The sequence below is a fragment of the Chlorocebus sabaeus genome, chromosome 1 (genome assembly GCF_047675955.1).
Source record: "Chlorocebus sabaeus isolate Y175 chromosome 1, mChlSab1.0.hap1, whole genome shotgun sequence".
Lineage (NCBI taxonomy): Eukaryota > Metazoa > Chordata > Mammalia > Primates > Cercopithecidae > Chlorocebus > Chlorocebus sabaeus.
Window position 1 is genome coordinate 126,101,832 of NC_132904.1, and position 70,638 is coordinate 126,172,469.

General features: G+C 48.6%; 2 protein-coding genes across 2 annotated transcripts in view; one reads left to right on the plus strand and one right to left on the minus strand.

Moving 5' to 3' along the window:
* Positions 1-3,260, minus strand: part of ADAMTS8 (ADAM metallopeptidase with thrombospondin type 1 motif 8) — a 24,227-nt gene extending 20,967 nt beyond the window's left edge. The window contains exon 1 of the mRNA XM_038004981.2: positions 2,221-3,260. Coding sequence (XP_037860909.2) covers positions 2,221-2,937 — 717 coding nt within the window. The 5' untranslated portion in view covers positions 2,938-3,260. The remainder of the gene's footprint in view (positions 1-2,220) is intronic.
* A 20,264-nt stretch (positions 3,261-23,524) lies between these two features.
* On the plus strand, positions 23,525-51,574 carry ADAMTS15 (ADAM metallopeptidase with thrombospondin type 1 motif 15). Its single transcript, XM_008021532.3, has 8 exons — positions 23,525-25,465; positions 37,079-37,211; positions 37,680-37,847; positions 38,058-38,341; positions 44,917-45,094; positions 46,491-46,672; positions 46,779-46,954; positions 48,612-51,574. The coding sequence occupies exons 1-8, from the start codon at positions 24,509-24,511 to the stop codon at positions 49,384-49,386; spliced, it is 2,853 nt and encodes a 950-aa protein (XP_008019723.3). The 5' UTR covers positions 23,525-24,508; the 3' UTR covers positions 49,387-51,574.
* The last annotated feature ends 19,064 nt before the right edge of the window (positions 51,575-70,638 follow it).

A 70,638-nucleotide genomic window follows, 5' to 3' on the forward strand; every position in this document is an offset into this window, starting at 1 on the left:
TCCAGGTGGGCTGGCTGGGTGTGCAGGTGCCAATGTGCAGCTGGGAAAGGTCCAGAAATGCATGTTTGTGGGGGATGGGGAGCGGGTCGAGCAGGAGCCAGATCGCCCGCTCAGGAGTCTCATGAGGATGGCAATGCCTGGGTGTCTCCGACACAGAGGAAGACGACTTGTCTGGGGTAGCAAACCTGGACTTTAGATGAAGGGAACAAAACCGGGTGCAAACCCCAGCAGAGTCTCCTGCTTCAGCAGCCGGGGCATCCTGGGGCCGGGCCTCAGACCGTGTCTGCCTCTAGATAGCTAGAATGTCTGGAGATGCGAGTATGTCCCTGAGGCAAATACTCAGTTATCTCCAGCGTCCAGGTGATCAGCTGAGAGAGTGAGACATTCTGGCCCTGAAGGCTGAAAAACGGACTTTCTCTGCTGGCAGAGTTCTTGTTGGCTTTCCTATGTTTTGGTTCTCAGGCAAATGTCAGAATCTGTTCCATGTGTGGAAATAGAGGGGCACAGCACCCCGCTCTGGGTTGGCAATGGGTGCATCTTAGCTTCTTTCTGGTGGAGCCCCCTAGGAGTCAGGTGTGGGGGTCCTAAAGAGATGGAAGAAGCCCTCTTCTCACCCCTCTCCTGCCACACTCTCTAGTACTTGCTTAAAGAAAGCAGTCAGAGGAGTGGGCTGGTGCTCCCTGCTCTCAGGGCAGGCGGGGAAACAGACATTAAATCAGTGTGACCCAAAGCTCATGAGGCAGACCGCCGTGGCGGGCCGGAGCTGCTCTGCGGTGCTTCGGGGGAAGCGAATACCACACGGGCTTGCATGGGTGCCCGCCTGGGGCGTAATCAGCACCTGCAGTAGCCAGAGGGGCAGCCATGTGGACTCTCACCCACAGCCCTTCCCATCCTGTGCATCTGTTTCTCCCTGGGTCTTTCCTACCCTGCCTTTCCCAGTGATAGAGGGTGGGGAAGATGGGGGTGAGAAACAGAAGGCCTCCTTGTCTGGACTATTCTGCACAGGCGATGCCTATGCCCTTGGGGCCCCCAGCAGTCGGGCACAGGCCGAGCTTAGTATGGGGTCCGGGCCAAGAAAGTCATCACCACAAAGTGTCAGCTTAGCTGCCGCATTGCCAGGATCCCTGTTTCAGGGAACTATGACCTAGGCAGGTCAGTTTTTCCTTCCCTGGCACATCTCTGGTTTTGTGCTCCCTGGGGGCAAAGAGCACCCTCTCCTGGAAACCTTACCCTCCTTTCCTCCTGGAAAAGCCTTCACTTGGTCTTTAGGGGAGAAATTGGGGTTTAGGGCAACACAGATGCCTCCTGCTGAGTCAGCACCATCTTTCATCTAGTTAGAAACGGTCTGGTTAGGTATCCGTTCCCTGGACTCTGTTTTTCTCCCCTGTTTAGGTAAGAGCTGTGTCTGGGCTAAGGGCAGCTGGGTGGACCAAGTGTGGGTCTGGCGTTACCAGAGACACTCACCCAACGAGCTCCTCCCAGCCCCTGCTCCCCTCGCGTTTCCACCAAAGCTTCAGTTCCTGGGCTGAGCCCCTGGACAGGAGTTCTCTGCCCCTCCCTCTTGTGCTGGCTGCTGGCACTGCCAAGATCTGCCGAGGCTGAGTGCCAGGTTGGCAAGGTAGTTCATGCCCCATTGATCACAACCAGCTGGCTGCACAGAAGTTGGGCAGCCCCTCTCCAGGTTCAGCTCCTTTCAAACAATGTCTTTTGCTTATGGCGACCTCCATACCCAAGGGAATCGGACAGGCATCTCTTTTCATCCCATCTGCCTTTCCCTGGGAGCCTCTCAGATCTGAGGCAGTAGAGGGCTGAGGGGTGGGAGTGGGAGCTATTCCTAAACGCTCGATTTTCGTCTCTGCTGGGAGAGGCAGGTGCAGGGGAGTGCGTTGATGCCCACTTTCGGGGCAGTGTGCCACGTGCCGCGGGAGATTCGGATGAGAGGGATGGGCGTCTGCAGCTCACTCGAAACTGGAAGGGACCTGGGGGTGGGGGCACAGGGAGCTAGGGTGGCAGAAGTTCAGAAAAGAGTTATTGCTCTTTCTCAGAAAGGAGAGAATCTCGTTTGGGGTCAGGCTGGAAAAGATGAGCGGGAAGGTTTTTTGTTTTTTTTGTTTTTTTTGTTTTTTTTCTCAGAGGGATTGGAAGGGGAGATTTTAGAGACGCTGGGAGGCATCTGGGGGGCCTCCGGGCACTGTGGCTGGAGGAGGCTCTCAGTCCTACCTGCAGGTCGGCCCCGTAGAAGGCAGCCATGGACGCATCGGCCACCAGCAGCGTCTCCACGAAGCGCGCCTCAGACACAAACCGCTTGGTCCTACTCGTGGCCCCCAGGGGCGGTGGCAGCTCGCTAGCGCCTTCTGCCTCCTCTTCTTGGCTCTCCTCCTCGCTGTCCTCCTCGTTGTCTCCTCTCTCCTGCCTCTGACCCTCTCCCGTCTCCACCTCCCACTCGGGTCCTCGCGGGAGGGGGCGGGCTCCGGCGGGACCCCAGCGCTGCAGGCGGTGCGGCTGACCCAGGGAGCCCCCCGCGCCCTGCGGCTGGATGGTGAACTCCTCGCCGTCCAGCAGGAAGGAGCCGCTCAGCCCGCGGCACAGGCTGACCGCCGCCAGCGACTCGGGCTCCCCATTCACGGTGCCGGAGAAGAAGCAGCCGCGCAGCCCTCGCTCGCCCCCGGTAGACCGGCCCGAGCCCCCGAGGCGCTCGATCTTGAACTCGGGCGCCAGGAAGCTGTCGTCGGGCGCCAGGCGCAGCACGAAGCCCTTGCCGAAGGCGGACAGGTGGAGCGCGAGCTCGCCCGCGCTGCCGGGCAACCGCGTGGGCACCACCAGCTCCGAGGCCTGCCCCCCAGCTGCGGGCCGGGCCGGGGCGCCGCGGGCCAGCGGCAGCAGCAGCAGCAGCAGCAGGAGCGGAGGCCACCGGGGGGCGGCGGGGGCGGGGAGCATGGGGGCTGCGGCGGTGACTGCGCGCGGGAGAGGGAAGAAGCCCGCCGGGCGCGGGCAGGTGCTGGCTGGCTGAGCGCGGCCCGGCCGCTCTCTCCAGGAAAAGCGGAATCAATCGGATGCAAGGCCGACTCGGCCCGCAGGGCCCGGCGGCGGGAGCGCTCCCCCGGCGGCCCCTCTGGCTGGCGCAGCCCGCTCCTCCCGAGCCGCCGCCCCCGAGCCGAGCGCGAGCAGCTGGCCCCGGCCCGCGTGCGCCCGTCCTCCGCCCCTGCCCGCGCCAGCCCCGCGCAGCCGCCTCCTGCCTCCTCCCCGCCCCGGGAAGCACCGAGTGGGCTGCCGAGCCCTTCTTATTTATACTTCCTTCCCGGCTTGACATAAGAGGTTTATTTTTGATCTCTCACTATTCCCGTTTCCCCTCCCCTGGGATCAGAGAGGGAAACTGAAAAGAGGGAGAGAGCGGAGAAAAAAAAATTGGGATGAAATGCAAAACCAATCAGGCAGCGAGACCCGTCCGCCACCCTCCCCCCTGAAGTGTCAACTCCAACTTCTTTCCTTCCCTTTACGCGCGGACCCACGTTAACCCCTACCATGCTGGACTGACCCTTTAGAAAGAGTCCTTGGGAGACCCCAACCGCTTCCTCCTCTGCGGCCAAGAGTCCAGGATGCATCCTCCGAAGAGGCTCGTGCACTGGTCTCAGCGACCCTGTTCGGATCCTTGCAGAGTCCGACTGCAGAGCCCCACACTGTTCGGATCCCTGAAGATCCCTCCGGAGATCCGACTGTGTGGGGAGAAGGTTCCAGAGCTTTTCATTGTAAAGCACAACAGAGAGAGGGGAAAAGGTCATGCTGAAATCATGCCCTCCTCTCACCACTACTGCACAGCCTGCCTAACTTTTTCTCCAAACTGAAGATCGGGAAAACAAACACAGAGCAAAAACCAACCCACCCGGTTAACCCTAAGAGGGACTCTCACTGCCATGTTAGAGGGCAAGCGGGGCAGAGGCCAGCACAGTGGTAAGTCACCAGCAGTGAGGTTGGGAAGTCAGCATTTCCCCAGGAGGGAAACAGACCTCCAGTCCCTGAGAAGGGTCTTCTCTACTGGATACTGCTAGTTGCCCGGGACTTCATGTAAGGTCCTTTCACTGCATTGCCCACAGCCCCAGGTACAAATGTGTAAGAGGTGAATTCATTCTGTCCCATGTCACCACTGCCCCATGGGGAAGGGGGTAGTACTCAGGAAGAGAGGGATGACCTGGTCTCAAGACCACAAAACTCCCTCCCACCCCAGTCTCAATGACACAGGTCTGGATTGGGTGGAGAGTCCTGTTCTCTACCACAAACTCTAGACTCACCCACCAACTGTGTCTTTCTCTAAGTTGTCAGTGTGGGTGATGCATTAGGAACTGCTGGGATCAGGGTCTTTAAATCCTTTGCCAATTCACCTGCCCCCAGGTGCCCAGCTCTGTGCTTATGCTGGTGATGTTGATAGTCGAGGTCATCGCTGATTGTTTTCAGCCCATCTGACCCCTTTCTGCAGCTGTGGGGGTTCAGCATGCATCCGAGACTCTCAGGGCTTGTTACCTCCAAAGAGAAGGCTCTTGCCCAGGGGAAAGTACTGCCAAATTCCCTCTAAGTATCCCCCCTCTCTTTGCTTTCTCAGAAACACAGAGGGACAGCTGTGAATTAGATGAAAGGATGAACTTCCCACCCTAACGTGCAGAAGCTCCTTTCCTGCATGACGTATAGGATAGGAGGAACTTGAGTCTAGAATGTTTTGGGGAAACACTTCTAGGGACAGGAGAATGGAAACAATGGTCTCTTCAACCCTTTTCTCAAAACAAGCAAAACACTTCATCCCAGCACAGTGTACAGTGCTCGGGACATCCTGTACAGTGCTCGGGACAGTCTGACCTGGGCAAGCAATGAATACAATTCTGTGTTGCCTCAGGGCTGTTGTAACAGTTCAATGACTGGTTTTTACCTCCTTGAAGCCCCTTATTTGCTGTTTCCCAGAGTACAACTCCTGATTTTCTTTTCTTGACTCTCACTTTGTTGCCCAGGCTGGAGTGCAATGGCGTGATCTTGGCTCACAGCAACTTCTGCCTCTCAGGTTCAAGAGATTATCCTGCCTCAGCCTCCCAAGTAGCTGAGACTACAGGCAGGCACCACCACACCTGGCTAACTTTTGTATTATCAGTAGAGATGGGGTTTCGCCATTTTGGACAGGGGTCTCCAACTCCTGACCTCAGGTGATCTGCCCGCCTCAGCCTCCCAAAGTGCTGGGATTATAGATGTGAGCTACTGTGCCAGCTAACTCCTGATTTTCAGTGGCAGTTAGGTCCTGTAGGTTTTCCTTCTTTCTCGAGTGTAAGCATCTGGGAGGAGTGGGATTGAGGAGCATGCCGCGTTTCCCTTTCTCCTGCCTGGATGCTAAGGGCCAGAAGTGGGAGATTTAACTGGACCAAGGAAAGTCCTGAGTGTCCATGGAGCCTTCAGTTGTGAAGGCTCTGGAAGTTGCTGCTTAATTTTTATTTTATTTTTAAATTTTTTTGAGATGGCGTTTCACTCTTGTTGCCCAGGCTGGAGTGCAATGGCGAGATCTTGGCTCACGGGAACCTCCGCCTCCCGGGTCCAAGTGATTCTCTTGCCTCAGCCTCCCAAGTAGCTGGGATTACAGGCTCCCACCACCATGCCCTGCTAATGTTTGTTTTTTTTGGTAGAGACGGGGTTTCACCATGTTGGTCAGGCTGGTCTTGAACTCCTGACCTCAAGTGATTTGCCCACCTCGGCCTCCCAAAGTACTGGGATTACAGGCGTCAGCCACCGAGCCCAGCCACTGCTGCTTCATTTTTTTAAATAGGATGAAGTGCCCCCATGGGTAGCATTTTGGAAGTTCTCTTTGGAGAGAGAAGTCAGTGAGTTCTGGACTTTATCCTTCCTCATTTTAACAACAACGACATCACTAACACCACCACCACCCACCGCCGCCTCCGGCGCCGCCATCGCCACCACCACCACCTGCTGACTGGTTGATTGTCTGGCTGGGCAGCCCCCTCTCCCTCCTGAATTTCCCCTTCCCCAGATGTGCAGTGCTGCTAACTTCCCAGGTAGCTCCTGCCGTTCGCAACGCAACCACAAGGTGTCAGGCTTACCTTGGCTATGTTAAACCCAGGACCCTTGCCACAGGGAGAGAGGAAGGGTGGGTAGTTTGTAGTGGAAGCTCTTAGAGGAATGGCAGATGAAAACAGTACAGCAAAACAAACATCCACAAATCAACCCGTGAAAATCCCACAACGGCATTCTGCCAATTCCGGATTTCTTACATTACTACTTTATTTCCCAAAATATATAATTACAGCAGGGTTGCCAAACTACGGCCCGTGGGCTAATTGCTGCACACTGCTTGTTTTTTTTCCACTCTACAAGCTAAGAATAGTTTTTATATTTTTAAGTGGTAAATTAAAAAAATTAGAAAGATTATTAAAATTTCTTGACACTTGAAAATGGTATGAAATTCAAATTTGTGTCCATAAAGTTTATTGGAATGCAGCCACAGCCATTCATGTACGCATTCTTTGCTCTTGAGCTGTGAGGGAAGGGTTGAGTAAGCCTAAAATATTTACTATCTGGCTCTTTGCAGAAAAGTTTGCTGACTCCTGAATGTAAAATAGCATCAATTTGGATTCCTCAAATTTGGAATCTGGGATTACTTAAGCTTACTATATACCATTCTTAGGAATAAGAAGCTCAAAATAATTTCTTGCTCTGGATGTGAAAAGGAAATTATGTAAAAAATGAAAACATCTTTGTTTTGTCTTTAATTCTGTATCTAGTAGTTACTTGTTATTTAATTCATCCTTAAATAATTAAAATATTTTTATGGAGTCTTATACTGTAGGCCTATTGTGATTTTTACGTTTTTAATCAACTTACATTATTAGTGACTGGTTATTTCTTAGTTTGTAACTAGAGTTTTATATAGTATATATGATACATTTTTAGTGTATGTAAGTTTCAGTATTCTTTAGAATTCCAGACTGCTTAAAACGGGAAGAAACACTGGTGATCATCTAATCCACTGCCACTCACATTTTGCAGAGAAGAAACAGAAATTCAGAAGTGTCAGTGACTTACCCAAAATGACATAGCTTTTTCCAAATTACTCTCGTATCTCCTACATGAAGGTAAAAAAAATTGTTTTGCTTTAGAACTTCATTTGCAATTCATACATTTTCATTAAAGTTTAGTGTTTACTCTGGGCCTGGGCATTGTTCTGAGGATTTTTTTTTTTTTTTTTTTTTTGAGACGGAGTCTCCCTCTGTTGCCAGGCTGAAGTGCAATGGTGCGATCTCGGTTCACTGCAACCTCTGCCTCCTCCTGGGTTCAAGTGATTCTCCTGCCTCAGTCTCCTGAGAGCTGGGACTACAGGCATGCATCACCACGACCAGCTAATTTTTGTATTTTTAGTAAAGATGGGGTTTCACCATATTGGCTAGGATGGTCTCGATCTCTTGACCTTGTGATCTGCCCACCTCGGCCTCCCAAAGTGCTGGGGTTACAGGCATGAGCCACCGCACCTGGCCGCACTTATTTTAATTTAATTTACTTTTCGTTCAATCCTCAGTAATAATAGCTTCCATCTTTTGAGTGCTTGCCATGCACTAGGCACTGTGCTGAGCAGCTCATTTAATCATCACGCCAATCCTCTGAAAAAGACATCTTACAGACAAGTGAAGAAATAGGTTTGAGAGGTTAGAGAACTTGCTTATGCTAAGAAGCAGCAGAGACAGGATTCTTAACCAAGGTGGAATTCATAAACTGGGAATTCAATATAACAGTTTTCTGATGAGATTGCGGTACACTGAATTAGTGTTCCTTTGAGTAGAACCAAGGATTGAATCATTGCATTACAAAGCTGGAAGAGACTCCAGGTGTTCACTGGGCCTGTTGTTGGAGATCTTGGGAGAATGGCACTGCTTTAAAAATCTCAAAGAAGGGAATAAACAGCCTCTCAAAAGCCTGTGCTAGCACTTAAATAAAAACAGAGTTCTTTCTTTCTAAATAAAGTAATACCATTTTTGCTACAATTCATGTCAATTTTCTGTAAGTTTGGCTATTGTGCAATGACTGTGACTCCACATTGCCTGTAATAAAGGATTTTCTTGTCCTCATCTATCATATCACTGAGCACACATCCCAGGCAGGCAATGTCTGATTTTTGGCATCACTTTTGTGCTGACAGTTGCCTTGTATTCCCTTTGGCATTCAGGTTTCTGTGATTGCCACCTGCATGTATGGAAGCATTTCTGTGCGCTTAATTCTTTCTTAGTCCTAGATAGTCTCTCTTTTTGGAAACTTTAAAGTTTTTCAGTATTTATAATTTTTTTTTTTTTTTTTTGAGACAGAGTCTTACTCTGTCATCGAGGCTGGAGTGCAGTGGCAAGGTCTTGGCTCACTGCAATCTCCGCCTCCCAGGTTCAAGCAATTCTCCTGCCTCAGCCTCCTGAGTAGCTGGGATTATAGGCGCCCACCACTATGCCTGGCTAATTTTTGTAATTTTGGTTGAGATGGGGTTTCACCATGTTGACCAGGCTGGTCTTGAACTCCTGCCCTCGGCCTCCCAAAGTGCTAGAATTACAGATGTGAGTCAGCCACCATGCCTGGCTGGAAATCATTAAATCATATCCCTGAGGCCACTTTAAGTTCAATCTCCTGTAAAGTGCTAGCTACTCTGATTATTTTTCCTGCCATCATCTGGTGTTCACAGCCTCAATGGACATGCTCCGGATTCTGTGATCTATATCAGGGAAAACCAGATCTAGCAGAAACTCTACTGCAATATCGACATTGTCTTGCTTGCTAATAAGATTTTGATTGATTTTAATACACCAAGAAACAAATTCACAAACAACCCTTTCTGTTCCTGCCATTTGTATTTTTAGTGACTAACTGCCAAGTACTGGGTTCCCAAAGTTGCAGAAGAGATGGTCCCTGTTCTCCCAAGATACAGTCTTGTGGAGGAGTCTAGCAAGACACTCGTAAAAGGTTGCCCAAATTCCATGTGTGATGCGTCCATGATTACAATCTGTGGTTATTATAGTACCTGGCCAGTAAGAGTTACTTGCACATTTTAGTATTATATGCAGTAACAATTGCCACTGTGAGAACCGACACATAGGTCGTGCCTGTCTCACCACATCAGAATGTGCCACCAGAAGGTGGCGCTGTTGGAACTTGCTGTCGCTCGCTCTCTCGCTCTCTGTCTCGCAACTTTCTGAAAAATTAGGCATCACTACCGTGTCATGCCAGTCTAAAACAACAGTCCTTCAACATTGTTCAAAAAATCTAAGCACACAGCAATTCCTCATAGCCAATCACCGGAGCCACTTGAAGGAGACGCTGTCCTGTTCCTTTGTTTACCGTGAGTCGTGCGTCTTTCCTTCCTATTCTTCTTTCTTCACTTTGATTTCTGCTCTTCATGACACCAGTGTCTCTAATTATTTCACAGGCTAGGAGAGCTGACAAAGCTGAGATGTCTCCAGGGCCGGGGACCACCTTAATCATAAGGACTGCTTGGTTTCTGTACACCCCAATTAATTAATGCAAACGTACATTTCTCCCAAATCTTCACTATTGATTCTAACCACCAGGTGGGAGTCTTGGCATATTTACCTTTTATAGGTCCTATAAGAAGAGGGTCTGAAAACTCCCTGAACAATGGATCTCACTAGCTACTTAGTGTATGTATATGTGTGTGTATATATATATGTAATATGTATAAATGTATTATGCAAACTTGCAAAACTACACCCATTTATCTTTGTTTCAGAAGGAAAGAAAAGAGAAATGCAGGAAAGGAGCCAGGATCTTCAGGATCTGGGGTGATTTCTCCCAGCAGATAAGCTGCTTATTGAAAGTCATTGTAACAAGTCCCAATATAAGTCCCATTGTAACAAGTCCCTTTTACGAGGGACTTGTAAAAACTACCCAGTTCTTATAAATGTGCTTACAACGCGTTAGGGTTGAAGTGCTGAGAAGCCTACTTGGCACGTAGTAGGCATGTTTATTTCTTTTTTTTTTTTTTTTTTTTTTTTTTTTTTGAGACGGAGTCTTGCTCTGTAGCCCGGGCTGGACTGCAGTGGCCGGATCTCAGCTCACTGCAAGCTCCGCCTCCCGGGTTTATGCCATTCTCCTGCCTCAGCCTCCGGAGTAGCTGGGACTACAGGCGCCCGCCACCTCGCCCGGCTAGTTTTTTTGTATTTTTAGTAGAGACGGGGTTTCACCGTGTTAGCCAGGATGGTCTCGATCTCCTGACCTCGTGATCCGCCCGTCTCGGCCTCCCAAAGTGCTGGGATTACAGGCTTGAGCCACCGCGCCCGGCCGCTGCATGTTTATTTCTTTTCTGTCATCATCATCCTATCCTCATCATATATATTGCCATCTGGTCTGGTGGAATAGTGGTAAAATGTTTAAAATGTATCTTGTCACCTTTCCCCTCATCCTCAGGGTCTCTCCTTTTAAAATCACCTAGGGCTCTCCTCTGACCTTCTGTTCTCATGAACAGGGCGGAAGCCAGTAAGTCGTGAACACTTTGTTTTGATAGCAAATACTACTAGAAAAGTTTGAATTTTAAGAGACCTGAGGAAAGGGAAGCAAAATAAATAAACGACTAATAGTAGAATTTCAGACACTGTGGCTCTAGCATGAGGGAGCAATCTGGGGGCCAGTGACACATGCCGGGGACCCTAAGTAACTATGCTACCCGTCCCTGCTTGCGTCGCTGCAGAACTTTGCACAGGGAGGTAGTTCCCATTCCTGGAAGTGTTTAAGCAATGACACGAGCGCCTGCAGGGTGCTAAAAGAGAATTCTTGGACTGGGCAGGAGATTATAGGACCTTGAAGGACCCATCCCTTCTAATTTAAAAATATTCTTTAAAATTTAAAAAAATATTAAAATTTTGTCTTGATTTAAAGAAAAGGTCTTGCTGTGCTACTCTGGCTGGTCTTGACTTCCTGGGCTCAAGTGATCCTCCTGCCTCGGCCTACAGACACTGGGAGTAGCTGGGACTATAGGCACATGCCACCTTGCTGGGCCTAATTTTCAAATAGTCTTGAGCAATGGAGGATTATTTGGATTCTGGATAAGAAACACAGAGTTTTGTTTCTGTTTTGACGTTTAGATATCCACGCCCAGTGCAAATGGTGCAGCTGTCTGTTGATCCCGGTTCCTGAGGCTATAGGAGTTCCTTCTCTTTGTCGGAACATTCTCTCTGGCAGGCCGCTCTGTCTGGAGTCTCCTCATGCTCGTTGGCATTAGAGAACTTTAAAGAGAGACCTAGACAGCAGAGGGGAATGGAACCTAGGAGATCCCTGTCTCTAACCTCTTGCTTTACTGATGGGGAAACTGAGACCTATTTGGTCAAATGTCATTTGACCAAAGTCACACAGCTGGTTGGCAGGAGATTCAGGGCCAGAATGTAGGTTCTCATCCACTGTTCTCTTTATGTCACATCGAATGCCACTGTCTCCTGAAGAGCAGGATCTGGGCACAACATGACCAAGTCCCAGGGTTGTCTGGAGGCAGGGCTGACAGTTCAATCTGGGTCCATGGAGTGGGGTGTGACGTGCTGATACAGTTCAGCATCCTCCCTAACCCAGTGGACCATGTTATCTTCATTCAGACTGCTCTCTTTTGGGATGTTTGTTTTTTTTCTTCACGAAAACAGCCTTCTATTATGGAGGAATTCAAAATGTCTATAATTTAGCCATATTTAGTGACTTACAAAGGAGTGTTTTACCCTGTGTAAAACTCTTTAAGCATGTGAAGGTGTCCTCTGATTCCCTCAAAAGATGATGTTGAAAGTAAGAAGGCCTGAGTGCTTAGGAAGAGAGTGAGGTTTAGAGCAGCCACGTGGTGGGAGAGAAAGAGGGAGAGGATGGGGATAGATGTTGCCTTGTGCACTTACATGGAAAGCATTTTAATTAGCATTGAAGCTTCAAATGTTGAAAGCTTTTTTTTCACAGCTTGCCTTGTGTGTATGTATGGACACCAACTCACATCCAAACCTGCCCACCCACCTACACACACGTGCACACACACGTATTTTGGTGGTGCTGGGAGAAGTGGTACACCTTTCTGTTTCTCCTCTTTCTCATTTTTCCTCTTTTGCTCCCATCTCTGGGCTCCCACCCTACTCTTCTCTCTTCTCTTTGGACTTTACCAGATTTTCTTCTTTCCTCCTTTCCTTCCTCAGCTCCCCATTCCTTGTATCTTCACTTTCAGTAAGTAATTCCATTAACCTACTCTATGCCACAAATGGTGCTACACACCAGAGGCAAAGAAATGCAAAAGGTAGTTCCCGTGTTCTGATCACCTCTTTCATCAAGACAGCTCCCTGTCTGGCGAAAGAAAAAGTTACATAGCCAAATAAATATAATGTAATGCTTCAAGCATAAGAACAAAGCTATAGCCACAAAACATGGTACACAGAGTAGTAGTTCAGTAGACATCTATTGTTGGAAGTAATACATTATGAAAACCCAGAGAAAGTAGTGATAGGTGTGTTTTGATGGGCAGGCAGCAGGTTGGGAAGGATTCCATTTGAGTGACATTTTTGTTGGACTTTAATGAATGAGTAGGAGTTCACCAGGCATTGGAGGGAGAAAATCCACACACACACACAGACACACACACACAGACACACAAACACACACGAAGACATTAAAGAGTCTGCCATGTTTGAGAAAGTGAGGAGTTCCCTGAGTCTGCGGTGTAAGGGGCCGCTGAGGCATGGCGGGACTTGGAGCTGGAACAGTCAGCAGGGCCGGTGTGTGAAGGGGTGTATTCAGCACCTTGGGGACCTTGGGCTTTCTCCCAGAGGGCAATGCAGATTCACTGAAGCCTTGTACTCAGGGAAGTGACATGACCGTATTTGTGTTTGGAAGGACAGCTCTAGCAATTATGTAGAATCAGGATTGCATTAGTGGAGAGATTGGATAATGGAGACCTGTCAGGACATGACTTCAGGAATGGCGGGGGCCTGAGTTAAGAAGTGGCGGCAGGGAGGAACGCGGGGGCCACGGAGAGAGAGATGAGGCTGCCTAGTGGAGGCCTGAGGTGAAGAGAGATGCCATTGGCCTAGTTGGGAAAACAGCAGGGAAGAGGTGTAGGTGGACATGGGCATTGCTTTGGGTGTGTGCGTGGGGGAGGAAGAAGTCTGGGTACAATTTTGAAAGAGGAAAACAAAGACAACCCCAAATTTCACAAATATTCATATAGCTATGTGCCTTTCTTTCTTTTTCTTTCTTTCTTTCCTTCCTTCCTTCCTTCTTTCCTTCCTTCCTCTCTCTCTTTCTCTCTTTCCCTTCCTTCCTTCCTTCTTTCCTTCCTTCCTCTCTCTTTCTCTCTTTCCCTTCCTTCCTTCCTCCCTTCCCTTCCCCCTCTTTCTTTTCTTTTCTTTTCTTTTCTTTTCTTTTCTTTTCTTTTCTTTTCTTTTCTTTTCTTTTCTTTTCTTCCCTCCCTCCCTCCCTCCCTTCCTTCCTTCCTTCCTTCCTTCCTTCCCTCCTTCCTTCCTTCTTTTTCTTTCTTTCTTTTTTGACGGAGTCTCGCTCCGTCGCCAGGCTGAAGTGCAGTGGCGTGATCTTGACTCATTGCAACCGCTGCCTCCCGGGTTCAAGCAATTCTCCTGCCTCAGCTTCCCAAGTAACTGGGATTACAGGCCTGTGCCACCACACCCAGTTAAATTTTATATTTTCAGTAGCTACAGGGTTTCAGCATGTTGGCCAGGCTGGTCTTGGACCCCTGACCTCCAGTGATCCACCTGCCTTGGCCTCCCAAAGTGCTGGGATTATAGGGGTGAGTCACCACATCCGGCCAAGCAATGTGCTTTCACTTCCACTTGAACTGCACACGTCTGCACTTGACTCCCAAATCTGCCTTTCTGGCCCCCATCACTTCCTGAGCTTCATCACACATATTCATTGCCACCTTGATATCCAGAGGGTCCTTACCTAGCCCGAAACAGAAGTTTTCCCCATTCCTCCATTTCTCTTCTTTTCCGCATTTCCTAGAGCACAGGTGACATCTGCCTGTCAGTTACCCTTCTTGCTGTCTCCTCTCCCTCCACAGCTGGGGCCTTTCCAGAAGCAGGAAGCACTCCTGGTTTTCCTTTGCTGATTGCAGTGACTTTTACCTAGTTGGGTTCTGTGGTCAAGTGTTTTCCAGTTGGCCTGTTGGCTGATTCAAAATGTCAAGGTGGGAGGTACCGATGTGAAGGAGGAGGTTCCTGGCTAGTTCAGGGAGAAAAAGGAGAGGGAGGGTGGAATCTTCACTTGGAGTGACTTGACTTTTGGAGTCTCACCAACCACAGCTTGAAAGCATTGGGCAAGTTGCTGGGCCGCTCTTGCCAGCTTGGCTAAGAAGTGACATTACTGGATCCTATCACCTCTTGGCTCTCAACGATGACAAGAGAGGCTGCACAGAGGTGCAGAGAGGAGAGAGTGAGGGGAAGCATGACGTGGAAGGCCTTTATGGAGGAGACGACTTCTGTTTCCTCAGTAGAGCATTAGGGAACCCATGGTGGGGGAACAGTAGGGTCTGCTGGGCGTCTCAGGCTCTGCTTTGGGAACTGTGTGCAGGTGGGAGGTGGGCCTGAGCCAGGGCAGCCGGAAGCAGCTTTTCTTCTATGACTGGTCAGGCTCAAACACTAGTTTTATGTTCTTCTTTAGTTAAATACCAGAGTTGTCTGCCCTTTAATTTCCAATGTCCTTGAGGATCAGAGAAAACTCACATCTATAAGCTTCGTGCATATCAGGTTCCTGGAGGCTCAGTTGTAAATCGTACCTGCCTTTTGGGCCCATGCTGTCGCGTTGACTGTCTGTGATGCTCATTCCCATTGCCTACTCACCTCCCACTTCTAGAGTGAAACACATTCCACCTGAAGTGAGATGAGGTGCATTGACCATTAGCAAAAGAGAGGGCCAGATGAGCTAAGCATTCCACACAATGTTTTTTTTTTTTTTTTTGTGAGATGGAGTCTCGCTCTGTCCCCCAGGCTGGAGTGCAGTGGCGCTATCTCGGCTCACTGCAAGCTCCGCCTCCCAGGTTCACGCCATTTTCCTGCCTCAGCCTCCCGAGTAGCTGGGACTACAGGTGCCCGCCACCACGCCCGGCTAATTTTTTGTATTTTTAGTTGACACGGGGTTTCACTGTGTTAGCCAGGATGGTCTCGATCTCTTGACCTTGTGATCCGCCCGCCTCAGCCTCCCAAAGTGTTGGGATTACAGGTGTGAGCCACCACACCCGGCCCCACGCAACATTTCTAAATGAGATGCCAGATGAAAAATTTGAGGTTGAGAATTTGCTAAATGCAAGTCCTCCCATCCTGGCTCTGTTGGGCTCAGAAAGAAGACTGGTGGATGAGAGCAGGGTGAGTACACGAAATCCGTTGCTGTGCATGCACTTTTTATCAGCTTGTTTCACCTTAGGATAAATGAAGACACTGGTAGCAAATTTTGAGAGACGGGAGTGAGGATGCATGAGAAGAATTAGAGACAGCAGCAGAAAGCATGGCGTCAGGGAGGCCAGACAGGGACTGGAGAAGGTACAGGGGAGAGGGGCGTGCTGGGGGAGAGAATTGACAGTAGGGTGTAAACCCCAAGGGGCTGCTACCTCTGGGTTTCCATGGGCTACTTGCCTATCCCCTAAATTCACCTAGATGAAGAAAGTAAGAGCTTGCAGCTCCCCTCAGTTTTTCTTGGCAGAACAAATCAAATAACTTGCAGGCTCCTGCAATGGGAACTGTATCATACTTTCTGATTACAAGAGTCCTAAATAATGTTATTCACTCTGTGGGCTCGATGTGTCATTACTAATGATAATGAGACTATTCTTTCTCTTCTGTAAAGTAGGGGATTCAAAACTCCAGGAAGCATTTAACCAGCACCCCAAAATAAAGCAACCTCAAATAGGGCTGGGACTGGGCCCTGGCTTGCTGACCTGCAATTCTGGCAGTGAGTTAGACTGATCCTTGCTCTTGACCTCTCAGTCATATAAGGGCTGGTGTGTTAGCCTCAGGTCCTGGCATGGTCTTTTTGATTTTCAGGTATTTTCACAACTTACTTCTAGTGGGAGAAGAAACTTTTCCTCCTCTTTGGGCATGGGCAGGTCTTTCTTTCTTTTTTTTTTTATATTATACTTTAAGTTCTAGGGTACATGTGTAGAACGTGCAGATTTGTTACATATGTATACTTGTGCCATGTTGGTGAGCTGCACCCATCAACTCGTCAGCACCCATCGACTCGTCATTTGCATCAGGTATAACTCCCAATGCCATCCCTCCCCCCACCCCCCATAATAGGACCTGGTGTGTGATGTTCAGAGTCCAAGTGATCTCACTGTTCAATTCCCACCTATGAGTGAGAACATGTGGTGTTTGGTTTTCTGTTCTTGCGATAGTTTGCTGAGAATGATGGTTTCCAGCTTCATCCATGTCCCTACAAAGGACATGAACTCATCCTTTTTTATGGTTGCATAGTATTCCATGGTGTATATGTGCCACATTTTCTTAATCCAGCCTGTCACTGATGGACATTTGGGTTGATTCCAAGTCTTTGCTATTGTGAATAGTGCTGCAATAAGCATACATGTGCATGTGTCTTTATAGCAGCACGATTTATAATCCTTTGGGTATATACCCAGTAATAGGATGGCTGGGTCATATGGTATTTCTAGTTCTAGATCCTTGAGGAATCACCATACTGTTTTCCACAATGGTTGAACCAGTTTACAATCCCACCAACAGTGTAAAAGTGTTCCTGTTTCTCCACATCCTCTCCGGCACCTGTTGTTTCCTGACTTTTTAATGATTGCCATTCTAACTGGTGTGAGATGGTATCTCATTGTGGTTTTGATTTGCATTTCTCTGATGGCCAGTGATGATGAGCATTTTTTCATGTGTCTATTTTTCATGTATGCATGTCTTCTTTTGAGAAATATCTGTTCATATCCTTTCCCACTTTTTGATGGGGTTGTTTTTTTCTTGTAAATTTGTTTGAGTTCTTTGTAGGTTCTGGATATTAGCCCTTTGTCAGATGAGTAGATTGCAAAAATTTTCTCCCATTCTGTAGGTTGGCTGTTCACTCTGATGGTAGTTTCTTTTGCTGTGCAGAAGCTCTTTAGTTTAATTAGATCCCATTTGTCAATTTTGGCTTTTGTTGATGGGCAGGTCTTTCTAAGCCTCTAGGAGTCAAAGAACAAAATTCTGAGAGGCTGCAAATGTCCCAAAATTGTGGGCAGAATTTCATATGTACATGTGCCTAGGTGTTTGTCAGGGATGAGGTTTCACAATGTTTATGGCATTCTCCAAGGACCCAGATGTTTAAGGATTGCTGCATTAGAGCCCATGTGATCTATGTTGATATCCAGTGAGTTGAGTTCTTTAGTGTCTGTATTAGTCTGTTCTCTCATTGCTATAATGAAATACCTGAGACTGGGTAATTTATAAAGAAAAAGAGGTTTAGTTGGCTCATGGCTCCACAGAACATACAGGAAGTATGATGCTGGCATCTGCTTCGCTTCTGGGGAGGCCTCAGAAAACTTACACTCATGGTGGAATGTGAAAGGGAAGCACATACATCATGTGGCCAGAGCAGGAGCAAGAGAGAGAGAAGAGGGAGGTGCCAGGCACTTTTAAACAACCAGACCTCACAGGAACTCACTCACTATCACAAGATCAGCATCACGTGGGAAATCCGCCCATATGGTTCAATCACCTCCCGCCAGGCCCCACCTGCAACGTTGGGAATTACAATTTGACGTGAGATTTGGGTGGGGACACAGATCCAAACCATATCCATGCCATAGTGCACAGGCAGCAAAGCAAAAATGAATGCAGTGGGAAAAATGCTCCATTGGTGTTTTCTGTGGCTTCTTGTTGATGCTCTAAAGACAGTGGGCCAAGTCATTTTAGGGTCATTAAGCTAATTGTTGACCCAGAGTAGGCTCAGCTTAAAGGCAACTCATTGGATTCTCATGAATTCTATTTCAACTAGCTTGTGAGCATGTGTTCGAGGAGTGTGAGGAGTATGTGTATGGGAGGAAAATGGGGAAGAGCTGAGTGTGGCGGGAAGTGTATGATACTGGGGTGCACCCATGGTATGAGTCAGAATGGGAAAATGAAAATGGAAAAAGGATGGTCTTACCAGGAGAAAGGCGGCTGAGGTCAGAGGAGTCACCAGGGCTGGAATTTAACAGGGGAGGAGTGTTTCAGTCATACATCTGCTGCTCAGTGATGAGGTGGTCTTTGTCGAGTCACTCAAACTCTGAGTCTTAGTTCTTCTTACTCAAAAAGGAGATGTTAATAACTCCTGTCCCATCGCTCCCCTCCCCAAGTATTTTTGTAAGGATGGAATGATAATATATATCAACTTATTTACTAATCATATGGTATTTTGTATATGTCAGATATTTTTATTAGGAGGGAGGATGAGCTAATGGAAGAAATCATGCTACCTGGGAGAGCAATTAATTTCGTATTGGGACCTCATCTGGCATGCAGGAGCCTGGAGGTGGTCCTTTGCTGGAGATGGGGCGGGGGCCTGAGGCTCAAGGTCAGGCTCAATCTTGAAGCTACTCTTTGTTGATAGTGGTGGGAAAAGGGGCACACTAGGAAGAGTAGAGAAGATAGAAGCTTTTTGGCAGGAAAAACTAATTGTTTTCTAAATCCCTAGACAGGAGTTGAGGATTTAGCATCCATCTCATCTCCAATTTAGGCATTCTCCTTCAACCAGCCTAAAGGCTAAAGGTGCAGCTATACACAGAGTAGCCAAGAGTTCCCAAGTCCTTTGCACTGGGGCGTGTGTGTAAATCGATATAATAAATGATTGAATCAGGGAGCCTGAGATTTGAGGGGGGGCTGTGGCTGTTATTTAAGACTGCCTAAGGGGGATTCAGGGTGAAAGGAGGCAGATTGGAACTATTGTTTGTTGAGTTTGTCCAAGCCAAATCAGACCCTTTGCTCTAATTTCCTAGCATCCAAGAGAACAAATACAGGAGTTAGCACCGGAGAGACTTCTACTTAAACGCTTAGCCCCAGAGTCAAAAACAGAGTGGGTGGCTGAGAGGGAAAAAACAGAGTTAAATATTTCCTCTGAGTAATGAAGAATGAACCCAGGCCAGGGCTATAATTCATGGGGCCTTAGATGAATCTCCAGCTGCTTCAGCTGTCTCTGCATCTGGGAGAAGAGCAGCCAAGAGCTCCAGCAGTTGTGGAAGCCAGTGGATGATGGCAGCTCAGTCATTTAACACTCACTGGGCCTTCCAGGGGGCTTCTTGAAGCCTGTGCCTTTCTATACTTTGCCTGCTTTGCCCACCTCTGTGGCACAGATTCCAAGAGGAGCACATTAAACACATCTGGGATTTTTAGGGATCTTTGGTAAAGAATGATTAAGTCCTAAAGCTCAAAACATGATAAATTTGTACATCTGTTTTCATGCTGCTGTGTAAAACCCGATTTAGGTCCTAACATGGTAGGCCAATGATTTAGAATAGCTAATCTGGGGAATTGGGAGACTCTGCTAAGTCATTTCCCTGCCCAGTAAAATCTTGCCCAGATCATAGTGCTTGTCCCTCTACCCTGTTTTTCTCCTTAATTATTTTCTCCTGTTTTGAAGAGAACCTCCAGGATGCCCAATTTCACAGGTAGGCAGAAGTGATTCTTGGTCCAGATGATGGTGGATAATCAGGATCTGGAAGAAGTGAAATCCGCCGGGCATGATGGCTCACGCCTGTGATCCCAGCACTTTGGGAGGCCAAGGTGAGTGGATCACAAGGTTAGGAGTTCGAGACCTGCCTGGCCAAGATGGTAAAACCCCGTCTCTACTAAAAATACAAAAATTAGCTGGGCGTGGTGATGGGCACCTGTAATCCCAGCTACTTGAGAGACTGAGGCAGAAGAATCGCTTGAACCTGGGAGGCAGAGGTTGCAGTGAGCCGAGATCGCGCCACTGCACTCTAGCCTGGGTGACAGAGCAAGACTCCATCTCAAAAAAAAAAAAAAAAAAGAAGTGAAATCCAAACCCAATCCTTGTGGCTGCCTCCTTCTGGCCTCAGTGAGTTACCTTTTTGGGCTCATCTTCTGCCTGGAACCTGCTGCATCCAGCTGGCTCGACCAGGAAGTTAACACCTCCTCTGGGGACTGTCGTGGAGACTGGTATAATAGGAAAGGAAGCCCTGCTTTTGATGAGTTTCCAGGCAAGTGTGGCTGCAGCCCAGTCTCGGGAAAAGGGATGAACACACAATTAGCAAAGGGCAAGCAAGTTCACATGGACTCTGCCTGTGCTGGAAATGGCATGCATATATGCCAGAGGAACTAACAACAAAAGAGCAACCAGAGCTGTGTGAGTTAAATCAAGGGGCTTCCTATTGGAGGTGAGGGTCATATAGACAGGCGTGGATGAGGCTGAGAGGGCATTCTGTATGGGGGTAAAGGCTCACATAAATATGCATGCTGGAAGAACAGCTTCTGATCAGGAGCACTCAAGCTAACGAATTTAGCTAGGGCCAGGCTTCCAGATGAAGGCTTTCAGATGAAGAAGGGGGCTGTACTTGGGCTGAGACCTGGAGGCTGTGAAGAGGCCAGCCTAGTTGGTGACGGACAGAAAGGCCAAACTGGGGGTCTTAGATCTGACAGATGGGCCAGGTCCCCAGTCGTTCTCTGGGGGAAGAGCTGCTTTTTTTTTTTTTCTTTTCATTTTCATACCTTGACAGGCAGTTGCTTTTTATTTCCCGAGGATCTTAAGATCACGGAGGGCAGGAGAAGCGAGAACTCCATGGCAGTTGTGGAGTCCTACTATGGAAGTGGGACTCGGAGCCAATGTGGAAATTCCCGAGCAGAACCGGGAGAGGACATGCCCCAGAAAACTTCAGAAGGTGGTGACAGCAATCAGCTTGGAGGGCCCAGTAGAGACTGGTAGCGCTACGAGTAGTAATAGTAATAGCACATAAGAATATTAGCAGTACTATTAGATAATATTTAAGGCACTTTTAAAATATACCAAGCATTGCCAAACACTTTGGAAGTATAATATTAACTCATTTGGTCCAGGAGGTGGGTAGAATTCATATCCCCATTTTAATAATGAGAAAAGGGAGGCTTAGTGAGGTATAGCAATTTACCCAAGATTGCACAGCTAAGATCTGGTGGAGGCATGCACACAAGGCCCTCTGACCATGGGCTCTTAATCACTGTGCTATGTTCCCTTCCACAGGCCTCAACCAGTCATGTAATATTTGACCTGGTTGTTATCTTAGGTATTATCTAGACCACAGATTTCGGATGCAGTCCTCTGGCTGAAGACCTCTGAGCTAGGATAACCCCTTCTCTTTTGACAGATGAGTCAGAGAATCAGATCAGTGGTAGAAGTGGAGTGCCAATCCTGAGTCTTACCTCTACTCAAGTGCTGAACATATCCCTAGATCCTCAATTCCCTGGCAAAAGTGATTGGATGGAACCACAGACTTCCAAGAGGGGACAGTCAAGCATTAAATACGAGAATGCACATATAACTCTTGGTGCAATGTTTAGCACATACTAAGCCTGCAATACATGCTCATCCCTTTGAACAAATCCACATGGCCAGTTTCTGTGCTCAGGGGTGAGAACAGCTGGGCTGTGATTGGGACAGGAGGAGCAATAGGTGGGGAGGGGGGCTTCCTCTCTCCAGGCCTGCCATCTTGACTGACATGCTGCAGCCCTTGCCAAAATCCATGGGTCAGAATGAAAGTAAAATGTCGTTGGAAACCTTGCAATCCACCATTAAAACTGCTGGGTATAGTAAAACAATTGCTTGCCCCAAATAAATGACTTATCCTTGCTGTTGGTTGTCTGCGTTTCTCTTTAATTATAGGCCCTCTTTGAAGGCTCAAACACACAGGGCCTTTGTAAACTTGAACTCCCTCTCTCACACACATTCCTCCCATACACATACACTCCCTTTCATTTACAGAGTATAAACACCCATCTCTCACTCATTCACGTAATGAATTTCAGCTCCTTGCGTCCCAATCAAGGAGAGGCCTCACTAGAATTATGGGCATCTGAGCCATCTTCATGTTCCAAGGCCCCAGGGGGTGCTTCCAAGAGTAGATCCTTTTTGGTCAGAAGATAATGGGCAAAAAGTGGTCTTCACTGATGGACTAGTCCCAGCCTTTTCTCTCCTTGGACAATAGAGTTGTTTACTTGAACAGCCACTTCCCTAAAAAAATTCCAAAATTCTCCCACATCATCCCCTTTATGCTTGAAATCATCACACACTCCCTTCCTTGTCCTCCCCTCTTGCAAACTCAACTCAGAGCCCTTTAGCTCCAGAAAGATTTTCTAGGTATCAGGAGAGACTAGCACAGCCTCCCTCCTCTCCTTGCCTTTCTTCCTTGTCAGAGAAAGAAGTCGATTCTGCGGAGAGGTAAGAAGGATCTTGAGGTCTAGAGCCTGAAAGGCTCCTCGGGCTGTTCTCCAAACTAGAAGGTAACATAAGGTGTGATTGTATCTTCTCCACCTGATACCGACTCAGCCTCCTATGCCTGTCCCCAGTCCAGGGTTTGGTCAGGGGTCAAATGAGATAATTTCATGGAGGAAGCCTGGCCCCGTTTTTCTACTGTCTGCTGGAAGACAGCCTCTTCCTCTTGTACATGCAGACCCAGCACCTGATCTCCACATCCCTGCCAGGCAGGTAGCTGTGTAACAAGGGCTCATCTCCCTGCCCCCAACCCCAGCTCTGATTTGCTTATTCAGGTGGTGTAAATACTTCTACCAGGACCTATTTCGAGCCATTGTGATGTCCCTGACTGGGGAGATGCAGGGCAGCCTGCCATTTAATATTTCCCTCACATTTCCACCCCACTCTGCTCTCTTTTCTGGGAGTTGCTGGCTGTCTCAGAGGGTTGGTGGGTCTGGTGGCTCAATACCATAGGTAATTATCAAATACTTAGGAAGCGATGGGTTTTGAGTAATTACCTTTTAAAAATGTACTTTGTGGCTAGGCATGGTGGCTCACACCTGTGGTCCCAGCGCAGGGAGGGTGAGGTGGGTAGATTGCTTGAGCTCAGGAGTTCAAGACCAGCCTGGGCAACATGGCGAAAGCCAGTCTCTACCAAAAATACACACACACACACACACACACACACACACACACACACACACACTTGCCCTGGCGTGGTGTCGTGTGTCTGTGGTCGCAGTTTCTCAGGAGACTGAGGTTGGAGGTAGGAGACCCAGGTAGGAGGATCACCTGAGGTTGGGAGTTCGAGACCAGCCTGACCAACATGGAGAAACCCTGTCTTTACTAAAAATACAAAATGAGCTGGGCGTGGTGGCGCATGACTGTAATTCCAGCTACTTGGGAGGCTGAGGCAGGAGAATCGCTTGAACCTGGAAGGCGGAGGTCGCTTGAACCTGGAAGGCGGAGGTTGCAGTGAGCCGAGATTGCGCCATTGCATTCCAGCCTGGGCAACAAGAGCAAAACTCCGTTTCAAAAAAAAAAAGAAAAAAAATATATATACACACACAATTTGTTGAATTGTAAGTGTGTTTCGTTTAATTTTTAATAATGTCTGTGATTAACAGCTGGCTAGCAAGATTCCTGAGTACTGAAGAGTTTTGCCCCAGCCCATCCAGCACACCATGGGCCCAGCGCAGACCTTGGGGCTAGGCGGTCCTGGGTTCCAGAGGGCTCCCATGCCGCTGTCCTACTGCTCTTCTGGCAACAGGACATTTACAGGGGGGAGATCTTGCTGAGTCTTTTAGGGGACTCTGTGATTAAGAAACAGCAGAGATGTTGCAACAGCAGGGATGAGGTGGGCCTGAAGAGGGGTCAGTGAAGGCCCTTCATTCCCAGCTGCTGACCTGGTCTGCCTTGAGATAAAGGCTAAGACCCAGAGACTGGACGATGTCCACAGGGGCAGAAGCGACTGAGGCGTCGGGACAGTGGGGCATAACCGAGAGCAAAACGTGAACCGAGACTTCAGCGCCGGTTTCTCGGGCCAGCCCACGCCTCCCGCCTCAGCCCAACGCCACTCCCTCCCCGCCAAGTGGCTCTCTGCTCTAGAGGCGGGACCGAGTTCTCCGGTGGCCCCTGGAGGCTCGGGCTGCGAGCTCTGGGAGGCTGGGAGGGGAGTGAGGGGAGGGGCGCTGACTGGGCAGTCCAAAGAGGAGGGGGCCTTTAATAGGCTCGCCCAGCGCCCGGCTTGCTGCGCTGCGAGCGGCTGCGGTTGCGAGAAGCCGCCCGGCACCTTCCGCTAGTTCTCGGCTGCAAATCTTCGTCCTTGCACTTGACAGCGATTGTACTTAAGCTCCCAGGGCGCGCTTTGCTTGGAAAGGCACAGGTAGGAAGCGCCGGCTGCCGGGTGCACGCTCGCTGCTCTGGGAGGAGTCTCCCTGCCTTGGCTCTCCGTTCAGGGAGCTGCTGGCTGTCCCGGAGCGTTGGCGGTAGCAGAGTGCGGGCTGCACAGAGACCGCGGCCGCGGCCGGAGAGCCCGGCCCAGCGCCTTCCCAGAGCGCGGCGGTGCCTGCCGGGCGCCATGCTTCTGCTGGGCATCTTAACCCTGGCTTTCGCCGGGCGAACCGCTGGAGGCTTTGAGCCAGAGCGGGAGGTGGTCGTTCCCATCCGACTGGACCCGGACATCAACGGCCGCCGCTACTACTGGCGGGGTCCCGAGGACTCCGGGGATCAGGGACTCATTTTTCAGATCACAGCATTTCAGGAAGACTTTTACCTACACCTGACGCCGGATGCTCAGTTCTTGGCGCCCGCCTTCGCCACTGAGCATCTGGGCGTCCCCCTCCAGGGGTTCACCGGGAGCTCTTCAGACCTGCGACGCTGCTTCTACTCTGGGGACGTGAACGCCGAGCCGGACTCGTTCGCAGCTGTGAGCTTGTGCGGGGGGCTCCGCGGAGCGTTTGGCTATCGAGGCGCCGAGTACGTCATTAGCCCGTTGCCCAACGCCAGCGCGCCGGCCGCGCAGCGCAACAGCCAGGGCGCACACCTTCTCCAGCGCCGGGGTGTTCCGGGCGGGCCTTCCGGAGACCCCACCTCTCGCTGCGGGGTGGCCTCGGGCTGGAACCCCGCCATCCTGCGGGCTCTGGACCCTTACAGGCCGCGGCGGGCGGGCTTGGGGGAGAGTCGCAGCCGGCGCAGGTCTGGGCGCGCCAAGCGTTTCGTGTCTATCCCGCGGTACGTGGAGACGCTGGTGGTCGCGGACGAGTCAATGGTCAAGTTCCACGGCGCGGACCTGGAGCATTATCTGCTGACGTTGCTGGCAACGGCGGCGCGACTCTACCGCCATCCCAGCATCCTCAACCCCATCAACATCGTTGTGGTCAAGGTGCTGCTTCTTAGAGATCGAGACTCCGGGCCCAAGATCACCGGCAACGCGGCCCTGACCCTGCGCAACTTCTGTGCCTGGCAGAAGAAGCTGAACAAAGTGAGTGACAAGCACCCCGAGTACTGGGACACCGCCATCCTCTTCACCAGGCAGGTGAGTTGATCTGCTGTCATTTTGCACCCACAGAGTCCCGTTCTTTAGGGTCACCTCCCCTAGCGCTCCAAATCCCCTTTGTATCGTGCAATGCCTCCGAGTTTAAACTTCGTTAACTTCTTCCGACTCCAGCTGTAGTTTTCCGGAGCGCCCTCTCCTAGGCTCGGCGGAGCGGCGGCTCACGTGCATCTGGGCCATTGGAGGAGAGCCTGCGCTTTCCGAAGGTGTTGGCCTGGCGCGGCCAATCAGCGCCTCCTGAATCGGGCGCCGAGGGGCCGGAACCCAGGAAGTTGCCGCCCCGGAGCCGCAGTTTGTGTCCAAGACCGATAGGAGACGCTATGAGGATGGTGTTGGATTGGGCGGGAACGGCCCGCCCCTAATGTATGGGCGGCTGAGACTTCTCAGACACCTCCAGAGGTCTCCTTTCGAGGGTTGTAGAACTGAAGGTGATCCAAGGTCAGCGCCTGCTACATTTCTCTCGGGTAACATGTTGTCCCCTGTCTGTACTGGGCCTGGAAAGCCTGGATTTGGGTGGAGGGAATCATTGAGAGATTTTGTGAGTTTGCAGTGACAGGCCAGACTCAAGTACTGCGAGCATCCCTCCTTCACTGCCGCTTCTCCTACAGCCTTCTCTGCTGGGCATGGTCCAAGGGGCTTCTAGACTATTCTGAGCAGGCAGTGTAGTTAGGGCACCTGTTTGGAGCTGAGACTGTTTCACTTGGAGTTTCAAGTGGAGTTTCACTTGGAGCTGAGTTGGGAAAATCTTTTCCAATTTTCCTGTATCCTTGCTGTCAGAGGGTGACCCGTTTGCCCAGATGTATACTACAGAGCAGAACTGGCACGCTTGCTCCTGCTCCCTAGTCACTATAATTCCTATGACTACACTTGACTTCAGGGCTCTAGCTTCTGCCCTTGCTGGGGTGGAAGTGGTGTGAGCTTAGTCAAGAGTATTTGGCGATTCCAGCCGTAGAGTTAGAAGGAAACTGAGTATTGGGATTAGAAAGATGGACCTAGCCCAGGAAGCAGCCCTGCCTTTTGCAAGGCCTTACCTGATATTCTACGTCAAAGAAGCTATGAATCTGTGAACATTTAGATTCACAGGTGTTGGAGTGATTGGGCACTGTGGAGTATTTGGATTCTTGAAATTTCTCAGATACAGGAGGCTGGGAGGAAAAGAGCCATCCAAGTGAGCTCCTGCTTCCGATTTGGGGGACGGTGACTTGAATCTGTGCCATGCTCTATTTTTGTTATTATCATAACCACAGCATTCTGGGGAGGGCATGGAATCCTTGGTTACCTCTGGGGCTCTAACTCTCCACTGTTTCCAAATGGTCACTCAAAGTTGGACTGGAGCACACCAGGCTGGAGCTGGAGTCTTCCACAGTAACCCATTTGGCACAGCTAGTCCCTTCCTAGAGTCGAACTTCCTCCTTTCCCAGCCTTCTTCTCCTCCCACCACCTGGTTTCTCTAGGGAGGTCTTTGGCCTGAGTCTGTTTCCTTGTGCTCATTCTTCCAACTGAGGTCTGTTGAGCTGCCACTGCCCAGCCGCTGCAAGCACTGCCTGAGTCATGGGGAAGCTGCAAAGGAGGTGGCTTTGACCTCTGCACACAGACCAGCTTGGCACTTAGATTGCTGGGGCTTGGAAAAAAGCAAAGGCCAAGAACAGGATATCTTAATGGGCAAAGCAGCTGTTGCCCCATTTGCTACCTGGGCTGCCCCATTGAAGGTCACTCACTGGCTCCAAAATAAAAGACCTCAGCCTCTGCAGCCTGGTGGTGAAGGCTGGCTTCTGGAGTCAGCCCTAGGAAGAGAACTCCTGCTGGGCATAGGACCCTGCCGTCAGAAGGAGGCCGCCTTTTGAAGAAGAAGCAATCAAACAGCACGACAGCTTCCATTTCTCAGTAGTGTGTGTTCAACCCCCCGGGGCTGTGTTGTCCATGCATAATGGGTACAAGATGCATGACCACTGGATCAGAAGCAGTGATGTGCAGGATGTGACTTTTAGAAGCTGCCTTCTCCTTAGGTGCCTAGAGAGCAAAGCCAGAGAGTGGGGCTTCTGTGTTTTCAGGGCTGCCATCAAGGTATGTACATTTATGCTTCAGAGTAAACACCTCTCCCCCACCTCCTCACCAGCTCGGACTTCAGGGCCTTCTGCATTCTGAGAGTCTCAGGATCTTCTCACTGCTGATCTCTCTGGGGGAAGGTACAGTATTCAGTGAGAACAGGAGCGAGTAGCTGCCCTTTCTAAGATGAAGGCAGACGCGGTCTCCAGGAACCTTCACCGCCCGGAAACGAGAATATAGTGGTTGTACAACAAGTATTTTGACAATTTGAGGAGTTTACTTAAAGATTCAGAGTAAGTTCATGGAGAAAAGTGCACATCTGATTTTGCAAAGTGATCGGTCTCCAGGCTCATAACAGCAGGGTGAGGTCAGCACAGGACTGGAACCAGGATCTGCGAAGAACCAGAGCCAGAGCGTTGCTCATTTATTTCTGTGAGGAGAGAAGTTTCTTTGGCTTCCTGTTGCACTGGGCGGCAGGAGTCAGGTATTTAACGCTGAGACTTTGTAGGCCCTTATTCCCCGAGACTTCTCTGTCTTTAGGTCCAATAACGCTGCCGTTTGGGTAACCCTTTGTGGTAGAATGGCTTTCATTCATTTATTCGTACACTCTTTTAATACTTGTTGAGCATTATTTATTATTATTTCTAGGCACTACCCTGGGCTGTGGAGCTACAAATAGTAATAAAATGTGGTCTTGGCCGGGCGCGGTGGCTCACCTCTTGGGAGGCCAAGACAGGCGGATCATGAGGTCAAGGGATCGAGACCATCCTGGCAAACATGGTGAAACCCCGTCTCTACTAAATATACAAAAATTAGCCGAGCGTGGTGGCGGGCGCCTGTAGTCCCAGCTACTCAGGAGGCTGAGGCAGGAGAATCACTTGAACCCGGGAGGCAGAGGTTGCAGTGAGCCAAGATCGTGCCACTGTACTCCAGCCTGGCGACAGAGTGACTCTCTGTCCCCCCCCCCCCAAAAAAATGTGGTCTCAGGTCCCCAGGAATTCACAATGTGATGAGGAGCTTACAAGACAACAGCTAATTTCAACAGGATGTGCTAAGTGCCAGACCAGCCCCGCTGGGGAGGAGGGGCGTTCTCCTGAATGCTGGAGCTAAGGAAGTGCTCCAAGGGATGGGAGCAGAAAGGGTACTGGCTGCGGAGTGGGGGCTGGGGAGGGAAGCTTGTTTTCTGTGTCATCAGATGCCCTCTCTTCCATTCCACTGCCTGCTTTGCTATCTGTGACCTTTCCTCCTTTGGACTGATTTTTTTTTTTTTTTAAAGGACTTGTAGTTTGTGGTTTTACTGTCTGTTTCTTGATTTCTTTCTTTTTTTTTAAGGACTTGTATTTTATGGTTATTCTGTCTGCTTCTTCATTTATTTCTCTTTTTTTTAGGACTTGTATTTTATGGTTATTCTGTCTGCTTCTTCATTTATTTCTCTTTTTTTTAGGACTTGTATTTTATGGTTATTCTGTCTGCTTCTTCATTTATTTCTTCATTTTTTAGAGACAGGGTTTCATTCTGTCACCTAGGCTGGGGTGCAGTGGTGCCGTCAACTCACTGCAGCCTTTAACTCCTGGGCTCAAGCAATCCTCCTACCTCAGCTTCCTGAGTAGCTGGACTACAGGCCTGCACTACTGTGACCAGCTAATTTATTTTTGTAGAGACAGGGTCTCACTATGTTAACCAGGCTGATCCTGAACTCCTGGCCTCAAGAGATCCTCCTGCCTCAGCATCCCAATGTTTTAGGATTACAGGTGTGAGCCACCATGTCTGGGCTCTGTAATATTCTTTGTGAGAAGACTTTTAACTACAAATTTCATTTTTAAAACATATATATTCAAGTTGTTTTTCTTGAGTGAACTTTGGTCATTTATATTTTTCAAGAAATTTTTCCATATCATTTGAGTTGTGAATTCACTGACAAAAAGTTGCTTATAATATTGTCTACTATGTTTCCCACCTCAGTCTCTCAGTCTCACCCAGCCTGTAGCTGGGACTACAGGCATGTGCCACTATGCCTGACTAAATAAAAAAAACGTCTTTTTTGGAGACGAGGTCTTGCTATGTTGCCCAGGCTGGTCTCAAACTCCTGGGCTCAAGCAATTTGCTCGCCTTGGCCTCCCAAAGTGCTGAGATTACAGGCCTGAGCCACTGCGCCTGGTCTATTTTGTTTGTTTTTTTCCTGTTGCTTCTTCGTATCATTTGACGCCACCTCTGTTCCCTCTCCTCTGGCTCTTCTTCCATGCTCTCACCTTCCTCTTTTGGGACTATCCAGGCAGGATCTTTACAGTCTTTCTCTTCCCCCTTATTCTCTTCATTTGTACTCTGACTTTTCCCCGCTCACAACCCCGAGCTTGGTGCTATCTTCTTGTTTTGACCTTGAGCAGTACTGTGTTTCACTGGGGATACCCTACACTGCGCAGAGCGGAACAGCATTCTAGAACCTCATGTGAAACAGACGCCAGTTCTTTTGGTGATAAAGCACTTGTCATAGGGCAGTGATATTTAGTGTTCAGATAAAAATAGTTAATAATGAAGTGATGATACATATGTTACACATGTCTCCCTATACAATAGAAAAGGATCATGATTTCATTAGGATCTTTCTTGAAGTTGGACTTTGGAAGATATTAGGAGACAGAGGTCATTGGTAGATTTAGTATTTAATAATTTGTTATTCTTGGCCACTAACTGGAAACGCAACACCATGCCTTCTGGGAGGGAGGAGGGAAGGAGTGGGAAGAGAGAGGGAGGAGTGGAATATGTTGGTTCCCTGTCTTGCAGGATGAGTGCTCTCTCTCTTTAGTTACATCAAATGAGTTCGCCTGATATTAATGTCAGCAGATGGGGGAGGAAGGTTGGAGGGAATCTTTTTCTTTTATTTTTAACTGCTGGTCTAGTCAGAAAGGCAAGTGAGTTTTTCTGTTTCTTTAGGTCTCACTCTCCTTCTGTCTTTGAACTTCTCTGTAGTTGTTTGCGTCCCCTCTCACCCCTGGAATTTCCCCCCAACCTTTCCTTGACACCTTGACTTGATCACGTGGCATGATGGAAAGAATACAGGTTTGGAGTCGGGCAGAGCTGAGTATGAATCAGGGGGCTTGAACTCTCTAGCAATGAACATTGCATGAGTCAGCTATGTGCACTTTGCTTTCCTCATTCTTAGAATGAGGATAATGATGATGACATGATACCTCACTTACAGGGCTGTTGCAAAGATGAGTGTTACTGAGTGGTCCAGAATAGGCCCCCAGTTATGGTAGTTATTATCATCACTACCTTAGTAGTCACTTAGTACATGCTCCTTGTTGAATAACTAGCTGTGGATCCCTTGCCAGACTCAAGTTTGGGACAGCCCTGATTTAAAGCATTCTGCCCCATTGCCCTTGCAAGTATGCTTAACACTCGTTCCTATTTTTGTATGGAAGCTACGGACATCAGCATTTGCTACTCTCACTGATCTGTAAACTCGTTTTAGGCAGGAACCTCTTTAGTCTTTATAGGCCCCTGCGTGGATCCCTGGATTCCTGCAAGTCAGCTGTTCAGTAGGTGATTTTGGAAGGAAGGTGTAGACAGAAGTGCAGGGGCTGCCCGTAGTTCTGGGTGCTTAGGTAGCTCACCTCCCTTCCTGGGGTCATTCCTCCAGCTTTTGAGGCTGTCAGGCTGCAGGGTTGGAAGAGGGAGTCTTCGATTCTTCTGGCATTTCACCTTGGCTCTTTGCCATGAGGTTTTGCCCTGAAGAAAGGAGGGGCTCCAGCGAGGTGTGTGTTTAATCCACCTTGGAGTCAGCAGACCGGGTGCATGACAGGGCAGGGATGGGGTCAGTGTGTCAATGCAGGTGTGGGGCAAGGAGCCAGGGGCTTGCTCAACCAGCAAGGTGGTGCAGACAGTGCTCTCAGAGAACTCTTAGCACTTAATCCTGCCTCTCCCTCTCCCCAGAACTCTTCCCACTCAGTGTCAATCAGCACTTGCTTGAGATATAGGGTGGGGCCTTCCATTCTTGGGGTGATATGCACCAGAGGCAGCAGGAAGTCATGGTGAGAGCTCACCCCTGCTGCTGCGCTGCCTGGACTTCAATCCTCACTCTGCCTCCTTCCTCTCTGTCTAACCTTCAATCCTCACTCTGCCTCCTTCCTCTCTGTCTAACCTTCAATCCTCACTCTGCCTCCTTCCTCTCTGTCTAACCTTCAATCCTCACTCTGCCTCCTTCCTCTCTGTCTAACCTTCAATCCTCACTCTGCCTCCTTCCTCTCTGTCTAACCTTGGGCTTACTGTGTGACCCTGGGCTAGGTACTTACCTTCTCTGGTTCTCTTCTGTGCGATGGAGGCTGAAAATGGCATCTTCCTCCTAAAGCTGTGAGGATTAAATGAATGAAGGCAGGTAAATCTCTCGTGACAGTCTGGCACACAGTAGCCAATCAGTAAATGTTAGCTATTATCACTGTATTTGTAGGCACCCTCTCTTGTGGGGGTGATTTTTTTTTTAATAGAAGATTTAGTCTTCTTGCAAGCTTGGGGTTCCTCTTCTTCTTCATTGAGGTAATTATTGTTGTTTTGGTTACCTCACTCTCTTGCAATAATACCATTTTGTACATCTGGAGGGATTTATATGCCAGTGAAATAGAATCTGCCAGTAGAAGTAACTAACATTCTTCATCACATTGCCAAGGCACTGAATTGCTAGATTTTATTTCTTCTAGCAAAGCAAGGCCCTCCCATCCTTGGGGATTACAAACAGACATGGATTTTGGGCTGGACAAGGAACTACAGTGACGCATGGCAGAGATTCAGATGGGAAACAAGTTAAAGGCACAGTAGTAATACTAGTGCAGGGTGCTTTTCACCAGTAATTATGGTCTCCTAACCAGTGCTGCATGATTTAGACCAAAGAACATAGCTTTGGATTTGGGATCTCATTCTTCGCTCAATAGCCACAGGGACTGGGGTACATAATCTCAAGTCACTGAGCCTCAGTTTCCTCATCTGCAACATGAGAGGACAGCCCTAAAGTCCTGTGAGTGTAATACTTGGATGCTGTGATGCAGCCATGAAGATGAGCTCTGGCTCTCCTACCTAGAACTTCAATGGAAGCAGGAAGTTGGCTACATGAGAATGCATAAGTCTTCTGCCACATTAAAAATGTTAATGTGCGGCCAGGTGCGGTAGCTCGCACCTGTAATCCCAGCACTTTGGGAGGCTGGGGCAGGTGGATCACTTGAGGCCAGGAGTTCGAGACCAGCCTGGCCAACATGGTGAAACCCAGTCTCTACTAAAAATGCAAAAATTAGCCAGGCGTGGTGGTGCATGCCTGTAATCCCAGCTGCTTGGGAGGCTGAGGCACGAGATGCTTGAACCCAGGAGGTGGAGGTTGCAGTGAGTCGAGATCACATGACTGTACTCCAGCCTGGGCAGTAGAGCGAGACCCAGTCTCAAAAAAAAAATGTTAATGTGCTTGATTTTTGTGTATCCTTCTCTCTTTGTATTGCTGGAAAACATTGAGCATCTTGGTACATGCCTGGGAAATGAGAGGAGGTAGGAAGGAGGTTCTCAGGGGGGGCAGCTGGTGGGAATCATGCTGGAGGCATGTATGGAGTGACATTGGTAAACAAGCCACTGCCAGGTGTTATCCTTGTTTATTTTTTTAAGTTGTGGCTCCAATCCTAAATTATTTTATAAGAAGGGACAGTTAGAAAATAACAGTCCAGGAGGATTAGGTTCCTGGCCAAGATGATTCCAGGATCATCTGGAAAAGCAGCTGCAGCTACAAAGAGAAATGGCCAATTGCTGGGAATCGTAAGTCAGGTAGGGTCTGGGTTAGGAATACTTACACCTTCTAGGAGGAAGAAGGTAGAACAACTTCTGTTTTTTGGAGGCAAGCACTTGAACTGAAGAGGTTAAGGCGGTTTTAGTGCCTCTGAGTTCATTCCAGAAGGGTGGAGATTTTTGATGCCACAGATGAGGCACTGCTGGGCCCCTGTATAAGCACTTGTAGGCGTTCAAAGTGCAAAGGCCCAGCGGTTCCTCACTGAGTCCCTGCAGGGGTGGCAGGAGGACAGGCAGAGCTTCTGACCCCACACAGCTGTGTCTTCCCACAGTGAAGACGCTGGTTACTGCAAGACGGCTGCTTCCAGAGCCGCTCTTACCCTCAGGAAATCTGTCGGCTCTTTCCTTGTTCCTCTTGTTTGATCCAGGGAAACCGGGACTTCTTGATGGAAAGAACAGGTTGCTCCTGGCCAAGCAGGGCCTGCAGCTGCATGTCTTTGCTCCAGAGAAAATCCGCCCTCCCTAGGAGGAAGGAGGCTTTTGGCCGTAAGGACTTCCCAGCCACAGAGGCGGCTGCGGGGTGGCTGAGTTCCAGACGCCCTCTAGATCCCAGTCTGAGCATTCAATCTGGTCTAGCAGTTTCTTTCTTTCTTTTTAACATTTTAATTTTTGTAGAGATGGGGTCTTGTTATGCTGCCCAGGCTGGTCTTGACCTCCTGGCCTCAAGTCATCCTCCCGCCTTGGCCTCCCAAAGTGCTAGGATTACAGGCCCGAGCCACTGTGTCCTGCCCAGTCCAGGCATTTGTGAAGAGCGGGGCTGGGGAACAGGACTCTGAATCTCTGCGTGGGTGACTTCCGCTCTTCTCAGAGTGACTGCTGTCAACTACATGACTTGGGTCAGTAGACAAGATGTTCCTTGGGGTTCTGAAAACATGTCATTCTGTGGGTTCTTTTCATAACCTACAGGGCCAGAAGGGGCTGCATGCTCTGGGACTGGGGAAGGAGCAGAGGCTGAAAGCACTGGTTGATTCAGGCTCTAGTTGAAAGTTGGCCCTTCCCCGGAGCAGGAAACCAAGGCCCCAAAGAGAGAGAGGACTTGGATAAAGTCACACATCTACTTAGTGATGGGGCCAGGACCAGAATCTAGACTTCTTGATTCTTATTTCCGCACCCTCTCCCTCTTACACAGGGAGCAGTGAGCGTGCAGGGCAGCCCAGAGGCACCCCCACAGGCTGCAACTGCTGGGCTAGAATGTCCAGAGCCCCAGCCTTGCTGGGTCTTACACTACACCCATCCTACACCTACATCCTTCACTGTGCCCTTGCAAGAGCCTTCATCCCTGCCCTCCTCATCTTGGCTCCCTTCCCTACAGTTCACACGCTAATCCATGTTCCTCAGCTGTCACATTCCCTAAACTGCTGGTCAGGTGAAAGTCCCTTCCCAAGTTTTATTTTGTTTTGTTCTTTGTTTTTTGAGACAGAGTCTTGCTCTGTCACCCAGATTGGAATGCAGTGGCGTGATCACGGGTCATTGTAGCATTACCCTCCCAGGCTCAAGTGATCCTCCCACCTCAGCCTCCTGAGTAGCTGGGATTACAGGTATGCACCATCATGCCTGGCTAATTTTGTTTATATTTTGTAGAGATGGAGTCTCACTATGTTTCCCAGGCTGGGCTTGAACTCCTGGACTCAAGCGATCTGCCTCCTTGGCCTCCCGAAGTGCTGGGATTACAGGCATGAGCCACTGTGCCCAGGCCCCTCCCAAGTTTTGACCGTGGTTGTTTTCTAGGTTTCAGAGCTCTTGGGAAGGAAACTTTCTGGGAGAGTGAGTCTTTGAAGATGAACGAATGTGGGAAGAGAAGGGCATTTGAAGTCCTCCATGGGGCTCCTAGAAGTGGAAGAAATGCTTCCAGCAAGCACAGGCGGCAGACCTGGCTGGGTGTGCAGGGCACACGTCATTGCCTCTGGTGCACCCGGGTTCAGGCTGGTCACCCTCGAAATAACTGTTCACTCATTAGGAGGTGTGACTATCACCTGACCGTGGGAAGCCAAGTTTGACTGCTCAGGTGGTAAACCTCTGAGTGCTTTGGATTAAATTTTGCTGATTTTCTGTACTCTGACCGCTTTTCCTCCCATGCCCCATGGCTCCTGGCTCCCTGCGCTGTGCTGCTGCCCACCTTCTCCCCTTGCCAGGAGGTACACAGATGTACATGCGGCCTCACATATACACGCACATGCATGCAGACATGTGCTTCTTTGCCTGTGGAAGGCGGTAGTAATAGTCGTTATTTCAGTGGGATGTTGTGAGGATTAAATAGGGCCATTCGTGCAAAGTGCATGCACAGTGTCAGCATTTAATACATCATGGCCATGATGAACTATGGGCATGCACCTAGTTCCCACCTCTGACAAATAGATATAATAATATATCTGCATCATAAGCCTATTGTGAGGATTAAATGGAGTGACACGCGTAGTAGCTTCCTGTGAAATGCAGAATGCCTCATGCATTGAAGGCAGCGATGTAATGAAGAGAGAACCAGCATCACTGATTCAACACACGTCTTCTTCTTCTTCTTCTTCTTCTTTTTTTTTATTTGAGTTGGAGTTTTGCTCTTTTCGCCCAGGCTGGAGTGCAGTGGTGCGATCTTGGCTCACTGCAACCTCTGCCTCCCAGGTTCAAGCGATTCTCCTGCCTCAGACTCCCTAGTAGCTGGTATTACAGTCACCTATCACCATGCTCGGCTAATTTTTGTCTTTTTAGTAGAGACAGGGTTTCGCCATGTTGGCCAGGCTGGTGTCGAACTCCTGACTTCAGGTGATTCACCTGCCTCTCAAAGTGCTGGGGTTACAGATGTGGGCCACTGGGCCTGACCCAACACACGTCTTCTTAAGAGGAGCAGAATGTACACAAGTGTCTCATCCTATTTCCAACTCTTGGGCTTTTAAGGTATCTGGCAGTGTTTCTGGCCAATGACAGTAAGTTCCTTGAGATATCCACCCCGGAAGCCCTATCCTGCCTTTCTGTGTCCTCTGGGAATACTTCCTGTCAGGGTTTGCTGCTGGAGGCCCTAGGTTCTGCAGCCAAGTTAAGCTTCAGTACAAAATGAGGGACCTTCCTGCTTAGGTGGCCATCCCTCTGTTTCATGTATCTTTCTTCCTAGCAGCCACTGAGCCTGTGTCCCCTTGTGCTTCTGTAGCCAATGAAACTGTGTCTGGATGGGGACTTGGGTTCACCTCACTGCTTCCTCCCAGTCTAAGGCAGCCAAATTGCTGGCATGGGTGGTTCCTTGGCCAGCAGCCCTCTGGCTGAGAATCTGAACTTAATTCATGGTTGGCCAAAAGGTAGCCCAGCAAAGACCGAGGCTGCTCGAAGCTGCCTCTGGGTGGGAATGGGACTGGCTTCCTCCCTGTTGCCTCAGCGAGCCTCCCCTGGCTGTGGGAGTCACTGCTTTTCTGGTCTGGAGGGCTGTCTCTCTGTAAAGTAGTGGCCCTTGTAGTTTAATTTGGTACCTCCTAACTTCCTCCCAGAGGACCTCCCTGCATAGGGTTTAGGTAAAGTCTTTTGGTGAGCCACAGAGCCCCTCCTGAGTTTCCTCCCTCAGCCTGGGTTCATTCTGTGAACAGCTCCACAACCTCCTAGGAAGAAGGGCCCGGCTGGAAGGTGCTGGGCCTGGTGAGCTTGGAATGAGATGAGCTGGAATGTCCCATAGGATGCCCTTTCTTCCCTTCAGGTCCCTTCTGTCACTGTCTCTAACTTTGGGCTGGCTTCTGCTTCTCCCCCACCCGGCAGGACCTGTGTGGAGCCACCACCTGTGACACCTTGGGCATGGCCGATGTGGGCACCATGTGTGACCCCAAGAGAAGCTGCTCTGTCATTGAGGACGATGGGCTTCCATCCGCCTTCACCACTGCCCACGAGCTGGGTAAGGCTGGATAAGCTCCTCTTGGGGTCTTCTGGGTTTGCCTGGGACGCCCTGGAGGGTGGGAGACACGTGTCTTTGCCCCTTGTGTTCTGAAGCCTCAGGACCCCTTCTCAGGGCACAGTGAGCCTTAGCAGCAGCTTTGTTGTACTTTTTCCGATTGCTGCAGCCCCACTGGCCGGTGGCGTGGTTTGAGCCCCTCAGTAGAGTGTCTCAGCACTTAGGCACTGTGGGGACACCGTGTTAACGACACAGAGGTACATTCTGTTGTCAGGGAGCCCACAGCCTGATGCAGGGGACAGAAAACACAAGAACATGATCTTGAGGACATTTGAAAGCAGTCTATCGATAGGTGGCAATGACCAGCCTGAAAACCGCTGACATATGCTTTCTAGTTCCCCTGCCCCATTCCTCCCTCCAACCCCCATGTCCTTCCTCCTGCCCTCTCAGTCCTCTTGCCTCACCCGACAGGCCACGTGTTCAACATGCCCCATGACAATGTGAAAGTCTGTGAGGAGGTGTTTGGGAAGCTCCGAGCCAACCACATGATGTCCCCGACCCTCATCCAGATCGACCGCGCCAACCCCTGGTCAGCCTGCAGTGCTGCCATCATCACTGACTTCCTGGACAGTGGGCACGGTAAGCCAGGACGGCGGGAGGGCAGTGAGGCCGCCTCGGAGGAGGCTTTGCTGCTGCCCCTGGTGGAGGTGCTCACTTCTCCGTCCTCTGTACCTTAGGTGTGCGTGCCCCTCGGAGCTGGGCTCTGACATGAGTGCATTCCTGTTGCCCTGGGCTAGCCAAACCTCATCTTCCCAGCTCATCCTAACGAACGCCCTCGGCTCTCTGCAGGTGACTGCCTCCTGGACCAACCCAGCAAGCCCGTCTCCCTGCCCGAGGATCTGCCCGGTGCCAGCTACACCCTGAGCCAGCAGTGCGAGCTGGCCTTTGGCGTGGGCTCCAAGCCCTGTCCTTACATGCAGTACTGCACCAAGCTGTGGTGCACTGGGAAGGCCAAGGGACAGATGGTGTGCCAGACCCGCCACTTCCCCTGGGCCGATGGCACCAGCTGTGGCGAGGGCAAGTTCTGCCTCAAAGGGGCCTGCGTGGAGAGACACAACCTCAACAAGCACAGGGTGAGTGAATTCTGGAGCTGTGCTCAGGACTGCTGGGAGGAGGGACGGAGACCTGGGGGCCTCCCCTGCCCTTGGTCTTCACCAGGAAGCTGCCTAGCACAGATTGGCCATGGGACCATCACTGTTGCGTTGCTGAGCTGTGCCTTCACTGCCCTCTATATAGTCCTGTGCCCTTCTTGACTCTAAGACTGGAGAGAGAAGCTATGGCAAGTCAGAGGACTTAGAGAGGCCTCAGACACATGGAGAAAAGCCTTCAACGGGAGGTGGGGTCTCAGCCCTGAGCTCCAGGCCTCGTCCTACCTGGGGAGGAGCTCTGGGCTCAAAGCTGAACACCTAGTGTTAGCAGTGGCTCACTCGCTGGCTCCTCCTTTCCTTCCCACATCTGCTCTTTCCCAGCGTGTTCCACACCCAGGGAGCTGGGGACCATGCGCAGGAACAGGGCTTAGAACTGCAGTGAAGCAAAGCCCTGAGCAAGCTTCAGGAACTGGCTGCATTCTGAACCAAGCGTCCATTTCTGTTGCAATTGCTGTGTTTCTGTAGCAGAAACATAGTTGAACAATACTTCTTTTCCCTCTTGATAAACAGAAATAGCAACCAAACAAGAATACATTCAGAATCCCAGGTATTCTCTGAATATAATAACTCTATCTTCTTCAGGTCTTGTTTTGGGGGTAGGAGAGGAATTTGTACTTTTCTGGGCAGGAAGAAGAGGTCTGTCCTCCTGGATCCTGGAGCTGACTGTCCCTTCCCATCTCTGTTCTCAGCTTGGGGAAGACTTGCCTCTGGGCACAGAGTCAACGTCACAAAAAAGCATCCACCAAGCACATTATCAATTGCTCTGAGATGAGTATGGCACAGAATTGTTTAAAATATTTTTCTGTGTTCTGGGGATACATATCTAATTAAACCTTCAACCGTTTCCTAGGCAACAACCCACTGTGTTTAGGGAAGTAGGTAAGATACTGTGGTGGTCAGAAAAAGAAATACAACACAGGCCATGCCTCAGAGAGCTCATAGTCAAGTGGGGAAGCTCGAAATGTGGCTGTGATACAAGACGCAGAGAGGCACGTGTTATGCAGAAGGACAGAAGAATGAAAATATGTCACAGGAGAACAGGGGTCAAGAGATTAATGATGAGAGGGGACTGAGAAAACTTGGAGGAGGAGGTTAGATTTGAAGAGAGCCTGAGGGATAAGTAGGATCCCTGTAGGCAGAAACAGAGCAAGGCAGGGAGGTCCTGGGCGAGTCGGAGTGAGCTGCAGGGCTTCGTAGATGAAGGCTCTATGGGAACTGCCTTCGGGAAGGTTGTTTGGGGCCAGACGGCAGCCATCTTGATTGCCAGGTGTCAGAAGGTCCTGAGGACAGGCAGTATGTGGTCAGTGCCTCCTGGGAAGATGAGGCTGGAGGATGCAGAGACAAGTTAAGATAACATTGGATAGAGAAAATGCGGTCTGAGAAGCACCATCTTTCCACACTTTCTGGAATTCTCAGTCTATGATTAGGCAAGATCTACCTCCTCCACCTCTTAAAATCCCTTGGTCACCCTGTTTTAACTGAAATTTTCCAGGAAACCTTCATGGAAGTCACTGCCCTCATTGGCCGAGGTCAGATCGTAAAGCATGTCTTACAAATCACTGCAGCTCCCGCAGATCTGTTTCAGGAATCCCATTCTGACCACCAAGGCCCTGTCTTCCCAGATTACTCCCTCTGGGATTTGGATTCCAACAATTCCTCAATCCCATCTGGGCCTACAATCCATTGCTACAACAACCTTTCCATCATGCCTCACCCTTCTTGTGCCCTCACCTCCTCCTTCGTGAGCTGAAATTCCACAGTCCATTTTTGAAATCACTCCCTCGCATACACTCTTGACTCCCTTGCCCCTGTCTGTTTGCATCAAATTCACCTGGATAAGCCACCGTCTGGGTTGACTCCAACTCACTCACCCATTCAATTGTGCTTACACAGGTGACTATGGTTGGAGAAAAACATGCAATTGTGCTCACTGGTCTCAGTTTAAATTCGTGATCTGAGCTGGGCACAGTGGCTCACACTTGTAATCTCAGCACTTTGGGAGGCTGAGGCAGAGGATCCCTTGAGCCCTGGAATTTGAGACTAGCCTGGGCAACATGGCAAAACCCCCTCTCTACAAAAAATACAAAAATGAGTGGGACGTAGTGGCAGATGCTTGTCCTTCCAGCTCCTCAGGAGGCGGAGGCAGAAGGATCGCTTGAACGTGGGAGGCAGAGGTTGCACTGAGCCATGATCACGCCACTGCACTCCAACCTGGGTGACAGAGTGAGATCCCGTCTCAAGGAAAAAAAAAAAAAAAAGGAAAAAGAAAAAGTAAGAAAAAAGTAAAATAAATTCATGACCCGGAAGTTTAGGTGGGCCCATAATGCTGTCCAGGAGTCACATTATTTCATTTCCCCACTTGGTTACTCTCCCAACCTCCTGAACCATTAGTTCACGCCCACCATGACCTCTCTCCTCCCATTACCAACTCTTTCTTCCTCCTTTTCAACTTTCACCGCTGACCTTTCTTCTCATTTCCCGAAGGGAAAAAAAAAATCAAGTAATCAGAAGGGAACTTCCACCCACCCCCCGACCTGCTTCTGCGCCTGTTCTCCACTGTCCCCTTTACCGTGGCTGAATTGTCCCTGCTCTGATCTGAGGCCGCGCTGTGTGCTTTGCACAGGAACCCCATCCCCTCTCGCTTGTTAAGGACATTGCTGATCAATTCTCTGTCTCCTGCTCTGCCAGTATTTCCCAATCTTGAGCTGAATCATGCCTTTTAGAATACAAATCTGTTGTAATTTCTCCCATCTGAAGCAAAACTTCTTACGATCCCACTTCCTTGGTGGTCTGTTTCTCTGACTCCCTTCACAGCAAGTTCCCGGAAGGAGTCGTACAAGCTTGCTGTCTCCAATTCCATCTCCCCACTTTCCTCTGCTTCCCATTCCAGATAGACTTTGACTACCATCATTTCTCCAAAACAACTCTTATTGAGGCTACCAAATGGCCTGCACACCACGAAGGTCAGTGACTGTTACCTTTCCTCCCCTTGCCCAGCAGGCCAGCAGCATTTGTGGCAACCCAGAGCTCTGGCCCCTGGAACAGGGTCTCCACTGCCTCTTGGTTGCCCTCCTCCCCTTCTCATTACCTTTACTGGTTCTTCCTTACGGTCTCATTTTCTTTTCTTTTCTTTTTTTGAGATGGAGTTTCACTCTTGTTGCCTAGGCTGGAGTACAGTGGCTTGATCTCGGCTTACTGCAACCTCCACCTCCCGGGTTCAAGTGATTCTCCTGCCTCAGCCTCCTGAGTAGGTGGGATTACAGGTGCCTGCCACCACGTCCGGCTAATTTTTTACTTTTAGTAGAGACGGAGTTTCACCATGTTGGTCAGGCTGGTCTCGAACTCCTGACCTCAGGTGACCTGCCCACCTCAGCCTCCCCAAGTGTAGGGATTACAGGCGTGAGCCACCGCGCCCGGCCTGTACTCTCATTTTCTAAAGTGTGGAGTGCTTCGGCACTCAGTCCTTTCCCTCTTCACCATCCATACTCAGTCTCTTCGCTGATTCATCTAGACCATGGCTTTCAATACCATCTAGAGCTTGAAGACTCCCAAATTTGCATCTTCAGCCCAGGCCTCGCTCCTGACCTGCAGACTTGCATCTGTAAGGGAATCTGGACGTGTCCATTGGACACCTGATTAGTATCTTTTTTTTTTTTTTTTTTGAGACAGAGTCTCGCGCTGTCGCCCAGGCTGGAGTGCAGTGGTGGATCCTGGCTCACTGCAAGCTCCACCTCCCGGGTTCACGCCTTCTCCTGCCTCAGACTCCTGAGTAGCTGGGACTACAGGCACCCGCCACCGCGCCCGGCTAATTTTTGTATTTTTAGTAGAGACGGGGTTTCACCGTGGTCTCGAGCTCCTGACCTTGTGATCCGCCCGCCTTGGCCTCCCAAAGTGCTGGGATTACAGGCGTGAGCCACCGCGCCCGGCCCTGATTAGTATCTTATGCATGCGTCGGTGAGACCGAGCTCCTGGTCATCCCCCTTGAAGCTGCGCTGGCAACTCCACGTTCCAGTTGCTCAAGCTGAAACTCTATTTCTCTCATATGCTTCACACCTGTATCTCCATGTCCCTGTGGGGCTATCTTCAAGGCAGATCCAGGATCATTTCTCACCACTTCATCTGCTCTCACCCTGGCCCCAGCCACCACCCGCCGTCCCCTGGATTAATGCAGTTACCTCTAACTGGTCTCCCTGCTTCTGCTCTTACTCCTTACACATGATTCCCACCATGGCAGCTCTGTTGAAATGCACCTTAGGTTATGCCGCTTCTCTGCTCGGCACCCTTTAGGGGCTTTGCCGCGGCTCAGCATGAGCGATCCCATTTCTCGCTGCCTTGTTGGCCCTAGTGACAGTGGCGCACTTCAGGCTCATCCCCCGCCCCTCAGGGCCTGTGCACTTGCTCCCTCTGCTTGGAATGCCCTTTCTCTGATGTCTGCATGGCTTATGCCACCTGTACATCCTTCAGGCACAAGAGAGTTCCCCGTAATCCAGAGCAGCCCTTCCCAACTCCTCCCTCCCCCCTGCTTGGAAGCCCAGCCTTCACTCTGCATTCACAGATTCATTTTTATTGTCTGTCTCCCCACTAGGGAGTAATTGCCCTGAGGGCAGGGACTTCCACAAGTGTTTGGTGAAGGAATGAGTGAATGGCACAGGGCGGGAGCAGAGTGAACATTTTTTGTACGAATAGGAAGCAGTGATACCAAATAAAAACCAGGTAGCCTTGTCTCAGAAGCTGCAGGAACAGTGCTACACGCTGAAGAAGAATTGGAGATCACGAGGCCTAGGCACACTCTTTTAGTTTTCACATGGCCACTGTGGCTTTTGACAGGGCAGCTTCCGGGGTGTGATGGGGACAAAACCCACAGTGCCAGGCTCTGGGGAGTGAGTATGAGGAAAGAGCCAATGTGGGTGACGCTCTCAGGGAGTGAAAGGATGGAATGAGGTGAGGCACTAGTTTGAGGAGTTTGAGGCCAAAGCAGGGTTGAAGGAGGGTGCTGGTGGTTGTTTTTTATAGGATCAAACAGATGTTGACGCAGTGAAACAAGAACTATCTGACAAAAGGGTAGATTGAATAAATATGCTGGATATGTACACAGGTTAAAGTGTTTGTATGACATGCAGCCAGTTCCTGCTTAGTTCCATGTGAGTTAGGCACTGTGTGGACGGTCGGTGGCAGAGTTGTAATTCCAGGCGAGTACAGCAGCTGGGCTGCTTCCTCTATTGCTCAACTGATGTGTGTTCAGAGGATCCACACTCATTTCACTGTCATTCTAAGGAAAACATCATGGACACCGTAAATTTTATTCTCTTTCTACCCTCTTAAAAAAAAAAAACTAGGAAAAAAAAAAAAAAAAGGCCCTCCAAAACACTGCACAATTCACCCCAAAGCCAAATCGAGTTTTAGGATTGCTTAATAGTGTCTTATCTTTATCTCTTCTTAAAAGAAACATTAGAATGGTTCATGGTGAAACTTTCTCAAATACAGCCCCCGGTCGAGGTTAAGATCAGTTTGGTCTGGCGTCGAGTCGAATTACCGAACACTAAGGAATAAAAACATTCACATATCTATGGTGACATTTTTTGTCCGCAAGGCTGGGGGCTGGCCATGCCTTAGAGATGCCTGTGAATGCACTGACAACAAATAAAGGGAACGCTTTTTGTTTTTTTTCTTTTATTCCCGGCAAGCTATGGGATTCGAGGAATCTCTGAACTTCTGCTGGGGCCAGCGGGGTGCTGGGAATTTTCATGACCGTTAGGCCACTTCTGTCATCCACCTGATATCAGGCCCGAGTATTATTAGTATTATCTACCCCATTTTTGCAAGTGAAGCCCTGGAAGGCTAAGGAGGATTTGCCATTGCTCAAGCCCACTAGGGTGGTGTGGTGTGGGCGGAGTCCATTGAAAACACGTCTGGCTGGGCACGGTAGCTCATGCCTGTCATCCCAGCACTTTGGGAGGCTGAGATGGGCGAATCACTTGAGGTCAGGAGTTTGAGACCAGCCTGGCCAACATGGGGAAACCCCGTCTCTATTAAAAATACAAAATAATTAGCTGGGCATGGTAGCAGGCAGCTGTAATCCCAGCTACTCGGGAGGCTGAGGCTGGAGAATCACTTGAACCTGGGAGGTGGAGTTTGCAGTGAGCCAATATTGCACCATTGCACTCCAGCCTCGGCAAAAGAGGGAGACTCCGCCTCAAAAAAAAAAAAAAAAAAAAAGACACATCTGTATCACCCTACTGCCCAGTGAGGACTCTCTTTTGCACGCCTCCTTTGCATCTGGGAGCAGTTGCTGTTTGTTAGTTAGTTGGTTGGAACGTTGGGTGGGCTCGGTGTACACGGGCCATTTGCTTATTGTTTTTTTCTTCATTATACAACATGAATTTCATTCCGGGAAGGTGGGATGAGAACTTGAAGGTTGTACAGTGCAGCTTTTCTATGGGCTAAGGGGCTGGGTGTGGCACCTGGGTCCGCCAAGGAGTATAACAGGCTCTTCCTCACAGGTGGACGGTTCCTGGGCCAAATGGGAGCCCTATGGCCCCTGCTCTCGCACATGTGGTGGGGGCGTGCAGCTGGCCAGGAGGCAGTGCACCAACCCCACTCCTGCCAACGGGGGCAAGTACTGCGAGGGAGTGAGGGTGAAATACCGATCCTGCAACCTGGAACCCTGCCCCAGCTCAGGTGAGGCGGGGAGAGCAGCGGTGGCCTGGGCCCAGGGGAGGCAAGGCTGGAGGTCACCCCTACCCCACCCCTACTCCATGTAAGGCAAGGCCTCCAGGTAATTGGGTATACAGGTAATTCAAGTACGCTGGTATTTCTATCATGGATTCCTATTGATGACGAAGGGACTGCAGTCAAGATTCTAACCTTGAGGACAAAGCCTGGAAGTGGAGAGGTGCAGATTCTTCTTGGGATCATTCCTCTTTCCACTCACCTTTGGCAAGGGTGTTTCCTTCTGGATGCTTAGCCTGGGAGACTAAATGGATCATGGGAATGAGACACTAGAAGTCGTCTTAGCTGAGGCCTGCCCAGCCCATCTTTGTGAGCAGGAGTCAGGAGCCCGATAACTTGGTGGGGAAAAAAAATTACATCCCTATTTTTATTAATGTCTCAATCTAACATTTAGTATTGCTTTCAGAGAGAAATTAGTATTTTTTGAAACTACCTTTCTATCTGAAATTTAGTATTTCTTTCAGTTAGACAACAAAACTACAATAGTAGTTGAAGTACCTGTGACTTTGTCATCAATAGGAATCATGGATATTTGATGACGTGACATTTTGGTTGTTGCAGAATTTTCAAAATGCTGTTTAAGCTCATCCTTACTTCAAAATTATAGTAGTTATCAGGTTCATTACTGAATCACATATATGTATATTTACTTTTTTGAGAAAGTCTCACTCACTCTGTTGCCCAGGCTGGAGTGCAGTGGCGTGATCTCGGCTCACTGCAACCTCCACCTCCCAGGTTCAAGCGATTCTCCCGCCTCAGCCTCTTGAGCAGCTGGGATTGCAGGCGCCTGCCAACATGCTTGGCTAATTTTTGTATTTTTAGTACAGATGGGGTTTCACCATGTTCGTGAGGCTGGTCTTGAACCCCTGACCTCTGGAGATCTGCCCGCCTCAGCCTCCCAAAGTGCTGGGATTACAGGCATGAGCCACTGTGCTCGGCCCTGAATCATATTTAATGCATTAACAAAAAAGCACATATATCACAGACTTGTTTCAAAATATATTGGTAGTTGTGTAGCAGATGTAACTGGTGTTGTCGTTAATCTGTGTAATTTACTTTATGCACTGAGTTACATTATTCTGAAAATAGTTTGCAACCTAGAGGGAGTTTGAGGCTGGGTTACTGGAGAAGGTGGTGCATAGCTCAGGGGATGTGTTTTCATCTGCGCCCTGGGTCCTTTTGGGCCCAGCCTGCTTTAGTGCTGTGAGATATAGGGGAGGTTGCAGCTTTGGTGACAAGGGTGGGAAGGGCTAAGAGAGCCATGGCAGGCTGGGAGAGAGGCCTGTCCTTTGCACTGGCCTCAGCCCTTCCCTTCAACTTCTTTCTTATGCTTCTCCCTCCCTAGCCTCCGGAAAGAGCTTCCGGGAGGAGCAGTGTGAGGCTTTCAATGGCTACAACCACAGCACCAACCGGCTTACTCTGGCCGTGGCATGGGTGCCCAAGTACTCAGGCGTGTCTCCTCGGGACAAATGCAAGCTCATCTGCCGAGCCAATGGCACTGGCTACTTCTATGTGCTGGCACCCAAGGTGAGTGAACCTGGGGCCTGAGAACAAAGTAGGGACCAGGTCTTTGAGGGAGCATCGGCTGAGCTGTGCTGCTCTTCCTTCTTTTTCCCCTTCTGGGGCACTGCAGGTGGTGGACGGCACGCTGTGCTCTCCCGACTCCACCTCCGTCTGTGTCCAAGGCAAGTGCATCAAGGCTGGCTGTGATGGGAACCTGGGCTCCAAGAAGAGGTTCGACAAGTGTGGGGTGTGTGGGGGAGACAATAAGAGCTGCAAGAAGGTGACAGGACTCTTCACCAAGCCCATGTGAGTTGGGGTCCTGGAAGGTGCTGTCAGGGAGCAAAGGGAGGAAGGTGGAATTCCCCAGGGCATTGGAAGCTTGGGTTAGACTGGGGTAAATGTCAGATCCAGCCAATACCCTTGCTGCAGAGGCCACCCATCTAGCGCTGCTAGTCCTTCACTCACTCATTCACTCATTCATTCATTCTTTCAACAAACAAAGACGAATGCTGGGGGAAGACCCACTTAAAAGGAGACGGTATTCAGGAAGGTGGGCAGAGTTGTTAGGGTCTGTATAATGTTCTAGAGTAAGACCGACCTGATTCAGATCGCAGTTACCCATTTTCTGGATGACCTTGGGCAAGGGAACTCAATCTCTAGGTCTCTAGATGTCCCCACTTGTAAAGTGGGTATAATACTAATATATTTCATGTATGAGGAATAAGGGAGTTAGTCCAAGTAACATAGTTAGCATCGTACCTGGTGCATAATAAATGCCCAATACTCCTTCACCTTGATGAGGCTGAACGTGACAGCTGCCAGCCTCTCCCTGGACTTGAGGCCCTGACCTTGGGGATCAGACTGAGGTGAGAATGGCAATAAACTGCCAAGAGACAGCAAGTGAGTGGCTGGGACTGAAGGAGGCTTCACGTCTTGGACAATCCCTGGGCATCTAGTCCTAGCTGCAGAATCTGGGCCTCCGGCTTGAGCTTCCTGAGGTCAAACACATGCTCCTTGGAAAACCCTGATCCACGTTCTGGAAGAAGAGGGGGCGGGCAGGGCACCTGAGGTCCCAGCTGGGAGTGGGGGCTATGGTTGGCCCGGAAAATTTGGGAGTCCAGGTGCTGGTGATGGAAAGGCCTAGATGGCTGTCCTGGAGCCTTGACTGTGCTCCTGGACACAACACCCTCTCCTGAGCCCTTGGGTGGTGATGCGCAGGGAGGATGCCCAACCCCGTCTCTGGGAGCTCGGCACCAGGGACAGATGGCATTCCAGGCTGTGCTTCGCAGGGACCTGTGGTGGGGAGGCCACATGGGGAGTAGGAGGTACATATCTCAGGCTCGCCTCACTGGTTAAATGGCAGATGTTCTTTTCACAGCCTGTTGGAGCTGGAAGGAGCCTTAGAAATCATTTAGCTTAACCCACTCTTTATGCAGATGAGAACACCAGAACCCAGAGACACTGGCTTGCTTAAAATTGCCAGGAGTTGGCGTGTGAGCCAGGCCGGATCTGCGTCCCTGCCTCCAGGGCCAGTGTCCTCTCACCGCCTTGAGCTCCTAGCCTCAGGCTCCAGGATGGTGGACTTATCCCTCCGCCTCACCCCTCCTAATCCTTCTCCTCCTCGTCCTCACGGCAGATGTCTACACATCCTTGATGTGTGCCAGGCACCATGCTACATGCTTTATGTGCTTTGGTGGACTCAGTCCTCCCTGCAGTTCAATGAGGTGTGTGGAATTCTGAGCTCCACTTTACAGGTGAGGACATGGAGGCTTGGAGAAGCTCAGCAACTTACCCAGCACCAATCGCCAAGGGGCAGGGACCTCTCTGACTCCCAAACCTGTGCTTTCCCTCCCATGCCAGAATTCACCAAAAGCTAGGTTTACTGAGGAAAAAGATCCTGGAGTGGTGAGGTCCTTAGGTCCAGGCTTCTGTCTAATGCACAACCCCCCGTTTCCCACCCCAGGCATGGCTACAATTTCGTGGTGGCCATCCCTGCAGGCGCCTCAAGCATCGACATCCGCCAGCGCGGCTACAAGGGGCTGATTGGGGATGACAACTACCTGGCTCTGAAGAACAGCCAAGGCAAGTACCTGCTCAACGGGCACTTCGTGGTGTCCGCAGTGGAGCGGGACCTGGTGGTGAAGGGCAGCCTGTTGCGGTACAGCGGCACGGGCACAGCGGTGGAGAGCCTGCAGGCCTCCCGGCCCATCCTGGAGCCGCTGACCGTGGAGGTCCTCTCCGTGGGGAAGATGACACCGCCCCGGGTCCGCTACTCCTTCTATCTGCCCAAAGAGCCTCGGGAGGACAAGTCCTCCCATCCCAAGGACCCCCGGGGCCCTTCTGTCCTGCACAACAGCGTCCTCAGCCTCTCCAACCAGGTGGAGCAGCCGGACGACAGGCCCCCTGCACGCTGGGTGGCAGGCAGCTGGGGGCCGTGCTCTGTGAGCTGTGGCAGCGGCCTGCAGAAGCGGGCGGTGGACTGCCGGGGCTCCCCGGGGCAGCGCACGGTCCCTGCCTGTGATGCAGCCCATCGGCCCGTGGAGACACAAGCCTGTGGGGAGCCCTGCCCCACCTGGGAGCTCAGCGCCTGGTCACCCTGCTCCAAGAGCTGCGGCCGGGGGTTTAAGAGGCGCCCGCTCAAGTGCGTGGGCCACGGAGGCCGGCTGCTGGCCCGGGACCAGTGCAACTTGCGCCGCAAGCCCCAGGAGCTGGACTTCTGTGTCTTGAGGCCGTGCTGAGTGGGGTCATCCCTTTCTCCCCCTCACTCTCCACCCCACTGATGTGCCAGCATTCTGCCAGCTGGAGTAGTGGGCAGAGGACGGTGGCCAGGGGCTCACGCCACGATGTCACTCACATCCAGGGACAAGGACCATGGGCTGGGGCGAGAGATTCCCTCCTCCTCCCTGGACTGGGCAGAAGGAAGCCCAGAAACTCCCGCACAGTCTACCTCAGGCCCCGCTCCTCGGGCCGGTTGCGGGAAGAGGCTTTGAGGTGCAGGGCAGAAGGTGCTGAGGCCCAGTTTCCAAGGGACCTGGAGGATGGGCACCTTCCAGGCAGAACTTCAGGGACCCCGGCCCCCGGAAGGGAGGCCACAGGCTGCTGGAAGAGCCATGTCTCAGCAGCTTGGCACCCTCAGGTGGCCCCTTGGGCTCTGAGCCATGTCTGAATGAGGCAGGGTTTTCACGGTGCTTTTAGCCCACCTTCTTTTTTGAACTGACATGGACTAAGCAATAAAAGCTGGCTGGGGCTGGGCAGAAGCCATGGGGAGAATGAGATTAGGGCCCCTGGAGCCTGGCGCGCCACCTTGGAAGACGTGGATGTGCACAGGGAGTCCTGAGGTTTCTCGTCCTGCACTCTTGGCCCTCCCTTAAAGAAGCAGCCTCTCCTTCCTCTGGTGTGCAGGGTGTAGGACCGGTGGGGGGCTGCCACGGAAGCGTTCTCTGAGGCTCTGCAGGGAGGGGAGAAAGTCAGTAGGGAGCCTGCTGTCTTCTTCAAGATGGAGCCGGCCGTTACAGAAAGATGTTGACATTAGCTAGGGGCGATGGAGTCTGTGGCTGATGCAGGGAGTTTTCGGAAAGTTCTGGAGGGTTCTGCTGTCACTGGACTGGGGTTGGTGCTGAGCTCTGGGCCTGGCTTTGGGGGATGTCACCCTGGGATAGGGAGGAGGAGGCTGCAGTTCTGATGGCTTCCTCCTTCAGAGAGGCACATATATGCAGGCTGATGTCGGAGGGTCTGTGTCACCTCAGACAGCCCTGACGGTGGCCACAGGCCTGCACCCATGGTGAGGGGGTGGGGCGTGCCTATGAGGGCTAGGTGCTGAACATCTGTGTGCCTATAAACTCGTCTTCATTCCAACAGCTACTGCTGTCTGCCCTGGGTACGTCACGTTGTATCCCAGGCCTTAGCTTCTCCACTGTTTGCTACCTCAGATTATGCCCTCTAGGAACCCAGCCGTATCCCTCCCCTAGGACAGTGGTGACCTGGTCCTTCCACCACGCTCAGTCTTTGGAGACTGAGCTTCCAGCCACAGAAATGAGGGTGTGGTGTGTGGCTTCCTGCTCCCCACAGCCCAGCCCCCTGCTGGGCTCCAAAGCCAAAGACAGGGCCTCTTTCTTCAGACTCCTTGGGAGTAGGTTTCAGGAGGCACCAAGAATCGATGACTGACCCAGGGGGCCTGGCAGCCACTAGTATGAACTGCTGGAGACGTGTCTGTCTTATAGAGAGGTCAGGAAAATAGAAACAGGCATTTTCTATAGCTCCAAGTGGGGAGATATTTTAGGGTTAGAGCTTCTTTGGCTAAGCAGGGTGTTTCTTGAAGGTTCGGATGCCCCACTGTGTACACGGGATATTCTGCTTCTGAGTGTAGGTGATGAATCCAGGACCTCAGTGGAGAATTTTATTGAGCTAAGATCAAAGCATGTGTCTTCCTGGGAGAGAAGAGTTCAGTTCTTTTCTGTGGGTTTCCCTAATAGTCAGAATCCACAAACCAACTCCCAGCCAAGCCTCTGCGATGATGTTCTCACCCGGGTCTAACGCTGGGCTGGAGCCCTTGGACGGAGTTCATGCAGGGGCAGAGGGGGTGCCAGTCTCTGAGGCAGGGCTGCAGTCACCCCTGAAGGACTAAGTGAAGAGGAAACCCTCTGTGCCAGTAGCCACTGTGGGGTACAGGGACTGAAGGACTAAGTGAAGAGGAAACCCTTTGTGCCAGTGACCACTGTGGGGTACAGGGACTGAAGGACTAAGTGAAGAGGAACCCCTCTGTGCCAGTAGCCACTGTGGGGTACAGGGAGAAAAGGGACCAGGGTACCAGGCAGAAGCAGATCCTCGCTAGCTGACGACAGCACTGCGCCCTGTGCTTGGTGCACTCCCTCCTTGAGGAGGAGAGGGTGGCCTGGGGGCTGTGCGGGATGGCAGGGGGAGTGGGTGGGTGGGAAGAGAGGTGCCATCGGTAGGGGCTGGCCTCCAGTAGGGCAGAACAGCTTTTGCCATCAGTACTTTACAAACCATTTCAAGGAAGGACAACCACTCTGGCTCCTGACACAAGCCAGGCCTCAGTGCTTTTATCTGTTGTGGTGTTTTTTTCTTTTTTCTTCTTTCCCCTTTTAAAAGACGCATGACCAAGACAACCTAGGGAGTTTGTCTTGCTTGCCTTTGACTATTTCCTTAATCCAACCATGCCCTCAAGGGCTGAGCAGAGACTAGACTCAAGACACAGGTTTCTGGTGATGGAGTAAAGTTACAGCGGTATCATGTCTACACAAGAAGAGGAACGTTCTGAAAGCTCCAACAACTTCTTCAGGGGGATGGACCAGTATGGCTTTGGGGCCAGGATTCCCTCGCCTCCCCTGCCCATTGCATGCACTGATTGGAGGAGTCTGGCCCAAACCCTCTCATATGGACCTCGTCATGCTGGAGTGGGGTCTGGCAGGAGCTGATGACAGTTTGAGGGACTTGAGTGTCCCTGGCCTGGCAGTTGGCTCCCGGAAGCACTAGACACTGACACTCACTGGTAGACCCTCCCTCCCCGCCGTTCTGTTTGGTTCTTTTGCATTCCATGTACTGCAGAAGGATGGAAGGACCTGGGTGCTGGCTGGGCTGTGTATACTGTGTATACAGGGGAGCTGGCTGCTGAGGTGACCACAGCCTTCTCCTAATAAAGCTGTAAGTATTTAAAACCTGTGTCCTGCCTCTGTGATTGCTTCTCATTCATGCGTGCATTCCTCACATCCATGGAACGCCCAGCCACGGTGCTAGGAGCTATGGAGACAGCAGTAACCTTGACAGGCATAGTCCTGGTCCTGCGCAGCTCCCAGGTTCGCTGAGGAGGCAGAGCTCAAGTCGGCAAGCACAGAGTTGTGACAGATCATCCTACAAGTGAAGGAGACACCAACTGATGCTGAGAGTGGGAGCTTGGGTGTGGGTGTTTAATTGGATTTGACCTTTTTTCAGAGAGAAGGAGCTAAAACAAGAAAGGAAGAAAAAAGAGCTTGGGTGTGGGAGAGTGATCAGGGAAAGCCCCTCAGAGGAAGGGACAATGAAACAAGATTGAAGGATGAGACAGCAGCCCTGTTAAAAGGGGACAGGGGCCTTGTAGCAGACAAGCAGAAGGCCCAGTCCTGGGGGCCGCTGGGGCAGGGTGTGAGGAGGGCTTGAGAGAAGCTCTGGGGCTGCGCGTGGGTGAGGTGCAAGGCACGGGAGAGGCCAGAGGGGCCGCATCCTGTGGGCTTCCAGTCTCCTCCTGCCTTAGGAGGAAACCCTGAGTGTCCCGAGGGAAAGGTTCATTCTCTTTGGAGAATGTTTCTCTCTTCCTAGTTTTGTTTTGGTCTGGAAATGCTGGCAAATACGCAGGCATGGGAGAGGTGTGACGCACCGTCAAGAACATCTAGAAACTCGTGTCGGTCGCAGGTCTGAGATCCTCTCTTGGAATCCTCATTTCCTACCTGCAAAGTGAGAAGGGTAGATCCAGTGTTCTGTGAGGGCACTTCCAGCTTTAGCAGTCTGGGTGTACAGGCCAGGTATGGTTCAGATTTTGCTAGCTGATGGTTTGTGTTCAGTTCGGGGTTCAGAGATGAAGGATTTTCTCCTGTGGACTTTCCAGCAGGGCAAGGCCATAGGGAATGACTTCCTCATGAACTGGGAGAGCTGCCCCTTCAGGCATGTGGGTGAGGGTTGTGGGGAGGTTGGACAAAGTTTCAGCACTTGATAGAAGTTTCTGGAAGAAGGAAGAACTAGCCAGAAGGTCCTGCATCAGTCTAGGAGCTAGCAGAAAGCCCAGAAGGGACCCTCAGGGGTCTAGGTTAATGTCTAAGCTGGAAGTCAGCAATTGTAAGACCTTTCTAAAATTGCTCAAAATGTCATATTCCTGGGGTTATTTTTGTAATCCTTTTTGTTTTCCATTGAAGCAATTGCCAGTAAAACCTTTCTAAGGAAAAGGTCCTGTGGGCTGCTTTGGGGATCAGCCAATGAAAGAGGAAGCAGAGGAGGCTGGGTCCCAACTACAGCGGGGTCTGGAGGTTCAGGAGAGCTCCAGGTAAGGCAGTGGGGTGTGTGGAGGGCAACAAAGCTGCCTGCATTTTAAAGTTTCTGGAGAAGGAAGGAGCAGTTTCCTAAATTTGCTGGCCCTTGAAGAGAGGCAGGAACGATTTGCTTTGTAATCCATCCTCTGGAGAGGAATGTGTTCTTGCCCCAGTGAGAAAGAAACCTTGATAATTGCAAAAAGGTGTCGACCCCTGGGTCGTGCTCAGCCTGCCCAGTGAACCCTGGCCAGCCCCCAGCAGGCTGAGCTGGCGTGGCCACGGGCAGCGCGTGTGACCCAAGCGTCCTTCCTTTGCTCCTTGGCGGGTGTCCAGCCCTCGTGGGTGAGTCAGTGCTGAAGCCTGCAATCCCAGCAACAAATCCCAGAAAAGCAGAACATCCCCCTTCAGGCTCTTCAGACATCACTGCCACGGTGTCACCCCGCAGCCCTTGGCCACTGTGAGAAGGCTGCAATGAAATGTTTGCTGCTTCGAAGCATGAAACTGGGCAGGGAGAGGGCAGCCAGAAACTCAGCCCTCACCTTCCCCTCCCTCCAGGCCCACCCGTTCGTGCTCAGCTGGGCAGCCCTGCCTTTGTTTTCCTCTCCTGAGCTGTGGTCAGTAATGTAAGTCACATTCCAAGCAGTGACCAGAATGTTGTGAAGGAGGAGATAACAGTTCCTGACCTCCAGAGGCATTCCAAAGAAGAAATAGAACTGTTTGTTTCCAAAGGAGAACAATTTTGGCAGAAAGGGTAGGATAGAGGGAGATGGAGAGAGGAGGGAATCTCCTCGTGAAAAACTGGATTTGGGAAAAGGGTGAAAATATTGTCGTGGGGAATGGCTGGAATTTGATGGGATTTTAGCTGCACTCCTAGGCTGTTAGAAGCAATCGCCTTCATATCATTCCCTGTTCCTGTACCTGGCCACAGTCCCAGACAGTGTCCAGGGGCTTAAGCCACTGCTGTCCCAGACTTCTGAGCAGCAGTTCGATGACCTCAGGGGACTGGGATTCTGGTCTCAGCAGGGAGCACCCCCAGCCTCTGCCATGGGGAATTGGGCAGATACGCCTGACATGGTTTTGTTGTTGTTGAGGATTTTGAGAAAAGAGCCTTTGCGAGTGCTCTGGAAATGTGTTTAGGAGGATGACATGACCTCTCTAAGAACCCTCCCTGGGCTGAGTCTGCAGTGCGTGGGAACCTGGTTCCGTAGCTGCAGTTACACACAGCACCTAGAGCCCAGGGCTTGGGACACAGTCAGTGGCCAATGAGTATTTGTGACGCAGAGGCTTCCTTGGGAACTTGCACCAAACCAAGAGGGATGAAGGAGCCTGTCTTTGGCGGAACTATGGGGACACTTCTCCGTGCGGGCACCGTCTGTCTGTGTACACGGTCCTGTTTGATCCTCACCACCTCCCGAGTGCTGCTGCGCCTTGCAGCCCTCTGCTCGGCTCGTGCATTTCATACCCTTTCTTTGGGGATCACATGCTCTCTCACTGCTCGGTTAAAACCAACACATCAATGGATCCTGTGTCTGCATACATAACCCTCCCACCCACCTGTGTTCATCCAGACTCCCCACCTACCCCACACAGACCACTCCAAATGTCTCATTATTCATCTAGTCACATGACTGGATCCGCCTCCAGGATATCTTCAAACTCGGTTCCTTTCTTCCTGCCCACTGCTGCTGCTGTAGTGCAGGCCAGCATCATGTCTCACTGGAGTGTGTCCATCGTCTGCACCTGTTTTCCTTTGTTTCAGATTCTTCCGCTTTCAATCTTTCCAGCAGGTGTGACATTTAGCGACAACAGTGCCCCATCTTGAGCTCTCATGGCACCCTCTGCGTCTTCTGACATTGAGCTTATTGCTTGTCTGTCTCTTTAGCTATACCCTAAAGACCTCAAAGGCAGACTTTAATTGTCTTTGCATTAAGTGCTTGGCACACAGTAATCATATAATGATAATAGCCATCACCCAGCATATATATGAGCATTATGTTAAGACTTTACTTCTCTTATTGTATTTATTATTCATAACAACATTATGAATTATATTCTATCACTGCCCCTCCTTGTGTATCAGGAAGCTGAGGATCAAAGATGTTAGGGACCTTTAGATGTTCCCCCAACTTGTAAATGGCGGCATCAGGATTCTGAGTCCTGTATTTACTGAATAAGTTGCAGAATGAACCACTTAGTCTACTCCTCGAGACACATTTTTTGAGGGGGAGATGGACATGAGAAAATGATTATGATGGAGCATGAGAAGTGCTCTGACAGAAGTATGCTTATACATCTATGGGAATTATACAAGAAGCAATTGCAGGAATCACTTTGAGTGGACCTGGGAAGGAGTCAGAGGAAATGATGCTCTTGAGCTGAGTTTTGAGGAATGAATAGAATTTGTTGGGCAGATAAGGAGATTCCTGGAAGTGTGGCCAGCACGTACAATGGCATGGAGGTCAAGAATGAAAACAACTTGATATGGCTGGACTGTAGAATGCATGGGAGAGAGTGGTGAGCTTGAAGCCTGGACTGGGCTGGGGTCTGATCATGGAGGGCCTTCTATGTTGCATTAGGGAGTTTTTGCTTTGTTTGACAGGCAGCAGAGAGCCATGGAAATATTTTAAATCAGACTGTAATTAGCTCACCACTCCAGTGAGCTGGTAGTAAGTATGGACTGGGATAGGAAAAGACTGTTGGCAAGAAGACCAAGTAAGAGGCTCCTGCAATAATCCAGATTTAAGACCATGAAAGCCTGGCAGTGTAAGTGGATTGGAGAGGATGACATAAATTCTAGAAATATCTAGGAGAAGTATGAGCTGGTCTTGAGCGCTAACTGTGTGCAGGGTATGACAATAAAAGAAGTGTCAGAGGAAATGCAGATTAATGTTTTCCATCTCAACGACTTCCTGCTTTACAAAAGGAGTATACAATTAGGCCATTCCTTGACACATGGATATGACTATGCAACAAGGGCAGGGGAAAGACGGATATACTTGACTTCCTCTTGGGATTAAGTTTCTAAAATATGGTACTGCCAGGATTCAGAGGGATGAGATGACAGGTGAGTTCTCCTGTTGCTCTCACTTCCAACCACACCTCCTTACTCACTGCCTTAGTTCCTGGCATCACATCCCCCAACCTCTGGCCTTAGTGTTGTGTGGTTAGCATGGCACCAAGAAGACATGGGCGAGTGAAAGGAAAAAATGAGATCAGAAGAAACAACAGAGATAGTTCACATACACTAGTGTGAAAGTAACGATATGGTATTTCAAATGTACTTTAGCAGAGGTCGTAGAAACAGATTTATTTTTTAATATACCCCCTGTATCTTTCAATTAACTGTACATTGTGCATAATATATTTCAATACTGGTATCTCAGGATGAGAATAGCAGAAACATATGTTAGTGGAGTTATATTAACTCTAGGGACACTATCACTGGGTTACGAGATATTATGGCTCCGCATGTCTCAGCAACATATGTTACCCATAAGGAAGCCTGTGGCTTTAACGTGTAACACACTGTGGACTGGATTGGCAAGTGGATTGGACTTAGGTTGACAAAAATTGAAGATCTTCTGAATGAGAGGTTTATTTTATGTATTATATCTGGGCAAAAAAACCTTCCTGAAGCAATCTGGCTAAATCTCCTTGTTGCCTAATCTCTATCAGAAATGGAGATTGGAATGGTTTAGGCCACTGCTATTTTTTTCCCTAATATCCTAGGCAAGTTTGCACATATAGATTGCCTTTGAGATGATTAGATAAATACCTAACTGCTGGATGGGAAAGTTTCTCCTAGTTCCCATAAGTCCAGGGCACTATGTCTTGGTAAGTTCACTTTAGTCTTATTTCTTCAAAAGTCACCTATTTAGACATGGCCCTCGTGCCCTGGACAACCACAGCCCGGGGAGACAGGAGAACCAAGCTTCTGTCTAGACTCTGCTAGCACTGGGCCATTTGCACAAGGTCATCCTCTGGGTGTTCATTTCCCTGTTTGTTAGATGAGGCGTTGAACTTGATTGTAAATAACACATTCCCTTTCAAGCTATAAGACACATCGATTCCATACATTGAAAACCTCAGCTCCAAGGGGATTAAAATAAATTTGTCTGCCACTTCATGTGAAGCAAAAGGAGAGGTATATTTTGGCTGTATACTTCAAACATTTCCATGCTTCTCCCCTCATATTTGGAAGTTGCTCACCCAGGGCATGTCTACCTGCTCTTCCCTTGGTAGGGAGCCCTCCAAACGGGAATAAACGTTTGCAAAATCTCAGTATACAGATTAGCTTCTGAAGTTTCCTCAGCTCCTCTTGACTTTTAAAGTAGTTTTAGATGTCAGCGACCAGGACACTTATACTTAAATATTTCTATTTCTTCCCTGTACTTGTCATGCCCATACCTAGCAAATAAAATCTGTTTTGAACTCTGCACTGCTGCCCAGTGGGTAGCTCTATTCACTGCATTTTCTTTGTACTCGGTCTTAGGGAAAGAGACTTTAGTTCCTAGTGGAAGGTGGGATAAAAAGAAGGCTGGCTGTTGCCAAGGGAGAGTTCTCAATAGCGAGGCACTCTTAAGGGATGGTATGTTGTGTATGTTATATGTGTTTATAGGTTGTAAGTGTTTACATAAGTTATGTGTCCTCATAGGAACTTGATGAAGTACATTCTATTATTATCCCTATTTTGCAGATTAGAAAACTGATGTTTATAGAAGTTGGTACTTGACAAGTGGCTTGATAGGTTTAGTGCTAGAAACGGTAAGAATGGTTACTCCTGGGCCTCTGATCTCACAGAGATTCTCAATGGCCAAGTTTCTATCTCAACTGTCAGAGAAGAGCGGGTTGGGTGGTGGATGGTATTTGCAGTTCGGTCCAATTAATTACTGATTGCAGTGTGTGCTTGGAGTACTAAGAAAGAAACCCAAAGCATTGGCCATATCTTCCAAGGGCCTATAGTCCAGGTCAGGGGACTGTGCATGCACTTGGGAGGTAAATAAAGAGTATGGAGTAGTCCGAAAAGAGAAGGAGTTATGAAAGATGAGGAGTTGAAACAGGCAAGGAAAGCACAGGCCAGAGTTGGAGGCTGGAGAAGAGAGCCATGAGATGGTGCAGAGAAACTCAGGGGAGTCCTCCCCTTGATGCAAGGCTGTCTTTCCCTGTTCTTTTTCTCTTCCTTCTTTCTTTTTGATATTTTATTATTATTTTCTCAGTATATTCCAGAAATAATGGAATATGAGACAAAGGATGTGCACTCTGAGAGGTCACAGTCTCATGTTGACATGGTACAGCTGATCTGAACAAAGGCACTTAGCAGGGACAACTGAAGCCTCTCTGCAGGGGAGGAAGAAGCCAGCTTGGAGCAGCGGCACGGTGCCTGAGAGGTGTGGTGGGGGAGAGGGTGTGGAACCAGACTGGTGAGGGAGCTTGAGTTCTGCCCAGAAAGTTGGGGCTTCATGTTAAGCCTTGGCAATGGAGAGTTTGGTTTCTAAACAAGGGAATAGTATTCTGAAATTCTGTGGTATTGACTTTTTTAGGTAAGAGAAATGAGGAGAGGAGAGAGGAATATAGATTTATACGCGAGTGCCAGAAACACGTCTCTGCATTAATGGGTTGAGCTCTTTGAAGCTAACTATGGTGAACTCTGCAACACTGCCATGCCACTGCCCGTCTCCACCCAGAACTATTCTTAGAGGGATTTAGCAATGACAACAATGACATATGGAGCAACGACAGCCATGTGACTTCCTAGGTTGGTCTCTACAAGTTTAAGGAATCAGGAAACTCAAGAGATAATGAGTCCTAAACTGAAAGTAGAGACAAAACAGGATCCTCGACTTCTCTGGAGTTGAGAGTTATGTCATTTTCTAGAGTCAACTATGTGAATGACTCTCTCTTCTTCTTCTTCTTTTTTTTTTGCTATGAAAAAGGTCAACTTCAATAATAAAAACAAAACAAAACAGGAAACATAGAAGGGAGAGCAGGAAGCCAGTTTAGTACAGGGAAAGAACCATGATGAATTATTTAACAAACTGTATGCTTGGAAAACTCAAAGTTCCCAGGCAACATGACTGATACTGACTTATAAGATACACTTCATATTTGACATGAGAGCTCTATGATGAATCTAACCTCTGAAAACACTCATTCATAAATATGCAAGATTAAACCTATAGGAATGTTCAGCCCAGCATTGTTTCTAATGGAAAAGGATGAGAGAAGAAAGAAAAACGAAAGGGAGGAAGGAAAAGAGGAAGGTAGAAAGAAAGGAAGAGAGAAGGAACGAGAGAAAGGATTTAGGAAGCTACCAAAAGGAGAGCTATTTAAATCAGTTATAGTACATTTATAAAATAGAATTCTCTGCAGCAGTTAAAAAGAAACGTGGCAACTATGTACTAGTTGGCCAGGACTGCCATAACAAGTGTCACAGACTGGAGGTCTCACATAGCAGAAATGGATTTTCTCAATTCTGCAGGCTGGAAGTCTAAGATCAAGGTGTCAGCAGGGTTGGTTTCTCTTGAGGCCTCTCCTTAGCTTGTAGATGGCTGTATTCCCCTGTGTTTTCACATGGTCTTCCCTCTGTGTGTGTCTGTGTCTTAGTCACTTTTTCTTATAAGGACACCAGTCATATTGGATTAGGGTCTGCCGTAATGATCTCATTTTAACTTAATTAACTCTTTAAAGCCTCTCTCTCAATACAGTTACATTCTAAGGTGTTGGGGGTTAGTACTTCAACATGTGAATTTTGAGGAGGTCACAGTTAAGCTCATAACAAGCTAAATATACTCATATGGAAAGATGCCTAGAATTTTTTTTTTTTTTTTTTTTTTTTTTTTTTTGAGACGGAGTCTCGCTCTGTCACCCAGGCTGGAGTGCAGTGGCCGGATCTCAGCTCACTGCAAGCTCCGCCTCCCGGGTTCATGCCATTCTCCTGCCTCAGCCTCCCGAGTAGCTGGGACTACAGGCGCCCACCGCCTCGCCTGGCTAGTTTTTTGGTATTTTTTAGTAGAGACGGGGTTTCATCGTGTTAGCCAGGATGGTCTCGATCTCCTGACCTCGTGATCCGCCCGTCTCGGCCTCCCAAAGTGCTGGGATTACAGGCTTGAGCCACTGCGCCCGGCCCGATGCCTAGAATTTTTAAAGATAAATCAATTGCAGATCAGTATAATAAGTATGATACCATTTTGAAAACAGAGTATATATGTAACCTATATGTATATAGGTATACCAAAAAACACGTGGAAAGCTGTATGCTGAATGTTTAACAGGGAAAATTTTGAGAAAGTGGGGGCCATGCTGGTGATAGGGATGTGGTGGTAGGGGAATGAACTCTGGTGATTTCCCTCCATTTCTTTATTGTATGAATTTCTTTTGTTTTATGCTTTGTTTTTGGTATTAGCTTAGTGATGAAGAGCACACACCTAGAGTCAGATTGTTTGACTCTAAATTTGAGCACAGGCTCAGATCCTGACTTTGCTGCTTTGTAACAGCTTCTCTAGATCTCTGTTTCTGTATTCCTAATGGAGAAAATAATAAGATTTTTATGATAGATCAGAAAATGAATGGAATGCATTCACTGGCACAGTGCTTGGCGCCTAGTAAGACCGATGAATATTAGCTATTTTTGTTACCATGGAAAGGTAATAGAAAAGGATAAAAGCTCTTATATGCAATTTATGTTAAGAAGTATGGTGTTCTTAATCCTAGAGTGTATTGTTAAATCTTGATTAATTTAATTGAACGAATAATTGAGAGTCTACCGTTTATGCAAGGCACTGCACTGAAACGTGCAGAGAGGAATGAGGAATAAAAGTAGTTAGACCAACATTTACTTGTAAATAACTTAACAATAGGCAGATACAGCTTTGTCTATAAAATAACCCTAACTCAGAGGGCTGTTGCGACTGCTTATTGAAGAAATGTCTGTAAAGCAGATATTGGTAAGAATTCAACACATAGCAATGTTTTGTTGTTACATTCACCTCTCTTTTGTAATAGAACCTACCTGGAAAATTAAATTTGGAAGGCAGCTCAGGAACTACAGATATAGGAAGAATTACTTAAGGGAAGTATCATCAAGTCATGCAGAGACTGGCTTATTCTAGACGTCTCTAGAAGCAGGCAGGAATACCTGTCATGGCTGGGTGTTGTCTGCAACACCAGGTGGGAATCTGACAGGTTTCGTCCTCACTATTCCCTTTTGGTGACCAAGAGCTTCTTTATAGCTTCGCCACAGAGACAAGTGACAGCTTCTTAGGTTATTATTCCCACCCAAGAGATTGGCTTCTTTTTGGCACTTGCTTCCCTGTGGCATGGATTATTTCTGAAAGGCACCTGTAGATTCTTGTCCCTTTTCCCTGGGTCTTGCAATACAGTTTTCTTTGTGGGTCCCTGGTAACCCACGTTGACACTTGGTCGGTGACACTGTGGCCACTACGTGAGTAGTGACGGTGCTGGCCCGTTCTGGGCTCTGTACTCTTGGTCTCATGCCTGGGCTGGGTCCCCGTCTATGTGTCCATGGTGCATGTCCACCCTGATGGCATCTGCTCGCGGCTTGCACCTCAGAGCCTGTGTGGGCTGTGGCTGCACCCGAGTCCTCTGCTTCATCGAAAGAAACTGACTTGGCAAGCCCAACTTGACAAAAAATTAAAAAGAATATTTGGGCTAGACGTGAGGGACTATTTTATTTCTTCTTTTCATTCTTTCCTTTGGGGGATATCTTGTGGGATTGACTTTCTCAGTGAGAGAGATGAGGAGAGAGGAATATATACTTGCAGGCTTTGTGCCAGAGGTGGGGAGGTGGGAGGAGTCTGGGGAAAGGGTTACAAGAAGGGCCACGAGGAGTAGGGACTGAGGGAGGGGCTCCCGGGTCTGGGGTGGACCCCACCACTGGGGGAAACAAGTGCAGGGAGAGCCGCGAGGGCAGCGTCCCACTTGCAGGGGTGTGCAGTCGGGGGGTGGTGGGCATCTGGGAAGAGAGTTTGAGGTGCAGAGAATCAGCTCAAGGATCCGGGTCCAAACCCCAGTTCCAGGCTCTGTGAACTATGCGTGACCTCCAGTGACAGTCACTCCTGCTGGTGCTTTGGCCTCCTTATCTATAAAGGGAGGTAATAGCAGTACCTGGCTGGCAGGCTTGCGGAGGACGTGCAGAGCACCAAGTTCCCAGTGTCCTTGTCACCCAGGCGTGCAGTGCAGGTGAGGGTAGCAGCAGACAGGGCGTGTGGGCATGGGAAAGGAGGTCCTCCTGCGCTTCCCAAGCCTTCTACCTTCCTGCCTCTCACGTCTTGTGTTACTCAGGCAGCTTCTTAGAGGACAACGTTCCTTCCAGCAAGGTCACTTTTCCAATGCCTCTGGCTAGGGAGGTGGCACCTCCTTGAGCATCAGCCACCAATGTCCCTTCGGAGAGGACCTGGCTCTTTCTGGGTTGGATCTTATACGCTCTGGACATGCAGGCCCGGCTGGCAGAGAAAAGGGCCTCAGTTGCAGCTGTCACGGGTCACAGCAGATCACCCCTCGCGTGCTGGGCCTCTCCCTGCAGGGCACAGGCCCCAGCCTCTCAGCTTCTGCCAGGTTGGAGGCCCGGCCCATCTGGGACTTTCGTGTTGGAAATATGAAGTGTGACTTCCCTTGCCTGGGGACGCCTGAGCCAACCCACGCTGGGCTTATCTCTTTACTCAACACAGTGTTTGTTTGAGGACAATCAAAGCATGTTCTCTTTCTGCTTTCTTCCAAGGCAGGAAAGAGCAAAGCCGGCTGCTGCCCCGGGGCAGGGGCTGCCTAGCTCAGGGTCAGGTCTGCACTCTCTCTTTAGCCTCTGATCCCGGCATACCCCTTTCTTGGGCCAGTCTCTATGGAATTAAGCATACTCAAGTTCAGGGCTCTGCAGCTGGCAGCATCTTGGGGGAGAGTTCACCCCCGCCCTGCCCCATGACTCCCTCACTCCCAGGTCGCAACCCTTCATCTCCAGCATGCTGAAACCCCTTCTTCACCCCAGAGTCTGCAGCTGCAGACTCCTTCTGGCTGGGCTACCTCTTCAGGCCACAGTGTCTGCAGCTCCCTCTGCAAAGCTAACTTGCCTGTCTGCAGGCGAGAGACCTTGGCTTCCCTAGGCCTCTGGTTTCCTCCTTTCCTCCTGTTCCTGCTCTTTCTCTTTCCTTCTTCCCATTCCAGACCCACCAGTCCCTAGGGCCAGCACCCCATTCTGCCTCCCCAACTCCAGGGAGGGCCAGAGCCCCTGACCTCCCTCTAGCTCCCACCTCCACTGAGGGGCAAGTTTTCTTGTTGCAGGCATGGAGGGAGGTAAGCCCAGCCACTGGAATGGGAACAATGGACTCATTGTTGGAGATGCTTCTGGGATCATTCAAAATCCATGGGTCACCGGGTGCCCTCAGCCAGGACTGGAGGACAAGGCCTATGTGTGAACTCAGGAAAGCCACGTGGGGCCTCATGGAGTCTCACTGGCAGCCACGAGCAGTCAGTAACCCCTGGCTCGTGCTTCACAGGGCCGAAATCACTTTCCTCAGAAGCCTGCAGGAGAAATGTTTTAAAACATTTTTACGATGACACTCAAAGATGCAAAACGGAGAGAATTGAACAACCAGGGCCCAGACGCTCATCATCCCACTTACTGCTGTTGCTGTTGCTGTTTCCTCAACATCATGCCCCCTTCCCTGCGTAACGCTCTCCTTTTTTAACTTGCAGACAGTCGATGACCTTTTAGGTGAATGTGTCACATGCCCCTCTGCCACAGTAAACAGTAAACCTAGGCTGTTACGTTTTATCATGGCCTATGCTTTGCCCTCAGGAGTCATGATCTGTTGTAGGAAAGACCTCAGTCCAATGGCAAAGTCTTCGCAAAACAGCCCCACTTCATGCCAGATTGAAAGTCGTTGTTTTAGGCAGGCATGTTCCTACATCTAATCAGCCAACATTAAATAATGATGTGACTGGCCAGTTTCTGCAGCTGCTCTGTGCTGGGTGATGGCTGGGGCCTGACTCTTTACTGCAAGTCCTCTCGGACCCTCTGCCAGAAGCAGGGCTCCCCTAAAGGAGAAACTCTTCAAGCCTCGCTGATTCTGCGATGGTGCAGCAGGGGATGTTGCCCAAAGTGACATTCACTGGCTTTTCTGCAGGAATGACACCATAATTCCTTCTGGAAGGCAGCTCCGGGGTGGGGTGTGTGTTTTTTGATAACTGGTATAATCTCTTTTTCTAACAATAAGAACTATGAACTCGATTGTGTTTTGCTTTTTGCCTTGGCTACCAGGAAGCTTAGTGCTAAATTTAGGGCTCAACTAAGTGACTGTTTCACCTGTGATTTCAGTTAACTTATCTCCCCCATTTCCTTTATAATTTCTAATTTCTCCCTGTTATCTTTATGGGCATGGAGGTTTTATTGTACCCACCCTTCACTTTCATTTCTTTAAGCTTAAGAGTGGGAAATTAAAAGCAAAAGCAAATAGACTGCAACTGCACCTTCCCTGTCATCTGTGTCCGTAGAGCCTTGTTCGTGAGAAACCCAAAGGGGTTAAAGTACTAGTCCAAGATCACACCATCAGTGATGAGAATCAAACCTTACATATATGCAGTGCGTGGATGCTTTATAATCCATGCTTTATACTTTTAAAAGGCTTCCTCATAGCTCATCTTAATTTATTCTTGATTTATTCTTTCAACAAATACTCACTTCTTACTTTATTTGTAATATACGAGGCACTACGGACCAATAAAGATAAAACACACACTTTTGCCTTTATGGAATTTACAGTTTAACAGAGAATATCAGAGTGCTCATCTAATTAAAACACAAGATAAAAAGTGTGGGAATGTCTTAGATAAAATTTATTGAAGTTGAGGAGAGGAAGGAGTTATTTGAAGATAAGGAACGAGGACAGATTGTGAAGATGGTTGACATTTACACTGATTCTAGGAGAGGAAATGATAGACATAGAGATCTTTTATTCTTACTATTGTCTCCACTTTACAGAGGATGAAATCAAGACAGAGTGAGGAAGACTTTCTCTATTTACCCAGTTGGATATTTTTTACTGTTTTAATCATCCCTTCTGCCTCCCCCCACCATCAAAGGCTTTAGGACAAGCGAAGCCTGGAGTATATTTGTTTTTAGGTGACAACTATAGTCCTGCACTGCATAACAAGTTTTCAGTGAATGACAGTCCACATGTTCAATGGTGGTCCCATAAGCTTGTAAAGGAGCTGATAAATTCCTATTGTCTTGTAACGTAGCCCTCTGAACGTTGCAGTGCAAAGCATTACTCATGTGTTTGTGATGATGTTTGTGTAAACAAACCTACTGCACTGCCAGTGGTGTAAAAATCTAGCACATACAAGAAAGTACAGTAAACAGTGATTAGTAATCATGAGAAACGACTATGTTGCTGGCTTACAAATTTACTATACTATACTTTTTATCGTTAGAGTGTACTCCTTCTACTTATAAAAAAGAGTTTACTGTAAATCAGTGTCAGGCAAGCAGGTCCTTCAGAAAGTATCCAGAAGAAGAGATTGCTGTCATAGGAGACGACAGCTCCATGCCTGTTACTGTCCCTGAAGACGTGCTGCAGGATGAGCTGTAGGAGTGGAAGACAGTGATAATGATGATCCCGACCCTGTATAGGCCCAGGCTATTGTGTGTTCGTGTCTTAATTTTTAACAAAAAAATTTAAAAAGTAAAAAAGTAATTAATACCAATAGCTTATAGAATAAGGATATAAAGGAAAAGCATTTTGGTACAACTGGACAATGTTTTTGTGTTTTAAGCTAAGTGTTATTACTACAGAACGGGAAAGTTAATAAAAATAAAAAAGTTTATAAAGTAAAAACGTTATAATAAGCCAAGTTAAATTTTTTGTTGAAGAAAGAAAAATTTAAAAGTAAATCCAGTTTAGTCCAAGTGTACAGTGGTTATAAAGCCTACAGTATATACAGCAATATCCTCAGCTTTCACATTTACTCACTCACTGACTCACCCAGAGTAACTTCCAGTCCTGCAAGCTTCATTCATGGTAAGTGTACCACGAAGTGTACTATGCAGGTATACCATTAAAAACACCTTTTATACTGTATTTTTACTGTACTTTTTCCATGTTTAGGTATGTTTAGATACGTAAATACTTACCGGTGTGTTACAATTGCCTACAGTACTCAGCACAGCACTATGCTGTACAGGTTTATAGCCTAGAAACAATAGGCTTTACCCTATAGTCTAGGCGTGTAGGTTTGTGTAAGTACACTCTAGGATGTTTGCACAATGATGAGTAATAACGTACCTCTCAGAATGTATCTTTGTCATTAAGCAACTCATGACTGTTCTTAATGGTATTTAAACTGACAGAGCCCACGTCTTGGTATTTGGGGCAGTACTTTTTTACTTGCAAGGGACAGTAATTGTCTTGAGCTAACTTAGGCTAAAATGCAGGAAATTCATGGAGGCCACTGAAGGATCTCAGATGATTTAAGGCAGGGTTGAAGAGCCAGCTGAGGCTTGCCAGCATTTGGTGTTATCAGCGTTCTGAATTTTGGTCTTTCTAGTAGGTGTGTAGTGGTCTCTCATTGTTGTTTTAATTTACATTTCTCTGATGACATATGACGTGAGGCATCTTTTCATATCTCATTTTCTATCTGTATATTTTTGGTGCTGAGATGTTCTTTCAGGTCTTTGACCCATTTTTAATCGAGTTGTTCATTTTTTAAATTGTTGAGTTTTAAGAGTTCTTCACATATTTTACATGATAGTCCTTTATCAGATATATCTTCTGCAGATATTTCTCCCCATCTGTGGCTTCTCTTCTCTTTCTCTCAAGGGTGTATTTTGTGGAGCAGTTTTGAATTTTAATGAAGTCTAGCTTATCAGTTATTTCTTTCATGGATCATGCCCTTGATGTAATATCTAAAAAGGCATTACCATACCCAAGGTCATTTAGATTTTCTTTTATATGATTCTAGGAATTTTGTGATTTTGCATTTTACATTTAAGTCTAAGATCCATTTTGAGTGAATTTTTGTGAAGAGTTTAAAGTCTGTATCTAGATTCCTTTTTCTTTTCATGTGGATGTCCAGTTGTTCCAACTTTATTTGTTAAAAGGAATGTGTTGGCTCCATTCTACTGCCTGTCCTCCTTTGTCAAATATCAGTTGACAATTTTTATGAAGCTCTATTTCTGGGCTCTGTATCCCATTTCATTAATTTATTTGTCTGTTTGCCATCAATATCACACTATTCTGATTACTGAAGCTTTATAGCAAGCTTTGGAATTGGGTAGTGTCAGTCCTCTGACTTTATTCTCTTTCAGTGTTGTGTTGACTATGCTGGTCTCTTGCTTCTCCATATAAACTTTAGAATCAGCCTGTTGACATTCACAAAATAACATGCTGGGGTTTTGATTGGGATTGCACTGGATCTATAGATCAAGTTAGGAAGTATTGATGTCTTGACAATATTGGATCTTTCTATCCATGAATGTGGAATATCTCTGTATCTGTTTAGTTCTTCTTTGACTTCCTTCATTAGAGCTTTGTAGGTCTTTATTTTCACATGGCTCTTGCACATATTTTGTTAGGTTTATACCTAAGTATTTCATTATTTTGGGTGCCAATGTAAATGGCATTGTGTTTTAAATTTCAAATTCCACTTTTTCATTGCCAGTATATAGAAAAGTGATTGACTTTTGTATATTAACCTCATATCCTACAATCTTGCTTAATCACTTAGGTGGGTTTTTCTGGTCAACTCTTTTGGATTTTCTACATAGACAATCATGTTACCTGCGAACAAAGACAGTTTTATTTCTTCCTTCCTAATCAGTGTACATTTTGTTTCCTTTTTTTGTCTCATTGGATTAGCTACGTCTTCCAGTACAATGTTGAAAAGGAGTGGGGAGAAGGGACATGCTTGCCTTGTTCCTGATCTTAGTGGAAAAGTTTCGAGTTTCTCCTCATTAAGTATGTTGTTATCTGGAGTTTTTTCACTGGCATTTTTTAAAAAATCAAGCTGAGGAAGTTCCCCTCTATTTCTAGTTTGCTGAGAGTCTTTATCACAAATCAGTGTTGGATTTTGTAAAATGCGTTTTCTGCATCTATTGATGTGATTACATGATTTTTCATTTTTATCTTGTCAATGTGACAGATTATGTTAATTGAGTTTCAGATATTGAAACACCCTTGCCTACTTGGGATGAATCCCACCTGGTGTATATTTCTTTTTATGCATTATTGGATTTGATTTGCTAGTATTTTGTTGAGAATTTTTGTATTTGTGTTTATAAGAGATGTTGGGCTGTAGTTTTCTTTTAATACCTTTTTCTTTTTTTGTGTGTTAGTGTAATGATGGCCTCATAGAATGAATTAGGAATGAATTATTCCCTCTGCTTCTATCTTCTGGAAGAAATTGCAGAGGACTGATATTTTTTTTCCTTTAATGTTTAGGCAAATTCAACAGCAAACCCAGGTGGACCTGGTTCTTTCTGTTTTGCAAGGATATTTATTATTAATTCAATTCCTTTAATAAATATGTCTATTCAAAATGTTTATTTCTTCTGGTGTAGGCAGAACAAAACTTCTTTTGGCAGATTGCAGTTTTTAAAGATATTGGTCCATTTCATCTAGGTTAGCAAACTTGTGGGCATAAAGTTGTTCATAGCATTTCTTTATTATCCTTTTAATGTCCAGGTTATCTGTAGTGCTATTCCCTTTCTCATTTTTTATATTAGTAATTTGTGTCCTCTCTCTTTTCTTTTCTTAGTTATCCTGACTAGTGGCTTATTTATTTTATTGATCTTTTCAAAAAACCAGGTTTTGGTTTTGTTGATTTTTAAAAATTGATTTTATGCTTTCAATTCCATATATTTCTACTCTAATTTTTTATTATTTATTTTCTTCTGCTTACTTTGGATTTAATTTGGTCTTCCTTTCCCAGTTTCCTAAGGTGATATCTTAGATAATTTATTTTTATATTTTTTCTTTTTAAATATACGCATTCAATGCCATAAATTTTCATCTAAGCACTATTTTCACTGCATTCCACAAATTTTGATAAGAAGTGTGTTGTAGGCTAGGCGCGGTGGCTCAAGCCTGTAATCCCAGCATTTTGGGAGACTGAGGTGGATGGATCACCTGAGGTCAGGAGTTCAAGACCAGCCTGGCCAACATGGTGAAGCCCCATCTCTACTATAAATACAAAAATTAGCTGGACATGGTGGCACACACCTGTAATCCCAGCTACTAGGGAGGCTGAGGCAGGAGAATCACTTGAACCTGGGAGGTGGAGGTTGCAGTGAGCTGAGATGGTACCATTGCACTCCAGCCTGGGCAACAACAACAACAACAAAGAAATGTGTTGTTTAACCTCCAAGTATTTTGGGATTTTTCAACTCTCATTTTGTTACTGATTTTTAGTTTAATTTCATTGCAGACTGAAAGCATGCAGTGTCTGATTTCATTTTTAAATTTGTTAAACTTTGTTTACAGCCCAGAATTTGATCTATCTTGGTGAACGCTCTTCTTAGTTTGAGAAGAGTGTGTATTTTGCTGTTGTGTAATGAAGTAGTCCATAGATGTCAATAAATGTCATAGATGTCCAGTTGATTGATGGTGCTGTTGAGTTCAACAGTAGCCTTAGACTTACTGATTTTTTCTCTTCTGGATGTGTCCATTTCTGATACAAGGGTGTTGAGGTCTCCAACTATAATGGTGGATTTGTCTGTTTCTTCTTGTGGTCTCTCAGATTTTGCTTCATGTATTTTGATACTCTGTTGTTACATACACACACATTAAAGATTGTTATGTCTTCTTGGAGAATTGATCCCTTTATCATTATATAGTGTGCCTCTTTAGCCCCCATAACTTTCCTTACTCTGAAGTCTGCTTTGCTTGAAATTAATATAGCCACTCTTGCTTTATTTTGATTAGTGTTAATATGATACATCTTTTTCAATCCTTTTACTTTTAATGTATA

Coding starts and splice junctions, on each gene's coding strand:
- ADAMTS15 (XM_008021532.3), top strand. CDS start 24,509: ATGCTTCTGCTGGGCATCTTAACCCTGGCTTTCGCCGGGCGAACCGCT. Junction 37,212..37,679: donor CACCACTGCCCACGAGCTGG/GTAAGGCTGGAT, acceptor CTCACCCGACAG/GCCACGTGTTCAACATGCCC. Junction 37,848..38,057: donor CTTCCTGGACAGTGGGCACG/GTAAGCCAGGAC, acceptor GGCTCTCTGCAG/GTGACTGCCTCCTGGACCAA.